Raw genomic sequence first — 72089 nt, 5'->3', positions numbered from 1 at the left:
ATTAGCAGCAGATCCTTCAAGTCCTGTAAGTTGCGAGGTGTAGCCGCCATGGATCAGACTTGTCAGTCCAGCACATCCCACAGATATTCAATCGGATTGAGATCTGGACAATTTGGAGGCCAGGGCAACACCGTGAACACTTCATCGTTTTGCTCAAACCATTCCTGAACAATGTGTGCAGTGTGGCAGGGCGCATTATCCTGCTGAAAGAGGCCACTGCCATCAGGGAATACCATTGCCATGAAGGGGTGTACCTGGTCTGCAACGATGTTTAGGTCGGCGACACGTGTCAAATTGATGTCCACATGAATGGGAGGACCCAGGGTTTCCCAGCAGAACATTGCCCAGAGCATCACCTCCACCGGCTTGTTGTCTTCCCACAGTGCATTCTGGTTCTATCACTTACCCCAGGTAAACGGCACACACGTACATGGCCATCCACGTGATCTAAAAGAAAACGGGACTCATTGGATCAGGTGACCTTCTTCCACTGCTCCAAGGTCCAGTTCCGACACTCGCATGCCCATTGTAGGCACTTTCGACGGTGGACAGGGGTCATCATGGGCACTCTGACCGGTCTGCGGCTACGCAGCCCCATACGCAGCAGGGTGCGATGCACTGTAAATTGCGACACATTCCTCCCGTGACCACCACTAAAATTTTCTGTGACTTGTGCCACAGTAGACCTTCTGTCAGTTCAGACCAGATGGGATAGCCTTCATTGCCCTCGCGCATCGATGATCCTTGCCGGTTTCGGCCGCCGGTTTGTGGTTTGTCCCTCCTCGGACCACTGGCAGTAGGTACTCGCCACTGCTGACCTGGAGCACCACACAAGCCTTTCCATTTCAGAGATGCTCTGACCCAGTCGTATGGCCATAACAACTTGGCCCTTGTCAAAGTCGCTCAGGTCTTTACTCCTGCCCATTTCTCCTGCATAAAACACATCAACCTCAAGAACTGACTGTTCACTTGCTGCCTAATGCATCGCACCCCTTGACAGGTGCCATTGTAACAAGACAATCTATGTTATTCACTTCACCTGTGAGTGGTCATAATGTTTTGGCTCATCAGTGTATATACTGGGTGAGTCAAAAGTAGCGCCCGATTTCTGTTTTTTCGGCTGTCAGATTCTTTCTGGGAAGTCATGTTGTTAATAATTGTCTTGCATATTATTAATTTTCGTAATTTATTTATTTTTGATTTTGTTTTGCAGGTTATTGCTGCGAGTTTGGAAAGTTACTGAATTTGCACCAAATTGAACCATGAATTACCTTTCAAGGAATCAATGCATTGCGGCCGTGAAACATTACCACAAATGTAATGAACAACCAACGATGGCGGCACGCCGTTTGGCACAGGAATTCGATATGAACCCACCTCAGGGAAGAAACATACGATTGATTGTCGAGAAATTTGAAGCAACAGGGTTGGTAGCCACTGCAAAGAAGTCCGGTCGTCCGAAAACGGCAACGAATGGAGCTAAGGCTGAAGAAGCCATCTGAAGACTGGAACAAAGTCCTCAAAAGTCAACTCGCCGTTTATCTGCAGAGTTGGAAGTGAGCCAATAAAGTGTTATCCGTATCCTCCACCAGAAAAAATGGAAACCTTACATTCCACGCTTACTGCATGCCCTTCATGATGGAGATGACGACCACAGTCTTCAATTTTGCGAAGAGTTCTTAGCTAAACTTCACGAAGAGGACACAATGCTAGACAACATCTTGTGGTCAGATGAGGCATGTTTTAAGTTTCATGGCACAATTAACACACAATTGTGTCTACTGTTCTGCGAATAACCCAAGAGTGACAGTTGAGAAGGAGGTAAATTTACCTGGAGTGACAGTTTGGGCAGCCATATCTCCATTAGGGATAATTGGACCCTTTTTCTTTGCGTGATCTGTCACTGCAGAAATTTACCTGGATATGCTGCAAACCTTCTTTTGGCCCAGGGTACAAGATCAGGACTGTGATTTCCAGCATAATGGAGCTCCACCTCATTGTGGACGTTATGTTCGTCAGCGGCATATATATATATATATATATATATATATATATATATATATATATATATATATATATATATATATATATATATATATATATATATATACATATCTTTTTCTTTCGGCTGCTCCCGTTAGGGGTCGCCACAGCGGATCATCCGTATGATCCGCATAGTGATTTGGCACATGTTTTACGCCGGATGCCCTTCCTGACGCAACCCTGGTCGCCTCTTACGACACAGGGATATGGTACACCTATTTTAACCGGGGTATACACCGGCCCAGTACACTGGTACTCACTTCGCCGACCTCGGAAGGATGACAGGCTGAGTCAACCCCCTGGTGTATTAATTCAGTGGCCCAACGGGGCTTGAACTCAGGACCTTTTGGATCCCAAGCCGCTGCCCTAACCACTGCGCCAACACCAGGCTCATATATATATATATATATATATATATATATATATATATATATATATATATATATATATATATATATATATATATATATATATATATATATATATATATATATATATATATATATATATATATATATATATATATATATATATACCGGGCGTCGTGGCGTGCGCCTGTAATCCGGCTACTCGGAGGATCGCTTGAGGAAGGGAGCTCTCTGCCTGGCCGTGCTATGAGAGGGTGTAGGGCAGCCCGGAATCATGGCGAAACCCAATCCTTGTCCCTGTGTCGTAAGAGGTGACCAGGGTTGCGTCAGGAAGGGCATCCGGCGTAAAACCTGTGCCAAATCAGTATGCGGATCATAACGGATGATCCGCTGTGGCGACCCCTAATGGGAGCAGCCGAAAGACGAACAACATATATATATATATATATATATATATATATATATATATATATATATATATATATATATATATATATATATATATATATATATATACGCCCGGTCACACCTTGACGTTTTAGCCAACGTATGCCGATTTTTGAATTTTTTTTCTAAAACGCTGGCACACGTTGAATACGTTATGGGTAAGTTTTGATAACATTGAGAGCACGCTGAAAAACACTGCCATACGTCGTTGTACGTTGGCTTTAAACGTTGTACTTTTCGGTTGTCCTCAAATTTTTTCATGCTTGAAATTTCACGACGTATGCCGGCGTATGACTCACACGTTCCGCTACGCTGGCCACAAGTTGTATGCACGGTCTGCGATCGTTGACAGACGTCAACACATGCTACTTGTAAGTTAATCATAAGTTGAGACACGCCGAGGTAATGTTTAGCGTACCCGAAACTTATTTCTAACCAATGATTAACGTGTTGTTGGCACGTTGCGCGATCGTTGCCACACATCGACAGACGTTACTTTTAAGTTACTCATAGGCTGAAAGACGTCGGTATAATGGATCGTCCTTGCGTCAGCGTCCACGGCCACGGCCAGGACACTTATTTGCAGCATTCTTCAAACTTTTCTTCGGCATGACGAGGATGTTCACACTTCGATGTCTAGCTTGGCTATGATTCCAATTGTCCATCGGCAGCGTCTATTTAAAATAGTCGAGTTTGAGCGTTTTAACACGTTCAGAAGAAACGCTTCAAATTTCTAAACCCCAGCGTCAAAAAACAAAGGCGAGTGACAGCAATTTAAATCGTTCATTGTAAACAATGAAAATAGCTGAGTGGTGCCGTTTAAAAGTCGTTGAGTGTAAAAAAAATCGAATTGTTGAGCGCAAGCGTCGACTTTCAATAGTGGGGTTTGGATTTAACACGTTCAATAGAAACGATTAAAATTTACAAGCGCCAGCGTCAAAAAACAAAGGCGAGTGACAGCAATTTAAATCGTTCATTGTAAACAATGAAACTAGCTGAGTGGTACCGTTTAAAAGTCGTTGAGTGTAAAAAAAATCCAATTGTTGAGCGCAAGCGTCTACTTTCAATAGTGGAGATGCAGCCATTTAAATCGTTGAGTGGCAGCCTATGAACCTACCCGTGGACACGCGGACGCAAGGACGATCCATCATAACCCACACCCTCCCCCTCACACCCACCTACTACTGCCAACATGAACAAACTACTACTAATACTAATACTAATACTAATACTAATACTAATACTAATACTAATACTGATACTGATACTGATACTGTTACTGCTGACATGGACATCGACTTAAAAAGGAACTCGAAAACACTGTTGAGTTCCCCTTTTATGAACACCATTTTTATATACCAATTCCCAAAACCGCTGGGAACACGTCTTTATATGGCAGTTGTAAGCTAGAAACACGTGAATTTATTTTTTTTGTCGATCGGAAGACGTCATTGGAATACGTCTACATACGTCGATGTGTGTTGGGACTACGTAAAGAATTGGTTCAAAGCACGTCAAACATAAGTTAGAAATAAGTTTCGCGTAAAAAAGACATTACCGCGACGTGTTTCGACTTGTGAGTAGCTTATAAGTAGCCTTTGTGGACGTGTGTAAGCGTCAGCATATCGTGTGTAAAACTTATCCCCATCGCATGCGGAACGTGTGTCATACGCCGAGTACGTCGTAAAATTTTGAACATGTTTAAAATTTCTTGACGTACTCTACTTACTACGACGTATGATAGCGTACTTTAGCGTTCTACTCACGTATACCAAACTTACTCATACCGTATTTGACGTGCCCCCAACGTTTTAGACACATTTTTCTTAGGTCGGCATACGCTGGCAAGATCGACAAGGTGTGACCGCGATGTTGTCACTTCCATTTCTACGGCAGTTATGATTCGAATCGTTGTGCGTCAGCCTTTTAATAGGCTACGTCACGACATCGTCGGCGATGTGTGCAACGTGCTATGCCGAAGTTAGACTATCGTTGGGCATCGGTTGTGTAGGCCGACAACAGGTTCAGCATTCGTTGGTATAAGTTATCTATAACACAACGAAACGTTCTGTGTCCGTTACTAATATGTTATGCATACGACCAACTCGTTATGAATACGTCCGAATCTTAAAAAAAAACATCAAAAGTTCAACGTCAGCCAGCGTTTTACATACATTTTAATACGTTGCCATCGCTGGCTAAAACGTCAAGGTGTGACCGGGCCTTATATTTCTACGAAAAGCAAGGTCCATGAGATAAAGTGGTGAAGCCGTCCTGGAAGCGGTGAAGCCGTCCATCAGTCCATGAAGACAATATGCCTACGTATCATGTCTTGTTTGAACGTTAGTTGCAGACGACACAAACGTCTATAAATTACATACTATTGGAATGCTTCTTTCCCAATGAAGCTGTGACTTTTTTCTATTAATTACGTACGGTTTCACTGTCAGTTGCTGACTGAACGTACGTCTATTAATTACGTATGGTTTGATCGTCAGTTGCACCCTCACTTCACACACATACGTCTATTAATCACGTACTATTGGAATGTACCTTTCGACTCTTTGGTGTGCTGAGACCGCTTTGATCGTTGAAGACCCTTTAAAACCCCCAAGACCCTTAAGACCCCTAAAGACCCTGAAGAACCAAAATTCCCCAATGACCACGAAGACCCAAAAAGACCCTGGTGACCCCGAAGATCCAAATATTACTGGGGACCCAAAAGACCACGAAGACCCAAAAGACCCCAAGCATCCAAAAAACCCTGAGGACCCAAAAGATCCTTTAGACCCAAAAGACCCTTTCGACCCCCTCAGACCTTAACACCGTTTAGACCCCTTATACTCTTCAGACAGATTAGACAGGTTGGACCTTTGACCATTTTGACCACTTGGACCTTTTTACATTACAAATGAATTTCAAATAAATATACTATCACCAATATTACAAATAAATTTGAAGAAAATAGATGTTTGTATTATGACTGGAATAAATCGTGTCAACACAGAAAATCTGTGACCTCAATCTCTGCAATGAAATGTGGAGAAGTGAGTGTAACGAACCAATCCATGCTCGTTGCAAAATAAAGTGGGTAAGTAAACATCAGTTGAGACCTTCCTGCTTGCTTTGCTCATTGAAATGCAAAGAGGGACTTGTGAAAGCTAGATCATATCTGTCAGCAGTCTCGATTTAGGATTCTCTAAATTCACATGAAATTGAGTGGAAAGTGCACAACAAAGGAAGGAAAAGGTCATTCCGTGGGGGTGTGCTTTGTGAGAAGTAAAGTGTGCTACACCACTGGTCTAAAGTTTTATAACTACCCCATTTTTCAATTTTTACTGAAATTTAAGCAGTTCAAGTCCAGTGAATGACCTGAAATGGTACAAAACGAAGCGGTAAACTGCCAGAGGTTAAAAAAAAGAAATTTATGTTTCCAAAAACTGAAAAATAATGTAAATTTCAGAGTTGTTAAAAAAGGCCCATTTCAGGGAACAAGTAATGGGTTAGCAACTGCAGCTGTTCTGCAGCAATGGAAGTAAATTAAGCCTTGAAAGTTGATGCAAACAATTCCTACAGGTTTCCCAACTTTTGTTGATTAGTTACAAACCCTCTGTCTGTATAAAAGCAGTGTTGGAACAGACTGTTTTGCTTCACACTCTGAAGCATTATTTGGACAATATTGCACTGCAGGAAGTAGTATATTGCTATCATAATGGTGAGAAAAAGACAATCAACAAAGGAAGACAGACAGACCATTATCTATCTTCTATATACTACTAAAACTCTCATCTTGTATGTATGTATGTATGTATGTATGTATGTATGTATGTATGTATATACGTATGTATGTGTGTATGTACATTACCGTCAACAGTTTTAGAACACCTCCATTTTTACAGTTTTTACTAAAATTTAAGCAGTTCAAGTCCAGTGAATAATCTTAAATGGTACAAAGCTAAGCGGTAAACTGCTAGAGATTAAAAAAGAAGTTTAGGTTACCAAAAACTGCAAAATAATGTAAATTTCAGAGTTGTTAAAAAAGGCCCATTTCAGGGAACAAGTAATGGGTTAGCAACTGCAGCTGTTCTGCAGCAATGGAAGTAAATCAAGCCTTGAAAGTTGATGCTAACAATTCCTACAGGTGTCCCAACTTTTGTTTAATAGTTACAAGCCCTCTGTCTGTATAAAAGCAGTGTTGGAACAGACTGTGTTGCTACGCCCTCTGAAGCATTATTTGGACAACATTGCACTGCAAGTAGTAAGATATTGCCATCTTAATGGCGAGAAAAAGACAATTAAAAAGGGAAGACAGACAGACCATTATAACCCTTAAAAGTGTGGGTCTTTCCTTTTGAGAAATTGCAAAGAAGCCAAAGTGTCAGTTAGTACAGTTTTTTACACCATCAAAAGGCACTTGGAAACTGGAGGAAACTTTGACAGGAAGAGATCTGGCAGACCCAAAGCCACAACACAATCACAACAAAGACGAGTTTCTGAGAGTCAACAGCTTGCGTGATGGGCGGCTCACAGGACGGCAGCTTCAAGCACAGCTTAACACTGGTTGAAGTAAGGAAGTCTCAGTTTCAACTGTGAAGAGAAGACTTCAAGCTGCAGGGTTAACAGGTCAAGTGGCAGTAAGAAAGCCATTGCTAAGATGGCAAAATAAGAAAAAGAAGCTTGACTTGGCCATGAAGCACCGCCAGTGGACTACTGAAAACTGGAAGAAGGTCTTATGGACCGATGAATCAAAATTTGAAATCCTAGGTTCATCACACAGGGTTTTTGTACACCGTCGCGTAGGTGAAAGGATGGTTCCTCAGTGTGTGACACCAACTATCAAACATGGAGGAGGAAGCGTAATGATCTGGGGCTCTTTTGCTGGATCCAGAGTCGGCGACACGCACAGAGTGACTAGCACCCTGAACCAAAATGGCTACCACAGAATTTTTCAGCGCCATGCAATACCCTCTTGGTCTATACCTAGTTGGTCAACGGCTCATCCTACAGCAAGATAACGACCAAAAACATACCTCCAGGCTATGTCAGAACTACCTTCGAAGAAAAGAACAAGACGGTAGGCTTCAAATCATGGAATGGCCAGCACAGTCTCCAGACTTAAACCCCATCTAATCGAGCTGGTTTGGGATAAACTGGACAGAAGGGTGAAAGCAAAGCAAACTACAAGTGCAATACATTTGTGGGAACTTCTGCAACAGTGTTGGGAAGAACTTTCTGAACAATATTTGATTTCCATTGTGGAAAAAAATGCCACGAGTATGTTCGGCTGTTATACCTGCAAAAGGTGGCTACTTTAATGAGTCAAAAATTTAGATTAAAATTTGTTCAACAAAAAGATTCCATGATTTCTTTTTTTATCTGCAATTGTTTATTTGTTCTATGCTTTAATTTCAGCGTACATCGAAACATTAAACTGCTTAAATTTCAATAAAAACTGGAAAAATGGGGGTGTTCTAAAACTTTTGACCGGTGGTGTATGAATGTATGTTCCCGAAATACAGCCAAAACGGTACACGATAGCACAACACTTTTATGGCCACCTTACTCATCATTCTCCAGCAGTCTGCAGTATCAAGTTTCGTTAAAATCGGGCAACGAAAAAAATTATTAAAAAAATCAATTCCCGATTCAGTCAAGTACTCTTCGGGAGAATTTGATCAATGCAAAGAAACTCAGTGGTATAGTTTGCTGGAGCTATCTTCTTGGTTTTTTTTTTATTTGAAATGATGTTTTTTATCAACCGCTGTCACAACGGGAACCCAACGGGTTCACGGGTCATCTAGTAACCCTTAAAAGTGTCGGTCTTTCCTTTAGAGAAATTGCTAAGAAGCCAAGGTGTCAGTGAGTACAGTTTCTTACACCATCAAAAGACACTTGGAAACTGGAGGAAACTCTGACAGGAAGAGGTCTGGCAGACCCAAAGCCACAACACAATCAGAAGACAAGTTTCTGAGAGTCAACAGCTTGCGTGATAGGTGGCTCACAGGACAGCAGCTTCAAGCACAGCTCAACACTGGTCGAAGTAAGGAAGTCTCAGTTTCAACTGTGAAGAGAAGACTTCGAGCTGCAGGTTTGACAGGTCGAGTGGCAGTAAGGAAGCCATTTCTGAGATGGCAAAATAAGAAAAAGAGGCTTGCTTGGGTCATGAAGCACCGCCAGTGGACTACTGAAAACTGGAAGAAGGTCTTATGGACCGATGAATCAACATTTGAAATCTTCGGTTCACGACGCAGGGTTTCTGTACGCCGTCGAGTAGGCGAAAGGATGGTTCCTCAGTGTGTGACACCAACTGTCAAACATGGAGGAGGAAGCGTTATGATCTGGGGCTCTTTTGCTGGATCCAGTCACCGACTTGCACAGAGTGACTGGCACCCTGAACCAAAAGGGTGACCACAGCATTTTGCAGTGCCATGCAATACCCTCTGGTCTATGCCTAGTTGTTCAGGGGTTCATCTTACAGCAAGATAACGACACAAAACATACCCCCAGACTATGTCAAAACTACCTTAGAAGAAAAGAACAAGACGGTAGGCTTCAAATCATTGAATGCCCAGCACAGTCTCCAGACTTAAACCCCATCGAGCTGGTTTGGGATGAACTGGGCAGAAGGGTGAAAGCAAAGCAACCTACAAGTGGAACACATTTGTGGGAACTTCTGCAACAGTGTTGGGAAGAACTTTCCGAACAATATTTGATTTCCATTGTGGAAAGAATGCCACGAGTATGTTCGGTTGTTATATCTGCAAAAGGTGGCTACTTAGATGAGTCAAAAATTTTGATTAAATTTTGTTCAACAAAAAGATTCCATGATTTTTTTTATCTGCAATTGTTTATTTGTTCTATGCTTTAATTTCAGAGTACACTGAAACATTAAACTGCTTAAATTTCAGTAAATACTGGAAAAATCGGGGTGTTCTAAAACTTTTGACCGGTAGTGTATGTAAAAGACAAAAATAATCACTCAGCTCATTCTCGAGTTAGCATGCTCACACATACATTGCTTGGTATTGCTCGGTAAAAATGACATGCAAAGTCAGCACAAAATATAATAATATTATATATTAATCTGAGTGGGGCAAAATAATTAATCTGAGCGCGTGGGGTGTTTTGGTACCCAAGATAAAATATTCCTGTTACTCTCTGCAGCAAGATGGCATATTCAAACATCATACATACTTTTGACCGGCTCATATGGGCAAACACATGAACAAAACATGAAACAGTTTGGTTGCATTGCAGCCTGATCGTCCAATCGCCAGAATTTCAGTACGCCTGTAAACTCGCTCTATGTTTTAGCTCCTAACGGACATTCTATCACGTATTTATGAGCGGAATATCCAACTATCATGACTAAACGATGTTTTGTGGTAGATTTTTATTGATGATATCAAAACTCCAGGACATAAATCAAGTGAATGTGCTGAAAAACGACCTTTAGTTTGAGTTTGCCATTAAAGGGTTAAAAACTCAAAATCGAATCTTACAAACATTTGAATCGGCTTCAGCATACCAAAATATCTCTAGTGAGAATGAGTGCCCACTATTAACATGAAAAGCTTCCATTGTTCATTTTTTTTTCCAAATTTGACCCTGTTTAAAAATAGAAAATAGATTAAAAGTTCACTTAATATCAATCAGCAAGGAAGGATAAGGACTGTTCCAACACCAACCCAATCTTGAAATACCAAGTGAACATAGTTTTGCCATACTTTAGATATAATAATAATACCATTCCCTTGGTGCCATAAAGGCACACAGGGCTGCCAAGGCAGTTTCATTGGCAAGGAGTACAGTCCTGGACGGGTTGCCACTCCGATGCGGGTTACCCCGAATGGTTATTACCCCAGTACACTAGTACTCATATCACAGACCTCAGAAGGATGACAAGCTGAGTCAACCCACCTGGTGTTAATTCAACGGTTAAAAAAACCCATAGACATGGGCTTAAACTCAAGATCCTAAGGTCCCAGTCAGCCACCTTAACCAATAAACCAACATTATGCATACTTTCAATAATTCAATATACCTATATCTAATAATATATAAAGCTCTTTCTAACCACTGACTGACTGACTGATATTAAAGATCGGTACCTTCTGGGTGACGGAGAAAGCTGCAATTTTGCGTGCCAATGGACATCGAAGCCGGTACACAAGGACAAATCACAAAACTATCGGAAAGCATCCGTAAATGAAAATATAAATAAATGAAGGGAGAAAAAAAAATGAAAAATCAAATGCGGGAGAGGGACCCAAGACAATAGGGATTCACAGTTTCTATGCTTACACAATGTACCACCACACCCCGCTAGTACAGTATAACTAACAAGTGAACATACAGTAGATTAACCATATTTTCAATATACATACAGTATAACTTTAATACCAAATGAACATAGTTTAACCAGAATGTCGATATACAGTACAACTTGACAGTCAGACTCCAGTCTAAGATTTTTGTCCTGTGAAACGAAACTTTTTATTTTCAAATAAAATGCATAATCTGTACAAAAATGTAGATTAAAAACAAATGTTGATACTCACTGCAGCTTTATACTCATCTGCCATGATAGATTTCGCAGCAGTTTCTGTCAGACACAAATCATCTGCTTTTAAATACAAGGGTTTTCCCAGGTGGTGATAATCTCTGACCATGGAGCCTGGCTATTTTTGTGCCACTCATTACCAAGGTGAACACTCTTCCTACTAGACACCATTACCAAGGAAATGAATGACTAGATGTCACCACCAAGGTGTCTAGTCATTCATTTCCTACAGCGCTTCTATATAGATTTTTATTTTGATGTACCATACTCTTTACAGACCAGCAGTGCTTCCGAAATCGTTTTTGGCAAGGGTTGTTCTGGGTGGTTTGCCATCGACTTCCCAGCATTTTTGTCTGTGCTATATCCTTATAAATGCTGAGCATCAAGCAAGAAGCAGCAGGTACCATTTTAAAAAGTCTTTGGTATGACTCAGCCAGGGTTTGAATAACTGACGACTACCTCTAAAAATACGTCAGTTTAAAAAAACTAACTCTAAAAATACTTTTGTTCAAAGAATTGCCTTTAAAAATATATTAGTTCCAAAAAACTACCTCTTAAAATACTTTCATTCAAAAAACTACCTTTAAAAATACTTTAGTTCAAAAATGTAGCTCTTAAAATACTTTTGTTCAAAAAATTGCCTTTAAAAATATCTTAGTTCCAAAAAACTACCTCTTAAAATACTTTAGTTCAAAAAACTACCTCTAAAAATACTTTTGTTCAAAAAATTGCCTTTAAAAATATCTTAGTTCCAAAAAACTACCTCTTAAAATTTTTTTGTTCAAAAAATTGCCTTTAAAAATATCTTACTTCCAAAAAACTACCTCATAAAATACTTTAGTTCAAAAAACTACCTCTAAAAATACTTTTATTCAAAAAATTGCCGATAAAAATATCTTACTTCCAAAAAACTACCTCTTAAAATACTTTAGTAGTTTAATGTTTTAAGCATCCTTTGCCTGTGATAAATAATTTGTGCAAAGGTTATCTGTGAATCTCACTTGTGAAGCCGCCAAGTATTTGTCATTCACTTGTCCATTTCTAAATAAGTCTCCACGTTATACACCTGTTAAGGGCTTAGGGATGGAGTGGAAAACATGAAAAAGCTTTTCGAGAGCCATGCTGTGCCTTCCTCGTGTTATTAATACAATCAAGTGGTATGAAGTCAATTCGACACGTGACTACATATCTTAAAGACCACCCGAGAGCATGCTCATCTGATTACCATCTCAGTCTGACCACATCGGTCTACGACCATCTGATCACAACTGATGAAGCTTGGATTACAATTTATTATGTAAAAATGACACAGTGAGGTAGTCAAGTATAATCAAGTGTTTCCTCAATAATTAAAAGTACCTGAGTATGTAATGGGATTTAATGAAAAAGGAGAACATACTATCCACCACTTCATTTCTTCACATTTCTAACATTTCGACCTTTGAGAGAATAACAGAGTATTTTAAAACCTTTGTTCCTTTTTCTTGATTAGCAAAGGTCGAGTGATTGTCAAGTCGTGCTTTGTCTTATTAGAGGTATAACCCCAATGCATACATTGTGTGATTAATTTATGAATTAATTTCAAGTAAACACATCCACTGTCTTCACCTTACTCTTCCAAATACGATTAAACAACATTTAATCATAATATATGTATTATTCGAGGTGTGTGTGTGTGTGTGTGTGTGTGTGTGTGTGTGTGTGTGTGTGTGTGTGTGTGTGTGTGTGTGTGTGTGTGTGTGTGTGTGTGTGTGTCTGCGTGTGTGTGTGTGTGTCTGCGTGTGTGTGTGTGTGTGTGTGTGTGTGTGTGTGTGTGTGTGTGTGTGTGTGTGTGTGTGTGTGTGTGTGTGTGTGTGTGTGTGTGTGTGTGTGTGTGTGTGTGTGTGTTAATTTATTTGCATGTTGGACTTCAATGCACTCCAGAACCGCTGAAAAGAATTAATTGAAAACGAGTGGTTGCATTCGGTGTGTGCAGGTTGGGGGTGGGGGTGGGGAGGTAGGATATTTTAGGGGGTAAAGTTATTAATAACCTGGGTGGTTCAGAGTTGGCAAAGTACACAAATTTCTCTATGCAACTATAAATCTCACTCGGTAGTTGTTTGGTCTTTCAGTATTGATCGACCACCTAGACCGAGGACGTTTTGTACATAATTCCTGAAAATCCCACAGAGAACTGGCTCATGGTAGCCCCTCGGGTCACATAACCACACTCATATGTGACCATCTGCAAATTGCCCATATATACACTGATGAGCCAAAACATTATGACCACTTAAGGGTGAAGTGAATGACATTGATTATCTTGTTACAATGGCACCTGTCAAGGGGTGGGATATATTAGGCAGCAAGTGAACAGTTAGTTCTTGAAGTTGATGTGTTGGATGCAGGAGAAATGGGCAGGAGTAAACACCTGAGCGACTTTGACAAGGACCAAATTGTTATGGCCAGACGACTGGGTCAGAAAACCTCTGAAACGGCAAGGCTTGTGGGGTGGTCCAGGTCAGCAGTGGTGAGTACCTACCGACAGTGGTCTGAGGAGGGAAAAACCACAAACGGGCGACAGGGTGTTGGGCGCCCAAGGCTCATCGATGCGTGAGGGCAACAAATGCTATTTCGTGTGGTCCGAATCGACAGAAGGTCTACTGTGGCACAAGTCACAGAAAATTTTAATGGTGGTCACCGGAGGAATGTGTCACAATCCACAGTTAATCGCACTTGGCTGTGTATGGGGCTGTCTAGCTGCAGACCAGTCAGAGTGCCCATGATGACCCCTGTCCAACATTGAAAGCGCCTACAATGGGCATGTGAGCGTCGGAACTAGACCTTGGAGCAGTGGAAGAAGGTCGCCTGGTCTGATGAGTCCCGTTTTCTTTTAGATCACGTGGGTGGCCGTGTACGTGTGCGCCGTTTACCTAGGGAAGTGATAGAACCAGAATGCACTGTGGGAAGACAACAAGCCGGTGGAGGTGATGCTCTGGGCAATGTTCTGCTGGGAAACCCTGGGTCCGACCATTCATGTGGACGTCAATTTGACATGTGTCACCTACCCAAACATCGTTGCAGACCATGTATACCCCTTCATGGCAATGGTATTCCCTGATGGCAGTGGCCTCTTTCAGCAGGATAATGCACCCCGCCACACTGCACACATTGTTCAGGAATGGTTTGAGGAACATGATGAAGTGTTCACGGTGTTGCCCTGGCCTCCAAATTGTCCAGATCTCAATCCGATTGAGCATCTGTGGGATGTGCTGGACTGACAAGTCCGATCCATGGCGGCTCCACCTCGCAACTTACAGGACTTGAAGGATCTGCTGCTAATGTTTTGGTGCCAGATACCACAGGACACCTTCTGGGGTCTTGTGGAGTCCATGCCTCGGTGGGTCATGGCGCTGTTTTGGTGGCACACGGAGGACAAACAGCATATTAGAGACAGGTGGTCATAATGTTTTGGCTCATCAGTATATATATATATATATATATATATATATATATATATATATATATATATATATATATATATATATATATATATATATATATATATATATATATATATATATGTATGTATGTCATAGAAGTGAGGCAATTACGGATTTATTCCTTACTCGTCATCTATCTATAATTCCAGCAATCTCTGTGTGTGTGTCTGTCTGTGTGTGTCTCTGTCTGTGTGTCCGCTGTTTCTCGACAACCACTGGTCCGATCTCATTGAAACTTGCCAGGTATCTTGCTGGGGACCTCAGTATGTGCCTTTTCAAGGTTTGATATTAATCGGACAAGCGGTTCCCAAGTTACGGCCATTTATTTACCAAACCAATGACAGAACACAGTGCTATGACATCACGATTGACGTCACAATTCTTCTTTTTTTTAATTTATTTTTATTTATTTATATTTTTTGCACGATTGACGTCACAATTCTTTTTTTTTGCACGTACGGCCACACACTTATGGGCACGCATGTACAGGCCTGCACGTACAGGCACGCACATACGGGCCCGCACTAGTACTATAAATTTGAATCGTGTCTGGTTTGGAGTTTGTTTGTCTGTGTATTTGTTGACTTTGATGCACTTCTGTATCGCTGGACAAAATTAGTTGCAAACTGGTGCTTGTACTCTACAAGGAAAGTTTTTATCGTGACTTTGAACTTCTGTGTGTGAGCATAATACGGTACAGCAAAATTTTGGGAAATTAGCCCTGGAGTTTGCAAATGTATTGGGAACAAACAGAATTTATCTTAATCCGACTCTTAATATTAATATTATGCCACCAAGGAGAACACAACTATCGAAAATCGAGTTATCGACTTCTCCTCACTACTAAAGGTTGATGACTTCGAGTCTGAGTGGTGTCCCATAAGCTGTTTAGCTTTAGTGTGAGTGAATACAGTCACAAGTTCAATAGGAAGCAAGAAATGGCATATCACTCGTGGGCCAATTTGGCATCGTGTCCACTAAATAATATGATCCATTCAGTGATTCGGGTGTTATAAAAGGCCAGTGCCCATGGGAATAAGCTGCTCACCAAAAGGGGTTCAATGATAGTAGTACTGTGGTTGAAAGGAGTGAAAACCCACTGAAGATAGAGCCACGATGCAGCATGTGGTATGCAGCTCCAGGTGCAGAGAGCAAAATACCGCTGAGGAAAGGGCCACGAACAGACACGTGGTACGAAAATCCATGAGTCGAGAGAGGAAATGTGTCGCTGAAGATATGGCTGCAAATACAGTTCAACTCCAGTGAATTTTTGTTTAACTCCAGTGAAACACAAGTCCTGAGTCATTTCCACGATGGTGTAAATAGCGAGCTGCAAGGCAGGAAAGCATCATCACTATTTCGTTAAAGCCATACTCTCCGCTTGTCCCCCTCTCGATAGAAATGTGGGGCAAAATAATGAGTTAGAAACAAAAAAAATTTAAAACATGCCTACGCTATGCCATTGGTTGAACAAGTAAATGGAACAAAGTTCATGATTTGAAAGTACTAACAAGCTGGCACCAATGAAAAGTACACCACACAACAAACCAAAGATGCTGAATGTCATGAACATCGTGAATATCGACTCGCCCAAAAAAAATTGTCCCGGAATTTAGAACTACCATGCCATTTTGTTATGTTTGTGGGGTAGATGGAGGAATTTCATAGAAAGGAAGGATTGTATAGAGTAACTTGGTCCATAGACGTGTAGGAAACATTTTGATGTAATTTACGTAGGAAAACTATGAGCTTAAGTGTTACGTGTCACCACACAGGAGGGGGGGGGGAGGGGGAGGGGTGCTGTGTTAATTCGGGAGGGTTTAAGGATAATTTCTCCCTGTATATGATTGCCCCATGACCTTTTCCTATGTCTTTGCATTTCGCACATCGGAAATAAAAATGGATCACGTCCTCAAATCGGCAGCACCCGAGCTGCACGTTCCAAGCAGGCAAGAAACCCCGCCTCCAGGAATGACAACGAGCAAACCATGCCCCTAGAGTGGATGATGAATGGGCGTGACGTCAAAGAGGAGGAGGAGGGGGACATTAGAATCGGAGTCAGGACACATAGAAGGTGCGGGACAGAAGTGAGTGAGGAGATGGTGGTTGGAAGAGAAGGGCATTATGTCTAGCTTTCTGTCGACATAGTGAAGAAGGCTGCATGAGTCTCGTGTTCGTGCTGTGGTGAAATTGCTCGCATGTTGGAACAAGATGGTGGCCATCGACTGTTTGGCTGGACCGTGTGAGACCATGCCTCGAAGCCTCATGTTGTGCCATCGGGGAAGAAGGCGGCACCATTTTGCAGAGGAGCGGCATCGGCAAGTGCGATCATGAAAATAAGTTGCACGGCGGTTTCTGAGCCTTGGTGTTGAATATCACCCACCCACATTGTGGTGTATTGGCATACGTGGGCAAGGCACAATGCGGGGAGCGTTGTGGGGGCGTGGAGGAGTGGTTTTGGTAGTCACGTGTCCGCAAGGCTTATAGGTGTTTGCACCGCTCGAGGCGTGTGTGTAGTCTACAGTAGTGTGCATTCGGACGGGCAATAAACAGAGTTCGACTACCCTCATGACTCTCCGTGCCTCACTGCCCTCCGGACATTACATTGGCGACGAGTCTGTTTCGGATCGACGTGTACAGAGTGCCTGGTTTCCTCGGTATTGACTTGGAGTCGTTGCCGGAGCAATTGGATTGTCGGGCGCACGGAGCGCCGGGAAAATCAGCGCAGCTCGCGCGGTTGGAGTTCGACCACCTGGCGAGGAGCCCAGGGAAGCGCATCGCGAGTTTCGCGCGGCCGCACGCACAGTCTTCGGTGCGGGTCGAGTCCTGCGGCCAGACGTCTCGCCGTCACCTACGAATTCGCGTTGAGTGAACTGCAGGACGGCTCGAGGATGGTGGAAGGTCGGGGAACGGCGCACGGACGAGTGCCCGTCTTCGTCGGAGACGACTTCGAATTGTTTTCAGAGCAGTTGGGGTGCTATTTCCACGCGAATGATTAAGACGACAAGAGCAAGCGCAAATCGATCTTGCTCGCCTCGCTATCAACGGAACATTATCGGCTACTAAGTGATTTGGTAGCGCCGGATAAGCCCAGTGACGATGGGCTGTCGTTTCAGGTCGTGGTGGAGAAGATGAAAGCCCACATGGCGCCGGAGAAGTCATTGCAGCTGGCTCGATACCAGTTCGATCACCTCGCGAAGGGTGCGGAGGAGCGCGTCACAGATTTCGTGGCGCGGGTGAAGCATTCGGCCGTGGCTTGCAAGTTCACGGCAGAGGAGCGTCCAGCTCGACTCAGAGATCACTTTTTTTCTGGGCTGCAAGATGCGAAGATGGTGTCGGCGATTCTGCGAATGTGAGGGGTCGACGTTACATTCGACTCGGCAGTCGAGCAGACACTCAGATGTCCGCGCCATCACCGGCCAGGGCGTGACGGATGATTCCAGCTGGGGCATGTTGGATGACCCCGGGGTCCACGCGATGACCCAGGTGCCCCAGGTCACGCGCACGCCTTTCAGTGCGGGCCGTGGCCGCACGCCGCAGTGCGGCCGCGCGGGCAGCGAGATGAACACACAGGGGTGCTGGGGATGTGGAGGACAGCATCTGTGGCGGGTGTGCCCGTATAAGAACACCGTGTGTTTGCATTGTCACAAGGTAGGACATCTGAAGCGTGTGTGTCGAATGGCGGGGGCCGCCGTTAAGGTCTTGGATAGCGAGGTGCGGGACGACCCCAGCGACCTGGATAGCAGCCTGCAGCCGGGGCATAGCGATCCCGGTGGCCCGGAGCAGGAAATGCAACCAATGTTGAGCCTGTTTTCAATTGGTCCAGAGGTGACAAGACCAATAACAGTGGAGGTCGAGGTGAATGGGGCACCGATCGTGTTTCAAGTTGATACCGGGGCTGCAGTGTCGGTCATGGGCGAACGGACCGCTCGTGACCTCCGTGATGTACACCTGGTCAAGACGACCTTTTCGCTGTACACATACACTGGCGAAGCGATTGCACCACTTGCTGTGACAGACGTCTCAGTGGTCTACCAAGGTCAAAGCGCCCTACTCTCATTGTTTGTGGTACGAGGGGAGGGGCCCGCCCTTTTGGGCCGGGACTGGCTGGCTCGCCTCAGGCAAGACGGGATGGCACCAGCCGGTGGCCTTGGACGGCCCGGCACAGAGGAGGAGGAGGAGGTTCCTGTTTCGGAGTTCGTACCTCCAGGTGCACCTGGGTCTCCTTCGGGCCCCATACCTCCGTTTGGGCCCGGGCCTCCCTCGAGACCCGATGGCGAGGTTCCGGTGGCAGGAGACGCGACAATGCAACATCGGTTGCCGTTCATTGCTTCCTCCAACGACGATATATGGTTCTGGAGCAACGGGGGCCATGCCAGCTGCGACAGTCTCTCGGGCGTCCGCTGCGCTCATGATACAGTGCACACCCGTGTCGTGCAGGCGATTTCAGCGGGGGATTGGAGCGAGCCGGTCACGTTCAAGAAGTTCACGGAACGCGACCATCGACGGTGTCCTCGTCGATGTTCAGATGACGACCGGCAAGCAAGTCATCTCAACGTCGTGGCAACCAAGAGGCGTACGCGCAATGTGGTTCATAAATTGCTAATTGTTGTGTATTTGATTCTCGCAGCACGAATGATTCAGCTTGGCGTTGTTAAGCAAATGCCGACAGTCCGCGTGTGAGCATAATATGTTTGGTTGGGATCAATCAATATGATGACCAGTATGATCAATATGATGTGAAGAACTTGCGGACGATCATTGCGAATAAAGAGGTCTTTCTGATCTCCAGCTGCGAGGACAGTCCGCGGTTCGCTACCCTCTCACGTGTGGGAATTATACTGGGAGAACGCGCTGTACGTGAGGGGAAGTTTGCATCTGCGCAGACGATGTTCTTGTTGCTTTATAACATGGCTAAGTGTGATGTGTGGTTTTGTATGGGATTGCTGGGACTGCAGCCGGCTAATTGCCGGTTTGACTCGCATGTGGGACGCTGGCGTTCAGCGTCGCCCCTCCCGTTGCTCTCGCGGGGGCCGGGCCGTTATCTTCCCAGGGCCGCTCCACCCGCTGCTCCGCGCCAGCGGCGGCGCCCTTATGTCGGGCAGGCTCAGCGTGTTTGCCTGTTTCTGTCCGTGGGGGGACGTGCGAGCTTATCAAACGGGCAAGGACGGGCGAGTTTGGCAAGCTTGGACAAACGGAGTTTGTCGGCCAGGGGGCGCGGGAGGTCATCTCGGCGTGTCACCGCGACCTCGCCGGTTGGCGTGTAAGCATGAGCCGCCTGGGGGAGCTTCGGCTGCGTAGTGATGCTGTGCTCCCTGACTTGCTTCTTTATATCTTTAACACGGCCAGGGTTTTTGTGGTCTGCAGCCATCATTGAGTTCGTCGTGCAACTCAGTACTCGAGCACCTGTCCACTGGATTTTGGGATTCAACTCGAAAGGATGAATGATGTGCCAGGTTAACACAGCGGCATTGAGTTTGCAGGTTGTGCAGATGAAGCACGTTTTCTTTTGTGCAGTCTCATCTGGGTTTGCTTCACGGCCACGTGATTAATGCCATTTTTGGCTCTGGTTGTTTTCTGTGTTGTGCTGCCTATGATTTTTGATTAATGTCGTTTTGTTCCGCTTTGTTTTTTTTTTATGCCGTAGTTTGCTTTGCCGATTTTGCTTATCGTTATAATGGTCATTTTATAATCATGTTTTTAGGAGGGAGGAATGTAGTGTATTGACATACGTGGGCAAGGCACAATGCGGGGAGCGTTATGGGGGCGTGGAGGAGTGGTTTTGGTAATCACGTGTCTGCAAGGCTTATAGGTGTTTGCGCCGCTTGAGGCGTGTGTGTAGTCTACAGTAGTGTGCATTCGGACGAGCAATAAACAGAGTTCGACAACCCTCACGACTCTCCGTGCCTCACTGCCCTCCGGACATTACACGCATTACCTCCCATACGCTTCCCCCGAGAAAGTGGCTTGACGCCATTTTTGGGTGCATTTTCCCACGCAGTGACGACGCAGTTTGACAAACCTCAAGCTCCAGAAATTCATCGCTGGGCACACAGCTAAGTGCCGGGAGAAAAGGATGATTTTTCTTTTATTTATTCTGTCCCCTTGTCTGTATTAAATTATTTGTGGAGACGCCTCAAATAGGGATTTAGTTTTACTCACCCAGCCCTCAGCACCCAGTCAGGAAGTGACCACTATATTCGTTATGGGTGTGTGTCTGTCTGTCTGTCTGTCTGTCCCGAGCATATCTCCGTGGGTTTTGATCCGATCCTGATAAAATTTGGATGGGAGGTTTATATCATGATCTAGTTGTGTTTTCCTGAGAATGGACGTGCTGCGCCCATTATGGGTGGAGCCACACCCAAAAAACGCGTATTTTTAGGGGGTAGCCAGTTTCAAGTTACATCTACTCCGAGGGGGTTTGTCGAATCTGGCAGGGGTTTCAGTATTTGGTTAGCCCAATGGCATTGCATAGCCCCACGGAGCTCGATTTTTCATTTTCGTCCCAAGATAAAGGTCACAAGGTCACAAACTTAGAAAATGTCAAAAAAAATCAATAAATTGGGCATCGAGCTCCTTTAGTTTTCAACTGTTTCGAATGAAAGTTGGTATGCAAGTAGTGCTCTTCGAGTACTACAACTTTCATCATTTACGTTTTTCCCGATTCCCGCCAGTTTGGCGGTGGCATCCCCTCGAAGGTCAAAAAATAAAAAAGGCGAACCGTGTACATTGCTCGTGAACCATCGCCGTCGCCAGACATGTTATTATTACACTTTGAATTATTACCATTGTAAATATTTGATTTATTGTCATTAAACCCCCGTATTTATTTAAGTTGCTTGTGTTGTCTATTTGTCGTGGGTTCAAGTATAAACACTTGTGCTGTGCTTCCATCTGCTATGTGCCTTTGCCGCCCTTCCATCCCACGCACGCTATAATCTCCAAGGATCATGTGTTCGCCTCCAAGGGCGAACTGTTCGGTTATTCGTCCAGGTAGGGGCAAACCCTCTGCATACGACAATACACACACACACACACACACACACACACACACACACACACACACACACACACACACACACACACACACACACACACACACACACACACACACACACACACACACACACACGTGACAGAAGTAAACAGACACCATGATTTTTAAAGAATTTATTTATTGAACATTTAAAGTACATTTGATCCATTTTAATACAAACAATATTATTTGGTAGACTTGCCATTTGCAGATTCAACGCTTTCACTCTTTCAGGCATCGAACTAACGAGCTCAGAAATTTTCTATTGTGGGATTTCTGCCTAGGCTTCACGCTAAAGGTTTAGCAATTCTGCCCGTCATGTTGGTTTCCTGGAATTTTTCCACACCGCTCGATCCAATGTGGCCAAGAGGTGTTCAATGGGATTCATGTCAGGAGACTGACTTGGCCATGGAAGTCACTTGATCCCATTTCTGTCCTGCCATTCTTTGATCTTTTTGCAATGTGACATGGAGCTCCATCTTCCATGAACAGAGTGTTGTTTTTCACCATCTGACCAGTGGAGAAGACAGGGAGACGTCCATCCTTAAGGATAGAAATATGCATCGTAGAGTTGATGTTGCCAACACACTCCACAAGTTCTGACCATCCAGTAATCCAGATTGCTCCCCACACCATCACTGAAAAACCAGTGTTTGACAGTTGGCTGCAATTGGTTCAAAGAGAACTCTTGACTGGGAAGTCTCCAGACCATACACGTCCACTGTCAGAAAATTGAGTAAATTGGGACTCATCTGAAAAAAATTACAGTTTGACAAAACTCCAAGGGTCTGGTGGCCATCTCGTCAGCCGACTTCTTTCTTCTTTGAATGTTGGCTGGTCGAAGAAGAGGTTTTCTCCAAGCTGCTCTCCCATAGTAGCCCAGTTGATGAAGGTACCGCACGGCAGTTCTTGAGCTAACTTGGACCTTCTCTGCAACATCTGCTGCCTTGCAAAGGAGAGTTTTCTCAATGGACTGCTTGACAGCTCGAAGACATCTTTCTGAGGGCCCCGATCGACCAGAATGGGAAGCTGTGGATTCCTTACCTTCGCTGGTGAATTGCAAAATCACCCAATTAACCATAACAAGCGGAATTTCAAGGTTCTGGGCTATCTGGTGCTGGCTGACTCCACTTTCAGAATGGCCAACAATTTGTCCTCTTTGGAAATCGGAAAGTTTGTGAGCTCCCTGGGTTTGAGGCAGAGTTAATTCTCATAGAAGACCCAGGAACTCGTTTCTGCAAAGAAATACTCGAATATTAGTACAAATCACTGAGTAAAACTGCGTTACACAGATGAAATGAAGAAATTTAAGGTGTGTATTTACTTCTGTCATGTCTTTGCATGTATATATATATATATATATATATATATATATATATATATATATATATATATATATATATATATATATATATATATATATATATATATATATATATTTGTTGCGGATCCAGGGCTCAAGGCTTGCCATGAGGGGAAGCACTTGGGTCCCTCCCGAACGCCCAGTCTTGAGGCTGCTGGGCACAGATAACTCTGCACACGGGCAGGTTGCTAAGCGACCATGAATGATGATTGGCATGGCCAATCCAGGCAGAGTTACACAATGTCGCGTGATACCTTACCTGTGGATGGCTGGCTAATATAATCGGGGGTCAGTGCCCTCAGCACACACTCGGATTACTGCTGAGCATTACAGTGAGTGTGTGCTGGCTGACAAAGCAAATTATTGGGGTAGAACATCCCGTCTAACCTTACTTGTGCACTGCATCGGACCAATGAAGGAAAAGACAATCGAGATAGATTGGAAATAGCAACAAACAATTATTTATTACAAACACACAAGCAAGCAACCAATCATTTAAAAGCAGGTATTTATAAGCAAGAAAGCAAAAAGGCACACAGGAGCAGATTTAACCATAACACGTATTCTTCTTCAATCTTACTTAAACAAAAGACTTGGCCATCATTCACTCAGGGGCAAAGAATAAAACAAGAAGGACTTGAAAATAAAATAAAAGTAACATATGGAGATAAGGAAAGCAGTCTTTCTTTCTCTCCCTCACGTCACACAAATATACAGGAGAACACGGACAAAAATGGATGGGGAAGATGGGTAGTGGCGATGGGGGGCTTGCAGCCGCGTCCCTGAAGTGCCCGGACCCAGTCGGCGAGTGCTCTCTTGCGTCCAAGATATGTGAGCTACATGTGTGACTCGCCATCCTCTGAATCAAATTCTTCCTCCTCAGGCCCACGTTGATGAGGTGCTGCTGTTCACCCTCCTCGTCCTTCGTGGCTAACAGGATGGAGAGGGCAGGATGACGCTCGTGGAAGGAGTATTCTTTTTCCACAGAAGCTCGACACCAACTCCTCATGAAACCTTCCTTTCTTTTCCCTCACACATTTTTGTTCCTTCCCTCACGAGCATTCTCCGTCTTTTAATCTTCTGCTCATGAATTTGTCTCGTTTGTTTCTCCTTTCTGCTTTCTAAGCAGTCTGCTCAGGAGCGCTCTTCGTCCATACTCACACGAGCTTGTACAGAGTGCGTCTCTGCTTTTCTTGCTTTTTCTTCATATCAGCTTTATTCCCCTCGTCCCACAAGCCTCCCCCCTCCCATTGGTGCGCAGCCGATGGGGGCGGGTGCATGACATCACTTGTGTAAATTGCCACACCATTCTGAGGGAACTTTCAATGAAGCCCCCGCCCCGCCTTCGACACGCCCAAAGCCACAATGAGAGCCCCCAGCCCCTCCCTCGCGTGTGAAACACCCATTCGCATTGTTTTTCTCTGTACCACGCTCACGAGAAGCGCTGCGCCTCACAGGCCACAAGGAGCACCAAGTGCCACGAACATGCATGTGAGACGTAACACGAACATACATGCGAGAGCACCCGATGGTTTACCAAGCGATGCGTGGAATGGAGAGAACAAGGAAAGGAACCCTGCACGCCCGAGGGATGACCGAACAGCCACGGAATTGAAGGTAAGACCGATGAGGTGAAGGGGGATTTTTGAAAGGATGTTTGATAGAAGGGAGATTATTGGTGGACCGTTGAAAGAGGGTAATGAAGGGGTGATTGAAAGTAACAGAGGGATTGAACAGAACGATGGCATGAAGAAAGAAAGATTGAAAGTAAGAGAAGGGGGAGGGAAGAAGACATTACACGGGACAAACAGTCGAGCCAACGCATGCCCCCCAAAAAGACCTTTGACAAGGGACAAAGGACTATCAAAACAAAGACTAATGAAATTACTGATCCTCGGGTCACTTACGTGTCCATGTATGCTCTCCCCGTGGGGTAAGTTTTCCAAAACTATATATATATATATATATATATATATATATATATATATATATATATATATATATATATATATATATATATATATATATATATATATATACATTGTTACGTTTGAGGGGGGGGTATGCATTCAAAGGGTAATTAGAATGTTTAATTAGGTATGCCATGCTGTTCGAGTTTACCAGGATCTCGATGTAATAAGTAGCAATTCAGTGGTGATAAGTTGTCTAGTAAATGTTCATTTCTTCAAGGGGGAAATGATAAATGTCACGTAATTAGATAGGGACACGGGATAGGGTAAGTGTGTCTGGGTAAACCCCTTTTGGTATTCTCTGAAGACTGGCCGTGACGTCACAGGACAGTGCAGCGGATGGCTCCGCCCCGTGATCACGATTGGCGGAAGGCGATGGCGGTGGGCCAATAAACGGCTCGATTGGGAGTGACGAGGACGAAGGATAAAAAGGTTCTGTTCGGGGTCGAAAAGGAAGAGGAAGAAGATTACAACCAAAAAGATCGTGTTTTTTTGGTGTGGTTCCCTGTGGCGGCAGAGAGCGTCCTTGTTGTTGTGGAGAGTCGATCGTGTCTTGGAGCCTTGCTGAGCCTCGTGCCTCACCTTGGTTGGCTCTGGGGTTCTGCTGACTCGGAGTACGGGGTCGAACGGCGGGCGGACCTGCCTCCCTCTCCTGCTCGCAACTTGGCGCCAGAACTGGTTCCCTGGCGGCTGTGAGCGGACTTGGGCCAAGATCAGGAGGTCGACAGCACCACGGTTTCTCCTGCCCCCCTGACGAGAGCAAGGCCAGCTCGTCCGACGCCGATCCAGGGACAGTTGCGTCCACACCACGGTCCAGCCTGACCACCAGAAATAGCTACGTTTTGTGTGTGTGTGTGTGTGTGTGTGTGTGTGTGTGTGTGTGTGTGTGTGTGTGTGTGTGTGTGTGTGTGTGTGTGTGTGTGTGTGTGTGTTTGGCGCCTTAGAGGGATTGAGAACTGTATATTCATTGGAATTGTCTGTGTTTTTCCCCACGCCCGATCCCACACCATCCCGTCGAATCGCCCCGGATCCCTCTTCTTGCCGAGTCTTGTTATTTCTGGTAATAATAAAAACAAATAAACATCATCAACTCAGTGAAAAGTGACTCGTGCCACTTTCCTCGTCCCGTTTGCGGTAGAGCGATTGGAACCGCCATGTTTGGGTTATAAATAAATAAACCGCCTCCATCGTTTCGGCTCATTCTACGTTGGCGGGACTGTTCTACGTGACGTTGGACGTCACAATATATATATATATATATATATATATATATATATATATATATATATATATATATATATATATATACATTAGCAAAGGTATCTGGCATTGCCTGGCAAAGGCAGGTCCCTCCTCACACCGTTCCCCTCCATCCTCCCACTCCTTCCTTACCTCCCATCACCCCACTCCCCTTCTCTCACTCCACCCCTCCCTCCAGATTCCCACCTCACCCCTTCCCTGCTTCCTCCCACCGCATCCCCCCTCCTCTCACCCCACCTCTCACCCATCAAGGCAAACAAAGCTAATTAAATCTCAGGAGGGAAATTTGGAAGGAGAAGGGATTGGGGTGTAGGGGGAGGGGAGTTAACGGGAGTAGACAAGATTATTGTTTTGGATTGGGGACGATCTCAGATGGTGGTGAACAGCTGGGGGAAAAAAAGAGGAAGTGGAGGTGAGCAGTGATCCTGGATTTTAGTTGTTTCACCAGGAGGGGATTGATGGTGGACCGTGTGAACCCTGCAGAAACCTTGGGGGTGACAAAGCATGGAAAAAGCAGCGGATACAATCCCAGAAAGGAAATGTAAGAAGACAGAGAGAACACTGACCTGCCTGTGATGTTGAAATGATGGGCCCATGGACTCGGCTTCATCGCGGGGGATTCCAATGATCTTGAAGACCTTGGTTTCCACGGCATCACACTGAGCAAGATGTGAGGCAGGGGGAGCCAGCCCAGAGAAGAGAGCAGTACTCCATCAAGCCGTGGATGAAGGTCTTGTAGATGGATAGGAGTTCCAGGTGTGCCAAGGAAGGACTTTGGACGACGGAGGATGCCCAGTCAGTGACTGGCTTTGGAGGGCAAATTTGAAATGTGGTTTGGACAAGAAAGATCTTGGCTGAGAGTGAGATCCAGGAGTTTGAATGACTGAACGTCCTCAAGAAGATTGTTAATGAAGTGGATAGGAGGGTTTGCCAGAAGGTCCTTTCAGGAGAGAGAAGAGAGAAGAGAGAAGAGAGAAGAGAGAAGAGAGAAGAGAGAAGAGAGATCTCAGGATTGAAAGACATATTCCAAGTGTTTGATCATCTTGTCATTTTGTCAAGGTTCGAGGGGTAGGTTTTATGGGAATTGAGCACTATTTCAACAGGCCCTTTTCCAGCCACCCCAGCCTCTTTGGCAGTATTTTGAAGGCAGCAAGATGCATTAAATATGTGGTGCCAATGGTCTCATGGAACACAAACCTAACTGGAACATCACTCAGAAGGTTGAACAGTTTACTTTTTGTGTCCCACTGATAGACCCGATCTGGATTCGGACCTGAACCAAAATCGAATCAACTTGTCGTCACCGAACCAACTCATCCACCAAGTTTTGATACAACTCGTGCATTTAACTTTTTGAGATATCATGATATATACATCGTTTTTGGCCCCAATCTCTCAATGGTGAAGAATCACTTCAAAAATTCATGTATCCGAATCTTCACCAAAATCGAATCAATTCTTCCTCGTCACACACCCAACGCGTCCACCAAGTTTCGTCCGAATCTGTTCACAACTTTTTTTTCAGATATCCTGCTCACGGACAAACAGGTGTGAAAACGTCACGTCCATCCATGTCGATCTCCCTTGGGTGGTGGAGGTGATAAACCGCTTCACCAATGCATATCTCGTCCAATCACACAAGATCCGAACCAACGTCACCACTCGTGCGTACGTAATAAATGGATGGCACCAAAAAGGACTCCCACCGACAAACTTCAATCACATCGTTCCCAAGTAGGTCTCGGTATTTTTCATATCATTGGTCAGATCTTTCGACCAATCAGAGAGTGATCACGCAACGTTTGAATGAATGTCGCAGCTTCAGACTATACCATTGTAGAAGATAAGAAGGGGGGTGAAAATGAAACTACAAAAACAAATTGCGCTTATTGCAGACGTTTTAGCAAATATCATCATAAACCAATATATTAGTGTTCTAAAAAAATAATTATAGAGTTTTGTCAAACTAATTTATGCCTATTTTGTTACGTTTTAGCTTCGTGCAAAACACATCAGGACCATCGTTCTGTACGTCATCAGTGGTATTGCCCAGGCTGTGTCGGCACGACCTGCCTTTGTTCCTACTCTCCATGTAAACTTCTTGCCGTTCATTACTGTGCACTCTGCTCGGTAAATATTCGCTTCTTGCATTCTATCGTCTTGTTCGTACTCGCAGCAGGAACGTTGCGGGCAGTGGCGCTGACATGGACATGGACGCGGGCGACCAGGCCTCGACCTACTGGTAGGGTTACAGCACCGTGCGTCTGCCATCTTCCTTCCCAATCCCGTCGATCACCCCGGCGTGGTCAAGTGGACGTGTAACTCGAGCATCCCGTCTGATTTCGGGTTGAACGACGCGAAACGAAGCGACGTGTTCACTGGAAATTAACATTGTCCCGGGAAGATACTAATAGGATCTGTGGCACTTTCGCTGCAAGGCAACGGCAGATGAAAGGCCTCGATTGAGGCCTATACCATGAACAGTCAGAGCTGTGGGCCAGACCGTGTCAAACGGTGCAGGATGTTCCCACTTTGGCTTCCATTTTAATTGAGCATAAAGAGCAAAGCATTGACTAACGGGGAGTGCCGTCCTTTTGACGAGACGTCCATCCGGTTTACCTGTCTAAAGGTGTGTGGATGTTATTGTTCAAGATCCTCCGGTTTCTTGTCCACCAGGGCCTGGGCCCTCCGGCCGTGTATACCATACGGTTGGTTGTAATATGGAATAGGCAAAGCCTAGAAGCGAACGTAGAATTCTTCTTACATTCGCTTCTTAAATATATATCAAATTAAACAGTCTTTTTGCTATGAAAAAATAAATATTACCTTTACAACAACTACACCGCCTAGAACAGGGTCTCATCTAAAAAAAATTAATATTACCTCAACATTATACTTCCACATTACCTTCACAACAACAACTACACCACCTAGAACAGGATCTCATCTGAAAAAAAAAAAAATATTACCTCAACATTACCTTCTCAACAACTACACCGCCTAGAACAGGATCTCATCGAAAAAAATAAATATTACCTCAACATTACCTTCACAACAACTACACCGCCAAGAACAGGATCTCATCTGGAAAAATAAATATTACCTCAACATTACCTTCACAACAACAACTACACCGTCTTGAACAGGATCTCATCTGGAAAAAAATAAATATTACCTCAACATTACCTTCACAACAACAACTACACCGCCGAAAACAGGACCTCATCTAAAAAAAAAATTACCTCAACAATACCTTCTCAACAACTACACCGCCTAGAACAGGATCTCATCGAAAAAAATAAATATTACCTCAACATTACCTTCACAACAACTACACCGCCTAGAACAGGATCTCATCTAAAAAAATAAATATTAACTAATATTAAAATATTAGTTAAATAATAATAAAAAAAAAAATAATATTAAAAATTATTAATAAATATTAAAAATAAATAAATATTAACTCAACATTACCTTCACAACAACAACTACACCGCCGAGAACAGGATCTCATCTAAAAAATAAATATTACCTCAACATTACCTTCACAACAACAACTACACTGCCGAGAACAGGATCTCATCTAAAAAAATTAATATCACCTCAACATTACCTTCACAACAACAACTACACTGCCGAGAACAGGATCTCATCTAAAAAAATTATTACCTCAACATTACCTTCACAACAACTACACCGCCTAGAACAGGATCTCATCTGGAAAAATAAATATTACCTCAACATTATACCTCAACATTACCTTCACAACAACAACTACACCGTCTTGAACAGGATCTCATCTGGAAAAAAATAAATATTACCTCAACATTACCTTCACAACAACAACTACACCGCCGAAAACAGGACCTCATCTAAAAAAAAAAAATTACCTCAACATTACCTTCTCAACAACTACACCGCCTAGAACAGGATCTCATCGAAAAAAATAAATATTACCTCAACATTACCTTCACAACAACTACACCGCCGAGAACAGGATCTCATCTAAAAAAATAAATATTACCTCAACATTACCTTCACAACAACAACTACACCGCCTAGAACAGGATCTCATCTAAAAAATAAATATTACCTCAACATTTACCTCAACATTACCTTCACAACAACAACTACACTGCCGAGAACAGGATCTCATCTAAAAAAATTAATATCACCTCAACATTACCTTCACAACAACAACTACACTGCCGAGAACAGGATCTCATCTAAAAAAATTAATATCACCTCAACATTACCTTCACAACGACAACTACACCACCTAGAACAGGATCTCATCCAAAAAAATAAATATTACCTCAACATTTACCTCAACATTACCTTCACAACAACAACTACACCGCCGAGAACAGGATCTCGTCTAAAAAAATTAATATTACCTCAACATTACCTTCACAACGACAACTACACCACCTAGAACAGGATCTCATCGAAAAAAAAATTATATTACCTCAACATTACCTTCACAACGACAACTACACTGCCTAGAACAGGATCTCATCTAAAAAAATTTATATTACTTCAACATTACCTTCACAACGACAACTACACCGCCTAGAACAGGATCTCATCTAAAAAAATAAATACTAGAAGCGAACGTAGAATTCTTCTTACATTTGCTTCTGACTTTACCTACAACTTGTTGACAACTGTATACGCAATTTCCGGTTACTTCGGCCTGGATTCGGGATCAACGATCAAATAATGTAAATCACGATTAAAAAATATTTTTTGATGATGTGGGAGATATCTTAATTAAAATCAGTGGAGGAAATATACACCATGTCTGATATTATTTGGGTCTTTCATGTCTCCGACGATGCCTTTATCTCCCAGCATGCATCATTCCCCATGACAAAAACCGGAAACAAAAAAAAACCAGAAGCAAAAAAAAAACGGAAGCAAAAGGGTCATAGCCAACGACACGGATTCACAATTGCCATGGTATTGTGTTGTTGTTGTTGTTTCCTATTCTCTCATGTGCACGCGTTAAGTAATATTCACAAGATAGAAATAAAACCCAATCGTGTTTATATACCGCACAGCGTTTAAAAACAACCGGAAGCAAAGGGGTCATAGCTCACGACACGGATTCCAAATTGCCATGGTATTGTGTTGTTGTTTCCTATTCTCTCGTGCACGCATTAAGTATGAAGCTAACTGTGTTCGCTATCAAATAGGACACGTTACATACAATGTTGAAGTAAAAATCCAAGTTGAATGAAGTGTTAAGTATGTCATGTGTGATCGTAGTTTATGTTTAAATACAAAGGTGTGTGTTTGTTTGTTGGTTCATATCAACACGTGTGTGGATGGAGGTCACACACGCGTTTCTGCTCAGAAATCTTATGTCGAAGCCAATGTTTGGATGAACTCGAATAATGGTTTTTTTTTTGTTTTGTTTTTTACTTTCTTCTTTTCATTACCATGTGCTCTTTGAACTCTGCATTCATGACTTGACTACCTTTTCCTTTTCTACCCTGGCCCAAGGGTCAATTCCAAGAAAATCAAGCTGGAGGACTTCACATATCAACCCTTCTTACCTGTTGATCCACATGGACATTATGCAGAATTAAAACCTATTATCAAACAGGAGGATGTTTCCTCTGACCCAGAATATTTTGGACGACCTCACCAGGCTAGACAAATTGCAAATGTCCAACCTGTGCTACCTTGTACCGGTGATACCCCCTTGATCGACGCTCCAGAGAACTCAAATTCTGTGGGTAAGTTCTGCTTAAGGTATTGATACCTCCCACCAGCAAAGGTGGACAGAAGTTATGCTTTCACCCCTATCGTCTGTCTGTGAGCAGGATATCTGAAAAAAGTTGTGGACGGATTCGGCCGAAACTTGGCGAATAGGTTGGGTGTGTGAGGAGGATGAATTGATTAGATTTTTGGTGAAGATCCGAATTCTGATTCGAGAATTTTAAAAATGATTCTTCACCATTGAGTGATTGATATCGCTAAAACTGATTATACAGCCCGATATCTCTGAAAGTTGTTGACGGATTTGGACGAAGCTTGGTGGACACGTTAGGTGTGTGTGACGAGGATGGATTGATTCGATTTTTGGTGAAGATCTGTATCTGCATACGAGAATTATAAAAATTTTCTAAGTGATTCTTCACCATTGAGAGATGGGGCGAAAACGATACATTGCATATCTCCAAAGGTTGTGGACGAGTTATGACAAAACCAAGTGGATGAGTTAGTTCGGTGACCAGAACAAGCCGATTAGATTTTGGTTCAGATCCAGATATACAGCCTGTCATTGGGATATAAAATGTAAACATTTCAGCCTGGTGGTGGTATGCTCTCTACCGACTGACGTTCTGGCTACCTCCACCACTGAAGGTGGATGGAGGTTATGTTTTCACCCCTGTCTGTCTTTGTTTATTTGTTTGTTTATGAACAAAATATCTCAAAGTTTTGGACGAAACTATTATGGAGAGTTTGGGTATGTGACAAGGACAAAATGATTAGATTTTGTTGATGATCTGAATCCGGATCTGTATCCGAGACTTTTTTTTTTTAAGTGATTCTTCACCATTGAGAGATCGCGCCAAAAACGACGTATAGCAGGATATCTCAAAACGTTGTGGACGGATTCAGACGAAACTTTGGCTGGTAGTTTGGGTATGTAAGAAGGAAGAATTGATTCGATTTTGGTGAAGATCCGAATCTGGATCTGGATCTGAGAATTTTTTAAGTGATGCTTCACCATTGAGTGATCGGGCTAAAATGATACATCGCACAATATTTCAGAAAGTTACGGACGGATTTGTGCTAAACTTGGTGGGTGAGTTGGTTAGGTGACAAGAACGAGCTCATGAAATTTTAGTTCAGGTCCAATTCTAGATCCGGCTTATCGGAGGGATTAAAAACGTAAACTAATAAACCTGGCGGAGGTATGCGCTCTATCGAGTGCCCTTCTAGTTTCCATTGATTTCTTTGTTCAGTAACTAGTTGAAGTAACCAGGTTCATTGGTACTAATGAAGTATCCAGCTTCCGATGCTGACTTTTATCGAGTAATATGTCTTTGAGGCAGCCGATTTTCGAAGGATTTTAGAAGCCTCCTTTTCATAAGGAGACCCCACCCTCCAAAAAAATAAATAAAATAAACGATCCAAATGTTAAGTGTTAACCAAGAAAGCAGACAAACCATCTTTAAAGTTTTCGGTATGACTCTGCCAGGGATAAAATCAAACCACCGACTTGGCAGAATCAGCAGACGCTGTAACCTCAATTCCAATGAGTTTGCCAAACGTGTTTTGGCAGAGAGTTTTTGCAGGAATTTATAATTTGATAAGGGCCCTGGCAATATCTCACCGACTCTCCACAAAAGACCCCGTTGAATCTTTAATATCCTCCAGAAACCAGTGCTGGGAAACTGGTCTTCTGAATTCACATCCTTCCAATGGACGTCATACACATTGACGTATCCTGCATGTGAAGCATCAAGGTGATAGTTTTATAGTGAGTCAGGATTCAAGCCCAGGTTAAGCAGTTCAAAAGTGGATGATCCTGTATGAGTGATTATCATTACCTCTGCCACCGAAGGTGTATGGAGGTTATGTTTTCACCCCTATCGTCTGTCTGTGAGCAGGATATCTGAAAAAAGTTGTGGACGGATTCGGCCGAAACTTGGCGAATAGGTTGGGTGTGTGAGGAGGATGAATTGATTAGATTTTTGGTGAAGATCCGAATTCTGATTCGAGAATTTTAAAAATGATTCTTCACCATTGAGTGATTGATATCGCTAAAACTGATTATACAGCCCGATATCTCTGAAAGTTGTTGACGGATTTGGACGAAGCTTGGTGGACACGTTAGGTGTGTGTGACGAGGATGGATTGATTCGATTTTTGGTGAAGATCTGTATCTGCATACGAGAATTATAAAAATTTTCTAAGTGATTCTTCACCATTGAGAGATGGGGCGAAAACGATACATTGCATATCTCCAAAGGTTGTGGACGAGTTATGACAAAACCAAGTGGATGAGTTAGTTCGGTGACCAGAACAAGCCGATTAGATTTTGGTTCAGATCCAGATATACAGCCTGTCATTGGGATATAAAATGTAAACATTTCAGCCTGGTGGTGGTATGCTCTCTACCGACTGACGTTCTGGCTACCTCCACCACTGAAGGTGGATGGAGGTTATGTTTTCACCCCTGTCTGTCTTTGTTTATTTGTTTGTTTATGAACAAAATATCTCAAAGTTTTGGACGAAACTTTTATGGAGAGTTTGGGTATGTGACAAGGACAAAATGATTAGATTTTGTTGATGATCTGAATCCGGATCTGTATCCGAGACTTTTTTTTTTTAAGTGATTCTTCACCATTGAGAGATCGCGCCAAAAACGACGTATAGCAGGATATCTCAAAACGTTGTGGACGGATTCAGACGAAACTTTGGCTGGTAGTTTGGGTATGTAAGAAGGAAGAATTGATTCGATTTTGGTGAAGATCCGAATCTGGATCTGGATCTGAGAATTTTTTAAGTGATGCTTCACCATTGAGTGATCGGGCTAAAATGATACATCACACAATATTTCAGAAAGTTACGGACGGATTTGTGCTAAACTTGGTGGGTGAGTTGGTTAAGTGACAAGAACGAGCTCATGAAATTTTAGTTCAGGTCCAATTCTAGATCCGGCTTATCGGAGGGATTAAAAACGTAAACTAATAAACCTGGCGGAGGTATGCGCTCTATCGAGTGCCCTTCTAGTTTCCATTGATTTCTTTGTTCAGTAACTAGTTGAAGTAACCAGGTTCATTGGTACTAATGAAGTATCCAGCTTCCGATGCTGACTTTTATCGAGTAATATGTCTTTGAGGCAGCCGATTTTCGAAGGATTTTAGAAGCCTCCTTTTCATAAGGAGACCCCACCCTCCAAAAAAATAAATAAAATAAACGATCCAAATGTTAAGTGTTAACCAAGAAAGCAGACAAACCATCTTTAAAGTTTTTGGTATGACTCTGCCAGGGATAAAATCAAACCACCGACTTGGCAGAATCAGCAGACGCTGTAACCTCAATTCCAATGAGTTTGCCAAACGTGTTTTGGCAGAGAGTTTTTGCAGGAATTTATAATTTGATAAGGGCCCTGGCAATATCTCACCGACTCTCCACAAAAGACCCCGTTGAATCTTTAATATCCTCCAGAAACCAGTGCTGGCAAACTGGTCTTCTGAATTCACATCCTTCCAATGGACGTCATACACATTGACGTATCCTGCATGTGAAGCATCAAGGTGATAGTTTTATAGTGAGTCAGGATTCAAGCCCAGGTTAAGCAGTTCAAAAGTGGATGATCCTGTATGAGTGATTATCATTACCTCTGCCACCGAAGGTGTATGGAGGTTATGTTTTCACCCATGTCTGTCTGTCTGTCTGTGAGCAGGATATCTCAAAAATTTATGGAGGGATTTGGTGGATGGGTTGGGTGTGTGACAAGTATGAGTTGATTCGATTTTAGTGAACATACAAATCCAATATATATATATATATATATATATATATATATATATATATATATATATATATATATATATATATTTTTTTTTTTTTAATGATTCTTCACCACTGAGTGATCGGGCCAAAATCTTTATATAATACGATTTTTCAAAAAGTTATGGACGCGTTCGAATGAAACTTAGAGCTCAGATTGGTTTTGTGACAACGATGAAATGAAATGATTTTATTTGATTTTGGTGAAAATCTGGATCTGGTATGAGAATTTTATAATTTCTTCAGTGATTCCGAAGAAATCAAAAAATTTTTAATTTCAGTGATTGATCTTTTGATTGATTCTTCATCATTGAGAGACAGGACCATAAAATGAAATGTCGCATGATATTTCAAAAAATTGTGGATGGTTGTGACAAAACTTGGATAAGTTGGATAGGTGACAAGAACAAGACGATTAGATTTTGGTGTGTGACAAGGACGAATGGCCTGGATGCAGGTCCGGCCTATCATTGGGATACAAAACGTAAGATGGCTGTTCATCCTGACATTTTCATTGCTGTCTGTGTGTCTTTCTGTCAACAGGATATCTCAAAAGTTGTGGACGGATTCGGACAAAACATGGTGAACAGGTTGAGTGTATGAGGAGGACAAACTGATTCGATTTTGGTGAAGATTCAGATCCGGCTACTAGAATTTTTGAAGTGATTCTTTACCATTGAGAGACGGGACCAAAAACTATCGATAGCATGATATCTCAAGAAGTTGTGGATGGATTTGGGCAAAACATGGTGGACACGTTGGGTATGTGATGAGGAATAATTGGTTCAATTTTGCGGAAAATCCAGATCCGATAATTTTTTCGTCATTCTTCACCATTGAGAGACGGGGCTAAAACGATATCGAGCACGATATCTCAAAACGTTGGGGACAGATTCAGACAAAATGTGGTGGACAGGTTGGGTGTATTATAAAGACGAATTGATTCGATTTTGGTAAAGATTTGAATTCGGATCCAGATATGAGAATTTTTTTAATTTTCTATTCTTCACCATTGAGAGATTACGATATATATATATATATATATATATATATATATATATATATATATATATATATATATATATATATATATATATATATATATATATATATATATATATATATTTATATATCATGATATTTCTTGGGCCTATTATGTTCTACTGGATCAGGGATTGCGTGGTGGAGGTGTGCACTCTACCACGTGCCCTTCTAGTTTATCCTGTGTTTACCATAAGTTAATTGAAAAGAATTATCTTTCTCCACTGTTTCCAACAAAATGTTTAGGATTATGGAATGCAGATAGCTGAAGGAATCTTTTGGTGTCAGAGCTGCATTGTGATGATTGTCATGCTTGTGGTGCAAATGACCTTGTATGTTTTCAGGAAAGAGAGGCCCGAAGCGAGCGTCATCTACAAAGCCTAAGGAACCCAGAAAGCCAAAAGCACCCAAGGCACCAAAATTACCCAAGGTGGAGAAGCCACCAAAATCCCAAAATAAACCACCCAAAACCCAGAAACGAGCAAAAGGAACGAAGGAAGGTCAAGATAAGTCAAAGGCTGGCTGTAAATCTGGAGGGCAGCAAGAGAAGATAACAGATTCTTTTCAAAAAGTGAAAAGGAAGATTAATCGTTTCAAGGGCATGACAGAAGAGGAGCTGCTTACCAAAACTCTACCTGACATCCTCGACTATAATTTGAATGTTGTCATCGTAAGTGGCACATTTCCACGGTACATAAGCTTGTTTTTTCACAGTTAAATTGTTTAATAATCAATGAAAGGAAATGAGTGGATTAATTTGTCATGGTTTATTGGAGCAAGTTATCTTTGAAACACAATATAATGCTTTTTACAGATTGGAATCAACCCTGGACTCATGGCAGCATACAAGGGTCATCACTATCCTGGACCTGGCAATCACTTTTGTAAGGCCCCTTCTGGTTTGCACTCTTTGTAAGATGAATACCTGATACTGGGCCTTGTTGTAAGCTAGGGTCCGGCAATGTATCAATTATATCGGTATAGTTTTTCAGATTGACATAGTGGTATTGGAATTTTGAATATACCGGTGTATGAAAAAAAAAATCGGCATATCACCAACAAATCGAAGAAAGGTGTTTGCAATCTTTAAATACCATGCACGATTTTAAAAACTTTGATGCACTCTGCTACACCTGGAATAGTGAAACGTTTGATGGCAAGACGTACCAGGAAGCAGGTGCAATAGGTTTTAATTTTTAATCCTCAGTGCCGGACAAGCAATTGCATTTTTCTTTGCTCTCCTGGCTATTTTTAAAGCAATTAAAGCCAATTGGTTGTTTTATATGAATCTGGTGTGCTTTAGAAAGCCTGTGCCGATTACCGGAACGGCGCTCTGCGAGAGCGATAACCGGCCTGTGCCAATTACTAATACTGATCTCGCTTTAAAACAAAATAATTTTTAATGCAAGTTGAAGTTGGAAGTAAAATAACCATTCTCATCATGGGAGGAAAAAAATCCCCATGTAGGAATACTTTGAAAAATTACTGTTTTGTCAATGATGTGTACATCATATATGAAGACTTAATGAACCATTCCGTATTTTTGAGCCGTGCATGGAATTTCTTTAAAATTTAATTTCTTTTATACCAGTATGAGCCGACCAAATTTATCGATATCGGAAAAAAAATTGATACCGCCGGAACCTATATAAGCACAGTGCGTTGAATCCATAGTCAAAAGTTGCTATGTCAATGCAATTATTATTATTATTATTACTTTTGAAATGAAATGGTAATTTGGTAAAAATGAAATGGTAAAAAAATGGTAATTTCAGAAGCAGCATTTGTGGAGGATCAAGGATTGCAAGGTGGTGTCAGGAGAGCATGTCACAACTTAGCAAGCCATTGTTGATTGTTGTAAAGGCATGCAGAAAAGGAAGGAAGTTGAGAGTAGGGGTAGAGTGGGGGGAACTGCAGGGACATTGTTGCATTGTACAAGGAGAGGGAGTGGGGAACAGACACATTAGGAGATCTGTGGAAGGGAGAGGGATGGGGTGGGGAACATGGGGTATACATGATGGCCATTACAGGGACTTTCAGGAAGGAAAGCAGGGAATTTGAAGGAGGTGGGTTTGGGGTGGATTAACAGGGGTAGAAAAGATCGAGGTGTTGGATGGGGGAAGATAGGTGGTGGGGAACAGCTGTTTTGAAGGCCTGGAGGGTAGAATGGGACTGAAGAGAGTGTGGGAGTTTATTCCAAAGGTGGGGAAAAAGAGGAATGAAAGAGTGAAGGTGAGCAGTGATTCGTGATTTTGGTAATTTTTCCAGAAGGGGGTTGTTGGTGGATCTTGAGCACCATTTTTTAGGGGAATTGTCAAAGTTTTGTGTGGAAAAACATCAGGAAAGGATACGTTGTCAAGGAATAGAAACCAGGTAAAGTGGTCGGAGGAAGTAACAAAGGTAGTCGGTGAGAAGGAGGTTTGGAAGAGGATAGAGAAGAACAAGGATAGAGGAGGGGCAACTGGATGCAGGGCTGCTGCACCTTGTATGGGCAAAAGAAGAAAACGGCAAGTAGAGCGGTGGATAAGGCAAGGAATGAGAGGGAAGTTGATTGTACAGGAAGTTCGAAGAGGGTGGTGGGAAGAACATGATGTATAAATTGGCTCGTGACAGGGATGAGGATGGTAACGATGTGAAAGGAGCGGGGGAGGGGGGGAAATGCAGTGTTTTAGGATGGTCACAGGAGGTTAGTGACAGAGGGGGAGGGCAGAATTAATTGTGTGGGAAGGCTATTTTAAAGAGTTGTTGAACTAGGGAGGAAACAACAGCGAGCTGGAGCTACCGTATTGTATAAAGAGGAAAGTGGAGTTAATGGAGATCACGGAGGAAGAGGAGGAGCAGACAGAATTAAAGAGGATAAGGAAGGGAAGAGCACCAGGTATTGATGAGATCTGTATGGATATGCTAATTGCAGCAGGAGAAGTCAGAGTCAGTTGACGAAGAAGCTGTTGAATATATGTATTTGAGAGGGTTTCATTTCGTAGGATTGGAGGACAGGGCTTATTGTACTGATATGGAAGAGGAAGGGCAATGTATAGGATCCGGGAAGGTAAAGAGGCTTAATGCTCCTTAGTTAGGTCATGAAGGTATTGCAGAGGATGCTGGATGTTAGGACAAGGAAGAGTGTTGAGATAGCGATCAGAGAACAGGGGTTTAGAAAGGGTAGGGGGGGACAGAGGATGTGATGTTCACAATGAAACAGCTGGTGGAAAAGAGGTAGGAGGTATTAGTTGAAATGGTATAAGGAGGTGTGGATCTTGAGAAGCTTGCCACACTGTTCTGAGAAAGATGGCGATGGTGACACTGAGATGGATGGGAGTACTAGAAGCAGACATTAGGTTGGTGGAAGGGACATACAAGGGGACAAAGGGAAGAGTTTTGGTTGGTCTTGGGATGTCGGAAGAATTCAGCGTAAACCTCGATTTGAGGCAGGGAAGCTCTCTCAGCCCACTCATGTTTATCATGGTGATGGAGCTAGTAAGCAGGAAGGTAAAAATGAAAGATATTTTGGGGAGAATTTTGTACGCAGAGGTTCTGGCAGTTGTGGTGGAGAATGTGCAGGATGAACTGTGGGAGTGGAAGGAGGCATTCTGGAAACATGGATTGAAGATGAGTTTGGAGAAGATGGAGTTGATGTGGGTCAGGTAGCAACAGACATTTTTAAGGCCATTTTCCCTGCTAGAGTGGGGGGTTAGCCTTGCAGGCCCCATGACGATCTTCTCCACTTTACCCTATTTTCTGCATCTCCCATTGTTAACGGTATGGGATGGCGATGGTGACATCGCATTTCTTATTCCACCCTCACCCGCATTTCTTCTTCCACCACCTTTAGCCAAGTCTTTGTCGGTCTTCCCCATCCTCTACTTCCTTTTGCATTCATTTCCATCATTCTTCTTTCCCAGTCACTTTCATCCTTCCTCAACACATGACCCAACCATCTCAACCTGTTTCTCTTCACAACATCCATAACAGGCTCTATTCCCATCATCTTCTGCAATTCATCATTTGTCTTCCTCTCTCTTAACGATATTTCACACCTCCACGGAACCATTCGCATTTCCAGCCTTCGTTGATGCTCTACGTTCATTACCCATGTCTCGCTCCCATAAATCATAGCACTTCTCACACATGTAGCATACATCTTTCCCTTCAACTTCAATGACACTCCCCTTCTCGTTTGCACGTCACTCGCTACTGCATGGAAGAAGTCAAACTTCTTCCATGCACATCTCACTCAAGGAACCTTTGCCGAGTCTGATCCACCTTCTCCATTCCACATGTGTCCTAGATCACAAAATGTTTTCACACCTTCCAACTTCATGCAGTCTCCAAGATCCAACTCATCATTTCCTCCATCTGCAACTCCCTCTCTGCACAGATTACACTGAAATGTAGCTGCCACACTGATTAATGACCCTCTCACCCCACTACATTTTTGATGAACCCACTCGGTGCACATTGTACATTGAATATTGTTCACTCCAACACCCTTCTTGCATACAGCACACGGCCACTTCCCAGTTCTTTCCACCTCACCACATGTTTTACCACTTACCATCACCTTTGTCTTTCTGATTTTCACCTTCAAACATTTTGCCTCCATACATTCCTTCCACTTATTCATCTTCTCCTTTAGTCCATCCCTACTCTCCAGAATCAACACCAAATCATCTGCATACAACATTTCCCACGATAAACCGTCTGCGCTCCAAGCCAGCACCTCCATCACAGCTACAAATAGTAGTGGACTTAGTACTGACCCCTGATGCACTCCCATCTTCACCTCAAACTCACCACTGTTCCCGTCCTTCGTCCTTATAGCTGTGCGTGCTCTCTCTTACATTGCCATCACTACTCTGATCAACCATTCCTCCACTCCTAACTTCCTCAATGCCCATGTCACTACTTCGCATGGACATTAATTTCACCATTCGTTTTCTCGTACCCTGAAACCCCCAGAAAGAGGTACTACATGATTTTGTTTCTGGCTAGCATGAAAAGGACCCCGAGTATGATGCCGATTGTCGCCGGAAATCTGTAGTAGCCACCGGAAGTCGCTAATAACCACTTCTGGTCGCTTCGAGAGTGTCATAAATGGAGTCAGTATGATCTAAAACCCCTAAAACGACCCAAAGATCGTGAAAATTGAATCGTTATTAGCGAAGATAGGCGAGGGGTCAGTCCGGGGGGGGGGGTCCCAGGACGAAAAAGGGCCCCCACAGGGGGGTTGAGGGGTCGGAAAATTTGAACCCCATCATTTTCCAGTAGCAGGACTTCAAATCAACCCAATACAGCAAAAAAACCAATTTTAGCACAAAAATCCTATGGAAGCTATTTCAGTGACTCTTCATACCACACTATTATCCTCTGTTCCAGCAGCCTTTCCACTACCTTCATTCCATGCTCCAGTAACTTTATCGCTCGATACAAGCCACAGTCCAGAGGGTCACCTTTCCCCTTGTACAAAGGGACGAGGCTACTCAGTTCCCAATCCACTGGAATGTGGCCTTTCACCACCAGATTACTAATCCCTGTCATTCTCTTCACGCCCCAACTTCCCGCTGCCTTCAACATATCTCCCACAACTCCCGTCGGCCCTCCCGCTTTTCTACTCTTCACTGCTCTTATCGGTCAGGTAGCATAGAAAATATATTTCTATCACGTTAAAGGGGAAGGATATAATCATATCAGACGGGGAAATAGGTTTGAGTATCCGGGGGAAACAGTGACCTGGGATGAGAGGTCGGAGGCAGAGGTGTGGAGTAGCATACAGGTGGGTGCGAATGTGGAGGAGGGTGGAGGGATTGATGGAAGACAGAAAATAACGAAGGAAATCAAAAGGGAACGTTTTGGTATCTTGTGTAATGCCGGCCGACATTTACGGTCTCGAGACGGTGGCACTGATAGAGAGTGCACAAGAACAGTGGGCCAAACTGCCAGTAGAGTGGTGGAGGAACCGCTTGACTCAACAACAGAGGTTGATGGTCTGTGATAACTGTGTCTGTCAGGAGTATTGTGGGAGTAAAGAGAGTGGATAATAGGAGGATGGATGAACTGAGGGAGGAGATTAGTAAAAAGCCAGCTGAAGTGGGCGAGTTGCATGGTACGGATGGAGAAAGAGCATGGCAAAGAGAGCTGATAGGTTGAGGGAGCAAGGTAGGAGGAAATTTGGTAGACCATGGTTGAGATGGGAAGATTGTGTGAGGAGGGATATCATTAAGGTGGGGGGTAAATGGAGAGTGGAGAAAGTTGGCTGAGGACAGGGGGACGTGGAGGAGTATCTTGGTCAAGGCAGGGCAGAAGCTTGGTACCATTCATCCTCACCCCTTATGAAGGGAAGCGAGGAAGAAGAATAAACATTATTCACATTGTCTTGCAGGGAAGTGTCTCTTCATGTCAGGCATGACTGATGATCAGCTGAGTCATGTTGATGATCAATCGCTTCCGAAAAAGTACAGCATCGGCTTTACCAATATAGTTGAACGCACAACGCCTGGCTGCAAGGACCTCAAAAGGTAAGTGTAGAATATCGAGTTCCTTTTTGTTATTGCTTTCTGCTTGGCTTCGACTGTTTCTCTTAAATTTATACATAATTCAGTTATCCATTTTTACCCTCACCGAAGGAAAAGGGTATTCCATTTGGGTCCATTTGTTTGTCTGCACAGAACTTTCGTGGTTTTCTCCGCAACCGCTTGTCTGATTAACACAATTTTCACCATCGAAGCGACGATTCATGTGCAATGTTTTAATGACAATTTTGACGTCATGAGTCACGTGGTGTGGCAGCCATATTGGAAAATCTTTGGACCTCTCTATCTCTGAAACCGCACCAAGGAAAAAAATCGTTTGAGTTTCAAATCAAATGAGTTTGATTTTTTTTTTTTATATCATAGGTGCCCTCGTTATGACGTCATGATTGCAAATGTAGAACGCAACATCCGATCAGTATCAAAAATTTTGAGGGTCATCTAGGGATAAAATGGTCCACAGAAAATTTTTTCGTTATGTCATCGGTCATGTGATTCAGCAGCCATATTGTTTTAAATAAGAAAAACCTTCAAAAACCTTCTTCTCTGAAGTGGCTGAACAAATTGAGGCGAAGCTTTACACGTATGACCACCTGTCCATGAGGAACAAAAGGTTCACATATATGATATGATATTGGTCACATGTTTCGCAGCCATATTGGATTTACCCTTAAACCTTTAAAAATACACCACTCAAAAGAAGTCCTGGTGAGGGTCTGCAATCCCAGATTGCTCTTTTTCTTGTTATTGTGATGTTTTATTGGATTTTTAAAATTGGATTTAGACTAGTTTTACTATTGAGTTTTTGTAGGTATTCTCATGATATGTTTATGTATCACATATTGTTACAGTTTGAAGATAGAGGGTTACTGGTGTGTGTGTGTGTGTGTGTGTGTGTGTGTGTGTGTGTGTGTGTGTGTGTGTGTGTGTGTGTGTGTGTGTGTGTGTGTGTGTGTGTGTGTGTGTGTGTGTGTGTGTGTGTGTGTATATATATATATATATATATATATATATATATATATATATATATATATATATATATATATATATATATATATATATATATATATATATATATATATATATATATATATATAATCTTCACTTAGCCTCAGGAATAAATGCCAGCATAGGGTCGCACACGTAGTTGGTCCAGGGATCTTTTCCTGGCTTGACTCATTCGCCGCAGTGGCTTGCTGCCTCCGTCCTTGGACAGTAAGCAAGCGGACATGTGCAACAACAAATGAGGTTTCAGGACCACCATCGCTGTAGAATATTATGTGTGGTAGTATAAACCTCAAACATGGGCCAATAGAGCAGTTTGTTTTCTCTCTAATTCTCTTACTGTAACTTTACTATCTAGCATGAATGCTCGATTCTTATTTTATTCTTTCAGTTATTTATTTTTACCATTCTTTTTCATAAAATGAATGTGTATAACTTTAATCTAATTTATAAATCACAGATAAACCTTTGTTGTTTATTGCTAATGTTGTACCAAACATTTATGATCTGCATTCACCCTCATTCTTCCCCCTTGCCCTGATTGGCTTGTTAGTTGTGGGTAAAGCCTTGTCACGTGCCCTCACTGGTATGGATTCCATTCCACTGGCAGCTCAACAGACATTTTTGCTGCGTGCAGCAGGGGTGGCGACTTGTCCAACATTAATTCCAGCCTCAAAGCATTCACTTCCCTGACGCTTCGTTGCGAGTTTGAGCTCAACCACTGCCACCCTTTTCCTCACCTCCATCCTTTCCCCCAATGCCACCCTTTTTCCTGACCCACAGATATCAATGAGAGCTTTTCTAATGTTTCTGTTTATCCTTTCAGCAAGGAAATCCGGGAAGGTGGGAAGATTCTGCTACAAAAGTTGAAAAAGTATCGTCCCAAGGTTGCCGTGTTTAATGGAAAATGTAGGCTCGTCTTCGGAATTTATTTGGTTTCATTCTTTTTTCCACTCTTACACATATTATATGCTTTACTTTTATACATCTTGGAAAACAATGGCACACATTTTGCAGGTATTTTTGAAATATTCAGCAAAGAAGTGTTTGGTGAAAAGATCAAGAATTTCCAGTTTGGGCAGCAGCCAAAGAGGATTCCTGAAACTGAAGTGGTGAGGAGTTATTTTTAATATTTTGCTGATTTAAAAAAAATATATTATTCTTGTACCAATTTGTGGATATAAACAGTAATCCTGTACCAAGAAATGACATTGCATACAAGATGGAATTGTTTTTTTATTGTTGTGGAGGGTTATTTTACTTTTCTTCATTGTTATTCCCTTTGATCTTCGCCTAAGTTGAATTTATCCTCACGAGTAGCCTACACCCATTCCCGATGGGAGCGGCAAGAAGGGTCATGTTATATTTCCTCTCTGGGCTATATAGATTACAGTAGATCTGTTTGGGTTTGTTCGTGTATGGGGGAAGCGATAAACGTATAGATGCTTCAAGAACGTCGGGTTCCTCCCTTTCAGTTTTGTGTTAAACAGCAGTAGTGACTGTTTAAAAAGGCAGTCATGTGTATTTGTGGTTTAAAATATTTTTTACTTCTGGTGGAGATGCTCCACGATAAGCTACCGTATTTTCCAGTGCATAAACCACAATTTATCGACAAAAAAGGAAAAGGTTGGGTGTACGGTTAATACATGGGTGAAGGAAGAAAATAGTTTTTTTTATATTTCAATTCTATTTTAAATGAACACCTTTTTATTTTTTTTTCCATCAGCCAGAACTGCTGTTAAGCTCAATTCTGCCGTTTAAATTTTGAAAATAGGTTCAGGTTAAAAATTTGTACAGCATTTTATTAACCGTGTGCAGAAATTAAATTGATAAATAAACGGAAACACTTGGAGTTTAGGTGCGTGGAGTATATAGAGCCTCGCTGCTCTGAAAACGCCATTAAACACAAAAGAAGAAGACCTGGTTTTACATCAAAATAAGAATTATTCACAACAGCTGGAGTCTAAAATGGAGCACCCACCTCAAATAAGCTTTCGCGCAAACTTGCGTGCATCCAACACCAGTCTGGGGCGGGCAGGTTCATGGCACGCCATCAACTGTTGGTTCGACGCCGCACACACTTCTACCCGATGAGATGGCTGCTAACACGACTTGCTTCCAGTCCTACATCATCAAGCTTCGACGAGAGCATGAATATCCCCTCAGCAGGATCGGGAAGGCCAACTAGACCACCCTTTACCTTCGACATACCGAGAGGGACCACCATCACAGTGATGGGGGAGCGCAATGTGACGATCAACACTACTGGTCACGAGAAGGACTGATTCACTGTCATGCTCGCCTGCACCTCAGATGGTGGCAAGCTTCCCCCGTATGTCATGTTCAAGAGGAAGGAAGACACTGTCCAAGGATAAGTTTCCAGCTGGTGTCATTATTCATGTGCAGCAGAAGGGGTGGATAGATGAGGGACTTGCCCATGACTGGGTGCGAATGGTCTGGAGTAGTCGGCCGGATGGCGTTCTCTCCTGACGACGGAGCATGCTCGTCAATGCGTTCAGTTGTCACAAGACTGATGACACCAAAGCGCTGCTCCGTCGGACCAACACCGATCTCGTCATCCCAGGCAGGATGACGTCACTCCTGCAGTCCCTTGATGTGTCCATCAACATTTTGGTGAAGATCCGGATCCGACTACTCAAATTTTTTACATGATTCTTCACCAATGAGAGATGGGGCGAAACTTATATAGCACGGCATCTCAAAAAGTTGGGGACGGATTCAGAACAAACTTGGTGGACAGGTTGGGTGTGTGACCACGACAAATTGATTCGATTTTGGTGAAGATCCGAATCAGGATCCGACTACGAGAATTTTTTAAGTGATTCCTCACCATTGAGATATAGGGCCAAAAACGAGCGTGATACTTCAAAAATGTATTGGGCCCAATATGTTCTCGTGGATCGGGCATTACGGGGCATAGGTATGTGCTCTACCAAGTGCCGTTCTAATTATACATGTTAACACAGTGTTTGTCCAAAGAGGAAAAAAAACCCTTGGGGAGGGGAGATGTTATTAGTATTAATATTGTTATGTAATAACATTAAACTATGCCATATATATATATATATATATATATATATATATATATATATATATATATATATATATATATGTATGTGTGTGTATATATGTATATATGTATGTATATATGTATATATATTTATATATGTATATATGTATATATGTATATATATGTATGTATATATGTATATATATTTATATATATATATATGTACATATATATATATATATATATATATATATATATATATATATATATACATTGTTACGGAAATGGCCCTTCGTATGCTTCCAAATATAGGATTAGCTCAGATCCCCCATTAAATGCATGTTTAGCTAGGTCGTTTGGTAAAATGGACGTTACATGTGTGTCGGGAGGTGTAAGAGGCTGTTTTATTGTTTGTGCGGTGGTGGTGGAACGAGAGCTCCCTCTTCTTCCCTCCCCATCCCAGACGAGGCCCCGCCCAGTCGGCTGAGAGGGTGTGTCCAAAAAGAGGAAGTGAAACTGAAGGGGAGGAGTTTGTCGGCTTCGCTGAGAGAGGCATGCTCGGGGTCGAAGCGAGCAAACGAAAGAAAAACTGGAAAGAAAAGGGGTTCAGTTTGGGGCGAACAGTCGCTCTCAAGGCGTGCTCGTGTTTCGAAGCGAGCGAACAAAGGAGGGACAGTGTGTGGAAACAGTCGCTCTCGAGGCATGCTCGTGTTTCGAAGCGAGTGAACGAAAGAGAAAAACTGGAAAGAAAATGGGTTCAGTTTTGGGGCGAACAGTCGCTCTCGAGGCGTGCTCGTGTTTCAAAGCGAGCGAACAAAGGAGGGACAGTGTGTGGAAACAGTCGCTCTCGAGGCATGCTCGTGTTTCGAAGCGAGTGAACGAAAGAGAAAAACTGGAAAGGAAATGGGTTCAGTTTTGGGGCGAACAGTCGCTCTCGAGGCGTGCTCGTGTTTCAAAGCGAGCGAACGAAAGAGAGGCGGCCTGCACGTCGAATTGGCAATTGACTCTTATGAGGAGGTGATTCCACCGTGAGAGAGACGGCAGCCGGCTTTGAGAGGCGAGCGTGGAAAAGGAAAGAAAAGGTGATTCTACAGAGAAAGAAACTGAGAGGACAGAGTTGAGAAGTCGGGCTTCGAGGCGGGAAGGCAAGAGAGGAAACGACGGAGCCTCTGACGGTCCCTGCTCACACCAACGGCTTGACATGTTTGCCGATCCACTTGCCGGAGCCCGGCACTTCAATTTGGGCCTTGTCTGGTGAACAGGCCAGGCCTGGATTTGTGTGCTGGACCTTGGGAGAGATCGGCTGAGGCCTATCGTTGATCTGGCGGTCTTGTGCCGTCAGCCTTGCATGGGGTTGGAGCGCGCGGAGACCGCGTGCGGTGCGGAAAAGAAAGAGTACGGCGCCGCCATCTTGCCACGCGGTGCGTTCGAGCTGGGGGCTCGAATCCGTGGACATCTGCTTGTCGCGAGCGACATTCGTACTTTTGACACTGTCCTCTCTTCCGTGAAACATCACCAAGTACTCTGTCTTGCATGCAGTCTGTCTGTCTGTCTTGTTTGCACGTTGTTTAAGGCATATCTCGGTAGCGACCCCCTCGAAACCTGTAGTCCATGGTTCCCGAGTTAAGAACGGGTTAAATATTGTTAATAAAAGCATTGTGGTGAATGTTTTGCTTGTGTCGTATTCCCCGATGTTCCCCAATAAATCTGGTTGGTTCGTATGAAGTTGCCGCTATGGATTAATTCGTGTCGCGCCGAGGAACGATCCTTTCGATTGGCATATAAAACGACACAACCAGTCTGTAACCGGGGTTCCATTTCCCCAACTGGTAAGGTACGAGGATTACGTTGGTATCGCGATTGAAGACGCGTGAACCGAGGCCTGTGCCGAGCCGGCCAGCATTATAAACCCCGGAGACGGCGGTGATGAGGGTGGCGCTAAGAGTCGGGTGAGAATCCCGCCACCCCGGATCCGCAACAATATATATATATATATATATATATATATATATATATATATATATATATATATATATATATATATATATATATATATATATATATATATATATATATATATATATATATATATATATATGGTCAAGGCTCGCATAAAATATAGGACATAGAACAGATCAGGAGCCAACATAACAAAGAGAGCAACAGCAGAAAAGGGAAACTGGAAACACTAATAGCAGGACGGAGGGAGAAAGTAGACAAATACAGAAAACAAGGGATGCAGGTAACTATGCGGGGTAGAGGAGAATGCAAGGGTTGGGCAAGATGGATACATAAGCAAAACTTTGGGAGGGATGGAGGAGGTGGTTTAATGAGTATAGAAAAGAAAAAAGATCATGGGTTTTGGATGGGGAATGACCTGAGATGGTGGTGAAGGACTGTCTTGAAGACTTGGAGGGAAGAATGGGATTGAAGAGCATGTGAAAGGTGGTTCCATAGGCAGGAAAAAGTTGAATAAATGCGTGGAGGTGAGCAGTGGTTCTGGATTTAGGCAGTTTGACGATTATGGGGTTGCTGGTGGACTATGTGCATCCTGCAGATAACTCGGGGGGGGGGGGGGGTGACAAAGCACGGAGAGAGCGTAGGGTGCAAGCCCAGAAATGAGGCGGAAGGAGACAGAAAGACCACTGACCTGTCAGTGATGGCAAAGTGATAGGCCCATAGACTCAGCTTCATCGTGAGACATTCCAATGACCTTAAAAGCCTTGATTTCCACAGCAACAAGCTGAGCAAGATGTGAGGCAGGGGAGAACCTCCTTCATCAAGCTGCTGAGGAAATCCTTGCAGGTGAATAAGATCTCAGGTGTGCCAAGGAAGGACTTTGCATAACAGGATGCCCAGTCGGTGTCTGGCTTTGGAGGCCAATTTTGAAATGTGGCTTGCCCACAAGAGATCATGGCTGACAGCGAGACACAGGGGTTTGAGTGACAGAACCTCTTCCAGAGGGTTGTTCAGTAAGTAGATAGGAGGGAAAGGGGTGAGGGGGAGGAGGAGGGGGGGGGAAAGGGGGGAGTAGGAAGGGGAAGAGGAGAGGGAAGGAGGGGGGAGAGGAATGGCAGGGGGAGGAGGAGGAGGAGGAGGGGGAGGGAGAGGAGGAGGAAGAAGGAGAGGAGGAGGAAGAAGAAGAGGAGGGGAGAAGAAGAGGAGGGGGGAGAATAAGAGTGATACATATTCCAAATGTTTGACCAGTTTGGGATTTTGTCAAGGTCTGAGTAGAGGGAGGAGGCTGCAGCTTGCCTGTCTGAAGGATGAGGGATGTTATGGCAGTGAGTGAAGTCATCAGCAAAGAGATCGAGGATTTTCCAATGAGTCAGTGAGATCATTGATTGAATCATTTGTTTGAATTGAATAATTTATTGAATATTAGGAGTAAGATTGGGCCAAGAATACACTGCCTTCGGGTATTCGAGCCTTGATGGGGAGAGGAGAAGAAAAGGTTCCATTCAGAGCCACACTTTGGTTACGAGAGTGGAGGAAGTCAGTCATTCAAGAATGGTGTTGGCCTTTGATTCCAGAGGCAGACAGTTTGGAGAGTTTTTATCTGTAAAAATGATATTATCAGAGAGCTATAAAAATGCTGTTATCATTAGTGTTGTTATTGCCTTTGTTATTCGAAGTTGCCTTGGAAAAACGCAACAATTAGCTATCTTAACATGGATACGCACCTCCACACAGATTTCGCCCAAGATAGAAAACATCTTGGGGAGGGGGGCAAATTGCGTCCATACAACCTCCATCGTGTGACCATTCGGCCTCCTGTTATGTTTAGTTGAGATTGGTTGATTGGATAAGAAACAACCAAATGTATTGCGGTCATTCAGACAGACAGACGCACCAAATTGCATATTTTAGTGTGATTACTGGAATATCATGATCTTTTTATGAAAGCAAATGTCTTCGAGACTTGTGTTTGTAAAATATGCGTGGGTTGTAAATCCCTCTCGTGTATTATTTTTGTGAGGGTGATTACATTTGCAGAGGTAAACTGCATGGTGCTACTGCTTTCGTTGCCCACGTCATGCCTCGCCATTGTATTTAAAATGTGTAAACATTATCATTCTCTACCTGGTGCTTATGTAGCCCACGTCATGCTTCACCATTGTAATTCATTACTTGTAAACATTCACATTCTCTACCTGGTGATTATGTTGCCCATGTGACGCTTCGCCATTGTTCTTCAGTATGTGTAAACATGCACATTCACTACCTGGTGTGATTACTTAGCCCTCGGTCATGCTGCACCGTTGTACTTCAATAAGCGTAAACGTGTGCAATCTTCACCTGGTTATTATGTAGCCCACGTCATGCTTTGCCCTTGCACTTCATTATATGTAAACATGTGCTTTCTCTACTTTGAACTTACGTAACCCATGTCATGCTGTGCCATTGTACTTCAGTATGCTAAGCATGTACATTTTCTACCTTGTGATGACATAACCCTCGTCACGCTTTCACCATTGTACATTATTGTGTGTAAATGTGCACATTCTCAACAGTGGATTGCAAACGTATTCAATAATGCCATCTTTAGATGAACTCGCAGAATACCCGCCCCACAGACGATATTGTTCCAAGCATGCAACACTATCTTTTGACTCATACCTTTATTTTGGTGGTATTTAGGCAACGATTCCTGGTGTTGGCTTAATGGTTTGGGTGGTAGGCTTGGGATCTGAGGATCCTGAGTTCAAATCCCGCTCGGCTGTTTAGTTAATACAGGTGGGGTTGACTCTGCCCGTCATCCTTCCGAGGTCGGCAAAATGAGTTCCAGCTTGCTGGTATCTTGTGTCGGAGTGGCGACCTGTCCAGGATTGTGCCAAATAGCCAAGGAGACTGATTAGGCAGCACAAACGCTCTGCACAGAGTATGGTTCCAATGGATGGATGGAATACCTGTAAAAAAAAAATTAAAAAATGTACAAATCAAAATTCACTGGTTGCAAGAGTATTCAGCCCCTTAGATCATGACGTGGTGTAAGCACTTTTTACAGCAATAACTGTTACGAGTCTTTTTGGGTAGGTCTCTTAACAACTTTGTACAGTGAGATGGTGAAATCTTTCCCCATTCTTCACGTGAAAATTGCTCAAGTTTTATCAAGTTTGATGGGGATCGTCGATGGACCGCAATCCTCAAGTCTCACCATTAATGTTCGATTGGGTTCAAGTCAGTACTTTGACTGGATCACTCAAGAACATTTATTTTCTCCTTATTCAGCCACTCCAGTGTAGCTTTATCTTTATGCTTCGGATCATTGTCCTGCTGAAATGTCAATCTCCTTCCCAGTTTCACAATCATGGCTGACTCAAGCAAGTTTCCATCAAGGATTTTTCTGTACTTTGCAACCTTCTACACTGACAAGCTTTCCAGTCCCTGCTGATGAAAAGCAGCCCCACAACATGATGCTGCCACCACCATGCTTGATAGGAGGGATGGTGTTAACTGGTGATGTGCAGTGTTGGGCTCACACCAGACATAACACTTTGAATTTAGACCAAAAAGTTCAATTTTTGTCCCGTCTGACCACATACATTTTGTCCACATGCCTGCACTATCATTCAGATGCTTTTCCACAAACTACATCCGAGCTTTTGGATGCATGATCCTGATCTGGATAGAGTCTGGGTGGTATGATGCGTCTTCCACTTCTTAATGATGGATTTCACCGTACTCAAAGGGATAATGAGTGACTTTGAAATCTTCTTATAACCCTCTCCTGAACGGTGATTCTCCACTACTTTGTCTGACTTTGGAACGCTCCTTGGTCTTCATGTTTGCCTTGTTGGTTCACCAAATGAGTTGCACCTTAAAACTCCTTCGGTAAGTGGAGGAGCTTAATTTTTTAAGTTAAACCACTGATTACATGCAGGTGAAACCGACTACATTTATTTTGTAACCTTTCAAACAAATAATTTGCTCCTGGAGTGATTTAGGGTTAATTAAGCAAAGGATTTGAATATTTATGAAACTGAGAATCATCTGATTTTCTCTGTTAATCTCACTTATTCACATTTTATCTGCATTTTTAGCTTAATCACTTTGGAGTAGTTTGTGAAGACTCTATATATTAAGTTTGCTTTGAAAGCATCATGAAATAAGCTCAGGTGGCATCAAAATGTGAAAACTTTGGATGGGGGTGGGAGTGAATACTTATGCAGGCTACTGTGCCTGATTCTTACGTAGCCCTCGTCACGTTTCGCCATTGTACTTCATTACGTGTAAACGTGCATTCTCCACCGGGTGCTTATGTAGCTCATCACGTCATGCTGCGCCGTTGGTCTTCAGTATGCGTAAACATGCGCATTCTCTACCTGGTGATTATGTCACTCTCGTGACGCTGGTGATTACGCCGCTCACGTCACGCTTTGCACACATGTACGTGTACTGAAGTACAATGGCGATCTCAACCTGGTGATTACGTAGCCAAGGTCACTCTTCGCCATTGTACTTCGGTTTGCGTAAGCATGTGCAATCTCGACCTCGAGGGAAAATTAGTTTGCACACCGAAAGTACCTACGATATAAATAACTGACTGCTCATCATAGCGGAAGTGGAAAAGGGAGGTGTTCTCTCCCAATTTTCGTTAGTTATCAGTGGTGAACGTGACCAAGAAACATGATTTTAACAATTTTTTGTCTAAACACAGGAATACACAGATGCACAAATGCGTTCCCAAGCATGATCAATAACCCTCATAGACAAACAATATGGTGTGCAATCACGTTCCTTAAAAACAACGCGCTGATGTCTAACGTGCATCTGGCATATTATTGCCAAAACAACGTACACGTTGAAGCCAAATGTATGAATATGGTCACCATGAAAACAAATTTACAAAACAACTTCAATCATGGATGAAAATTAACCCAGACTCGGTGACATTGTGATTATTGGAGTGCCTGCAATGAGTCTGAGGGCTCCACGGTTCAATTCCGACTTTGGCCGAGTCTTACCAAAGACTTAAAGAAGTGATACGTGCTGCTTCCTCAGAGGAAAGAGAACACATAAACCTTGTGAGTTTGTGTCCATTGAAAGGTGGTTTGGGGGTGGGGGTGGGAGTGGAGGTGGCCATATCACTCCCTAATAATGCCTTGCTGAGTGCTGAATTGGGAGAGAAAAGCGATGCCACAAGATAACGTCACTAGCACTCGGAGTGCCCTGTGAAGTTACTTCCATGAACGTCAACGGCTGTGCTGTTTTTTTTGTTAATACAAGTCTTTTGTTGTCTGGTGTGTCTGCATTTGTGTATGCCAGCTATTCTGTGAGCCTGAGAAACTGCAGAATAGAAATGATGATACACCACATTTGTGAGACAGTGCTCACCACAACCGATTATAACCGGTTGAATCGCAACACGTTCCTATTCTCTGCCGATCCGTTGCCGGTGGTATTGACCATACACAGCACCATAGCTTTGCATCAAATGATGCAATAATGTTACATTCTCATTGGACATGATAATGTGGTTTGTGCACTGGCATTGAATATCGCGCATTGTTGCAAAACTTCACTTGGTAATCTTGACTATCGAGTTAAATATATGGCCAAGCTATATATTCCAAGCCATGCACATCAATCCCAATTCATCGTTTGAAGTAACATTCGAAAGCATATTTATCGACTCAAATGCTTCTGATTACCATAAGCTGTGATTAAAAATTGATTGCACCATCTCCCTCTCTCCCGAAGCAGCTTCCTGAGCAAAGGTTATGCTGGGTGGTTTGCCATTGCCTTCCCAGCAGTAGTTGGGACAGGAATTTGTAATTTATTCATGGTGCCGGCAATATCTTGCCTACTCTTCGTGAAGGGCACCATGGGCTCTTTAACATGTACCAATTAATGCTGGCAGACGGGACGCCGAGTTTACACACATTGATGAATGACCCTGCCTGTGAAACACCGAGATAGTTTATAGCTGGGTCGAGATTCGAACCAAGGCTAGACAGCTTGGAGGAGAATGTACATACCTCTCAGTCATCCTTGTCAGCCCCCATTAATCACCAGATGGTGTTTATTTTATTTGTCTCCATGATCATTCCCACCACGTTGGCTGTCAGTGACCTTTTCTTTTGGACAGACGGCTACTGTGGAAGAAATCAGTTGTTCCCTGTCGGAGTCGGAGACCATTTATTAACAACAAACAAGAACAAACATGCGCATGGAGAAAGAAGGAAAGACAAGACACAAGCAATATCAAACATAACCCTCTTTCTGCCCAAAATGCACACAGTAATCCCCTTTATGCTCGTTGGACAGAAAAAAAAAAACAGGGGAGGGTGAGACATCAAGTTTATGACCTTACAACCTCAAATCCAACCCTTTTTAACTCGCCTGTTCGAAGAACAGAGAGCTATAGCGATACCCCCGGCGTGAGCGTGAGCGTGAAAATGTAAAAGTTTTTGGTGCAAGTTATTGCCTTTCTCATGTTTTTATCTACCACAATATTTTTTACTGATTACAATATACAAATACATATTGGTTCACGGGTCAGTAAGTGACCACGATATTCGTTATGGGTGTGTGTGTCTGTCTGTCCCGAGCATAGCTCCGTGGGTTTTGATCAGTCAGATCTTGATAAAATTTGGGTGGGAGGTTGATATCATGATCTAGTTGTGTTTTCCGGAGAATGGGCGTGCTGCACCCATTATGGGCGGAGCCACGCCCAAAAAACATGTGTTTTTAGGGGGTAGCCGGTTTCAAGTTACATCTTCTCCGAGGGGGTTTGGAAAATCTGGCAGGGGTTTCGGTATTTGGTTAGCCCAATGACACCTGCATAGCCCCACGGAGCTCGATTTTTCATTTTCGTCCCAAGATCAAGGTCACAAGGTCACAAACTTAGAAAATGTCAAAAAAAATCAATAAATTGAGCATCGAGCTCCTTGGGTTTTCAACTGTTTCGAATGAAAGTTGGCATGCAAGTAGTGCTCTTCGAGTACTTCAACTTTTGGTTCACGAGTCAGTGAGTGACCACTATATTCGTTATGGGTGTGTCTGTCTGTCTGTCTGTCTGTCTGTCCCGAGCATAGCTCCATGGGTTTTGATCCGATCCTGATAAAATTTGGGTGGGAGGTTTATATTATGATCTAGTTGCGTTTTCCTGAGAATGGGCGTGCTGCGCCCATTATGGGCGGAGCCATGCCCAAAAAACTTGTTTTTAGGGGTAGCCGGTTTCAAGTTACATTTTCTCCGAGGGGGTTTGTCGAATCTGGCAGGGGTTTTGGTATTCGGCTAGCCCAATAGCACCTGCATAGCCCTACGGAGCTTGATTTTTCATTTTCGTCCCAAGGACAAGGTCACGAACTTAGAAAAATGCCAAAAAAATCAATAAATTGGGCATCGAGCTCCTAGGGTTTTCAACTGTTTCGAATGAAAGTTGGTATGCAAGTAGTGCTCTTCGAGTACTACAACTTTCATCATTTACGTTTTTCCCGATTCCCGCCATAAAAAAGGCGAACTACGTTTGGGATTTCGCAATTCGTGGTCAATTTGTAGTGCTCTTCGATTACTTCAACTTTCATCATTTACGTTTTTACCAATTCGCACCAGTTTGCCCGTGGCCCGTTTCGAATGAAAGTTGGTAGGCAAGTAGTGCTCTTCGAGTACTACAACTTTCATCATTTACGTTTTTCCCGATTCCCGCCATAAAAAAAATAAAAAAGGCGAACTACGTTTAGGATTTCACAATTTGTGGTCGATTTGTAGTGCTCTTCGATTACTACAACTTTCATCGTTTACGTTTTTACCGATTCCCACCAGTTTGCCCGTGGCATCCCCTCGTAGGTCAAAAAATGAAAAAGGCGAACCGTGTACATTGCTCATGAACCATCGCCGTCTCCAGACTTGTATTGCTTTAAAATTATTCAGATCAGACTTCCCTGCAATGCTTTATAAAAAATATTATTAGACTAGTCTTAAAAACGATAAATGTATAAACAGGTGAGCATTGGGTGGCTTTGACACCAACTCTCTGGTTTTATCCATATTGATCCGTTTGTGATTTGTACTGGCGTAGTTTTCAACACCACCCTCTTACCTTCACACCATTTTTGTACATTTTTCAAATTTTCTTCAGTTTGTTTTTAACTACAACATTGTATCATTTGCAAGGATATCCAGACTTAAAATTTCAGCAATTAGTGCCAAGTCATTCCTATAAGTAATAAACAACAGGAGTCATTGTACACTACCCTGGGACACTCCTGATGTTGTCAGAAAAATTTAACTCTGTGATCTTTTTCTTGAATAGTGCCGGTTGGTGTAACTTCAGATGCGCTGCTTGGTATGACTTTGGGTGTGCTTGTTAGTGTTATTTTCGGTATTGCTGCATTCAGAGCTTTGGTTCAGATTCTAAGTTATACCTTTTATTGAACACGGTGCTTAAAAAATATCAAGTTAAAAATAAGATTCAGTATCTTGTTGGCTGTTGGGTTTCATAAACACGGTTCTAGATTTCCTTGTTGTCGCTGATCCAACAAGATGAGCTCGGCCTACATATTTGAACATACTCAAATTGGCTTCCAGGTTAGTGTATCATTTTGAATGTTTGTTTCACTATGCAGAACATACTCATTTCAATCCCAGGAAAACTTTTGTCTCTTGTGTTCTGATTTTCCTGTCCTTCATAAAATGTCTGAGCTCCTTTCTCAATTCACCTTAAATTGGGAAAAGAGGATTTTTTTGCAAGATATGTTAGTCAGCTTGTATTTTTTTTGTTTGTTTGTTTTGTGTCTGTAATCATGTATAAAAAATTCTGCAGAGCACAGTTATCATTGGAAATTTTTGTAACTTCGCATATCAGAGGCCTATAGAGGTCCCTTTCAGCGCACAAAATTTTGAAGGTCAAGGTCAAAGGTCAAGGTCACTTTGTCGCAAATCAGGGGAGTTGATGAAACCCTTATTTTTTGAGTAATTTTGATCGGATCGTCTTCAAACTTCATGGGAATATAGTTCATGGTCTGGCGCTCAGCTGATTAATTTTTGGTGGCGATTGGCCTTGACCTTCATATGTTTTTTTTTTTTGTCTGTAATCATGTATAAATCACTCTGCAGAGCACAGTTATCATTGGAAATTTTTGTAACTTCACATATCAGAGGCCTATAGAGGTCCCTTTCAGCGCATAAAATCTTGAAGGTCAAGGTCAAAGGTCAAGGTCACTTTGTCGCAAATCAGGGGAGTCGACGAAACCCTTATTTTTTGAGTAATTTTAATCGAATCATCTCCAAACTTTATGGGAATGTAGTATATGGTCTGGCGCTCAGCTAGTTAGTTTTTGGTGGCGATCGGCCTTGACCTTCATGGTTAGTGCCTGAGGTCAAACATATTTGACCCCAAGGTCAAATTTTCAAGTTTTGGGAACCATATCGTGTAGTACCTCAAATTGAACACCTCGTTTGTTTGTTTGTTTGTTTTCATCTCCGAGTCACATTTTTCATTCCTTCAATGTAGCACCATTTGTAGGACGGGGTATTTTTCAATAGGAGTATTCCATGAAACTTGTATGATTGTGTATTTAATTAAACATGACTGTGATGCCAAACCAATTGAGCATCAGTCGTAGCTTTCATGTGACGTTCTCAACAGCAATGTTAAGTGTGGTCATTGGTCAGGTTTGAGCAGTACAGTTCTGGTGTGAATTGGGTATCGTGCTTGTTCGAATCCGGTTTTGGTTTTGGCACTGACCAATCATGTGAAGGCGAGGGTCACGTCAGTGCTCGAAGGCTGTACAATGTGACCGATCGGCGGGCCAGTACGAGCATGCCGTCACAGTCGATACGTGGTAAAGTCCGGTCTGTTTTTCTTCCTGGCAGGTTTGCTACGTGATGCCGTCGTCGAGCGCACGCTGTTCCCAATTTCCCCGGGCCCAAGACAAAGTGCATTTCTATATCAAGCTGAAGGAACTGAGCTTGAAACTGCATGGAAAGGTGACCACTGCTGATGTACAAGAGACCGAGTACACCTTTGACCTGGAGAAGGCTCAGGGTTAGTGTCGCTCTTGTTTTCTTCATCCTCATCCCATTGCATTTGGTCTGCACAGTTTAAAAATGTATTTGTAATTTATATGGAATGTTGCATTTTCAGAGGCTCGCACATTACAGGGATTTAGGGCATTAACAGCTACAAACGAGAACAGCACGTTACCTCTGCCAGGCTGAACAGTTTACGTTTTGTTTCCCACTGATAGGCCAGATTTGGATCCAGACCTGAACCAAAATCTAATCGGCTTGTTCTTGTCACATACCCAAATCATCCACCGAGTTTGGTGACAACTCGTCCACAACTGTTTGAAATATAATGCTATATATCGTTTTTGGCCCCATCTCTCAGTGGTGAGGAATCGCTTAGAAAATTAAACAATTCTCATGTCCGGATCCAGACTTTCACCAAAATCGAATCGATTCATTCTTGTGAAACACCCCAACTTATCAATCAAATTTTGTCTGAATCAGTCCGTTACTTCTTGATATATCCTGCACACAAACAAACAGACAGGGGTGAAAAAACCTCCGTCCATCGTAGGTGGCAGAGGTAATGAGGAAGGTGGAGCTCTGAGTCACACAATTATTAATTTGGGGACAGTTTATGATTTATATTATTCAGATTAATAAAAAATTCTCCTGCGTATAATTCTGTCTTTACTGGAATGTATGCCTTGATGTCCATTTACATCGTTGGACCCGCTCCGTATCTTCACTTACGCTGATGCTGTTCCACACTGTAGATGATGCCAAGAAGATGGCCATCAAAGAGGAAAAATATGACCCTGAGTACGAGGTTGCCTACGGTGGTTGCTACACTGCGATCTCGAACACCTGCAGCTCTTCTACACCTGCTACTCGTATGTATATTTTTGACGAGTATAGACTGCTCAGTAGAACATGGATCTCGATGAAAATGCACTTCAGTATTGAAAACAAAAACGGTATTATCCAGTGTGCCCCCCCCCCCTTCCACCCATAATTTATTTTGCTTTTGTTGATTGTACAGGGGTTTCAGTGGTTGTTTCACCCTCAGCACATGTGGACTTCATGAACAATGGCGAACATTCCACCGTGGAATCACCCACAGTTCCTCCTGTAAGGGATCCTGGGAAAGCTGCAGTTTGACCGTAAACTGTGTTCTCCAAGAACCTGGTGCTAAGCTCAGGCCTTTCCTCAAGTGTTTACTGTAAGAACTGAAGCCGAAGAGATTTTTCAAAAGCAAGTGGTGATTCGGTACGTGTTTAAAAATCGGGATTAGCCTGTACATAAGAGCAAAGGCCTTACGGGCAGTTGATCTGAACATTTGCCTTGGCACCGGAATTGCGCGAACTGCAGAGTGGAGAACACACAAGCACGAGTAGCTCGAGGTTTTATCAAGAAAGACAAAAAGCCCAGAAAATCCATTTCAACCGGCGTGGCCTCTAGTCCGCGATGAGGGTCGCTTTATGGCCAAAACTGTGTCTCTGTGCATTTGTCATTCTTTGACAACACATCGAGTTGTTTGTTATTCTTTGTGTTGTCCTCTGTGTGGTTCAAACCGTTCCGGTGATTATGAACTCCCAACTACAAGCTGCTCAGTGATGTGCCTCGTCTTTGGAGCTCATCATCCGCATCACTCCAAACAACCTCTTGTCTGTGTATTTATTTTCACATGCAATCTTGCTTCATCATTGGAAAAGGAACAACGGTGACATGTAATTGTGCTACATCATTGGAAACGAAATGCCTTGTGAATTGCAGGGCCTTTGTCTGTTTCTTTCGTGTTAGGCTTTCCCTGGAGGTCTATTTAACCCAACTGAGTACCGAGTTGTTTTTTTAACCTCTTGGTACTTCTTGTTCATCTTTTTCCACTTAAAAACGCATCATGTTTGAGTCATCCAGCTATTTAGATCCGTCCATTAGAACCATACTCTGTGCAGAGCGTTGGTGCTGCCTCAGCAGTCTCCTTGGCTATTTGGCACAATCCTGGACACAGGATTCCTCGCCACTGCGACATGGGATGCCAGCAAGCTGGTACTAATTTTGCCGACCTCGGAAGGATGACAGGCAGTCAAGCCCACCTGGTGTTATTTCAACAGCCAATGGGGGATTTGAACTCAGAATCCGAGGATCCCAAGCCCACCACCACAACCATTAAGCCAACACCAGTTATGCCATTTAGATGTTGAACTTTTAAAAGCACAAAGTAATGAATTATGCACGGTGAGTAAGCGTGCTTTAAGGGAGCCATTTTGTTATTTTATTATTATTATTATTATTATTATTATTATTATTAAGCCTTCTCTGGTCCAAGGTCAATCCGTACTAGCTGTCTTTGAAAGCTTTTTTAAATGTCTCATTCACACTTGACTTGAATCCTTTGTTCTTTTACTAATTAATAATTGAATCATTCAATCCTCTCAGGACATTAAAAATTCCTCACAATGAGATAAATCCTGGTGTCCTCTGAGGGTTAACGGTATTAAAGGTGTCAAGCAAAAAATATTTATTTGTACGATGTTAAAGATGTCACTATTTTAAAAAAAAATTTCTTTCCCCCTCCAATCCTGATTTTTAAGATTGGTGTAAAGAAAGAATCATTGCGGTATAAATATCACATTTTAAACATTGCTCTCACGTGTTTTGCTCTGTCGTCCGTGCGTTTTATTTTATTTTCTATCCCCACCTGGCTCTCCGTGTCCTCGCTTGAAGTGCTTTTCAAAGCGACATTGTACTGCCCTGCTTGAAGAGGCTGCTGTCGTTGCGTCGTCGTTTTACCACCTCTTAACGTCGTGCTGTCGCTGCATTCGCTCTCTTGGCTGATGCCCAACATCATTTGGTTCCTTAACTCGTGTCAGTGAAAGACTGTTTTTAATTTTATTGCGATGTATTCCTTTTCTCGTCTGCGTAGGAAAATTCCGTTTGTATGTCCGACAATACAGATTGAATCGTTGCCATATTTCCAGTCAGTGCAAGCAGTTATCTTTTTTGTTTCGATGAAAACCTTAACGGTCAAAGTGAAAATATTTCCGAGTGGAAAGATTGCATAACGTACCGACCCTGCCCCCCCACAGACCAATCCCACCCCTCCTTCCACACCTCTTTCACTCACTGATTATGAGCAAAAGAAGCGTTTTGCACAGTCTTTACAAACTTTTCATTGTGATTTTTTTTTCATTATTTACATTGTTTTTGTCTGGTGATTATGATGAGTTTAAAATAAATGCAATTTGTGTACTCGATGGTACGCGTGACATTTGGCGAAGAAGCCATTAAGGTGCAGAAGGAAGTCACCGCCAATATAAAAATTCTTAAATTGTGATCTCTTACCCCATAAGCCTGTTTGTGAATTACACATGATCATGTTTATTCATGAAATTAAATGGTCATTAACATGGCTGAAAGCTATCATTTCAGACCATGATTATGTTGTGACTTCTTTTTTTTTAAAATCAAGTTCCATGTCATTTAAATCAGACTGATATCTTTGCAGTGGAATTATCCCTCCAGAAAATGTCTCCAAGTTGACAAGTCTCAAGTCCACCTGAAAAGGACCATTTAGATATTATGTATGAGAAGAAAAGGTGTTTGTTTTGGGTTTGGGGTTGCATCATTTCTGGGGGTCTGAGCGGTAAATACATAACAGTGCCTCCTGTAAGTTTGGACAGGAGTTTGTGGGTGCCAGAAACAGAAATCATTTGCCTACTCTTCTTAAGAGAGGCATCAGTCCATGTGCATCAATCACACTTTATTCTAAAGGGTTCCTGCTGCAGTAGAATAATGAAAATAATATAAGACTTTGGGTCAGGAGCAACAGTCAATGATGTGATGAAATGTCGAAATTTTGTTCATGCACAGAATCTGGTCACATGATTGGTTGCATGGAAGCCCTCGATGCTGATTACAGTGATCCATGTTTACAGGTCATTGTTTTGTCTGAGAGCATGGCTGTGCTGCTGATGCAACGCCCCCTGTAGATTAGGGCAGGAATTTTTTTTTTGGCGTTTTTGGCCTGATTTCAACCATTTAATGAGTACAGATTTTCATGCAGTCAATGTACCTTCGTTCGGCATCACATAGGAAGCTTGTGGCCAAGTTTCATCAAAACTGTGTGTTTGGTTCAAGCAATAATGACTGAAGTGTTTATAGACTCACTGACTGACCTACCTATGGACACTGCTCGATCACAAGCTCACCGGACTAAAGTATAGGTGAGCTAAAATTGATTCACCTGGAAAGGTAATAATCGATTTGTTTTGTTTTTTGGTAGCTAATAAATAACACTGGGCAACAACAAAAAAAAATTCGTCTGCTATTAAGGGAAATGCAGGTGTTCTTGGCTAAATCTGGGCCACCGATTTAAAATCTGTAGTCAGAATTTAGCCAGCACATCAGGTTTTCAAAATATGTATATGTATTAATGATACCCAGCATGCTATATTAGATACTTTATTATTGCAGATCGCCACCTTGTATATCCAATATCAGTGCTTATTAATTACTTTCACATCATATTTACATAATAATTGATCTCCGCGTATAATGTGTAATATACAAACCAAGAACATAAACAAGTTGCAGAAAAATAAGTTTATAAAACATCAGAACATGGTAATCTTATGAAGGGTGCAAACTTGATCGGGAAATCTGCCCCATTGTGAGTGATTCAGAAACACTTCAAGTTTACACTCTTCCTTTCACTATCATCAGCGTAGGCACTGTTCAGATGTGTGCGTGTGAGACATGAGAGTGTGAGACGTGAGAGTCTTACTCTTGCACTGGTGTGTGGAATTGGTCTCCCGTTGTCGGAACCCAGCAGTAATCACCCATCATGTTTGGGTTGAACCGACCTTGATACTTAGTTTCCATGACCGAAATGTCTTTGTGGAACCTTTCGCCATGCTCATCGCTTACCTCACCCAGATTATGTGGGAAAAAAAATCAAGATGAGAATGCAAGAAGTGTATTTTAAGAGACATCCTGCAACCCATTCGCTGATCGGCCTTAATAATGTTGTCCATTAATTGCACATACTGTTCAGCTCTATGGTTCCCAAGAAAGTTCTGCACAACCAACACAAATACTTCCCATGCTGCAAACTCAAGTGGGTTCAGTTTATTTTTGAACTCGGAATCACACGTCAGTTCTCAGATCTGGGGCCCAACGAAAATATCTGCTTTGACTTTAGCATCAGTTTTCTCCGCACCAAACTTCTCTCTCTCAGATATTGAACATCATTTACCATCGTGATCCAATGCCTTTACAAAGTTTTTCATAAGGGTTAGGGTCAGTTAAAAATTGTTGCAACCAGATATCATACTTGGGGGGGAAAAAAAAGAGAAGAAGGCATTGCTGATTGAGGTGTTAATACCAGTGATTTTGGACTAAACAATGCAGAAATCAAGAAAACGACCAAACACCAAGACCTCAAGAATGAAGTGAGAAGATCCTGGAAGCTGAAGAATGCCAAAGTTGTACCAGTGATAGCTGGACCTACAGGAATAATGACAAAGAACCTCACAGAGATATTAAACATAGGGGCAGTATCCCTGAGTGCTCACCTGGTAGTGGCTGGTTAAGATAACCAGGCAACCACTGGAAGGCATGTATGACCCACAAAATATATAACGGAGAAGAAAGTAAATACCTATGGATTTTTTTTATGCTACGAACAAACTTGGTACATCATGGGTGATAAAGGTTATGGTCAAGTTTCATCAAAATTGTGTGTGTGGTTTCAGAAAAGAAAGCAAATACATATTTTGAGGGAGCAACCCCTCTCGCCCCATTGACCCTCCTCGACCCCAAAGTCGTGAACAAACTATAGTACATCACGGGTGGTGAAGATGGTGGTCAAGTTTCATCGGAATTGTATGCGTAGTTTTGGAGAAGAAAGCAAATACATATTTTGGGGGTCAACCCCCTTAAATCCCCTTAGAGCACGATTTTAGGTCATCTCGTTAGAGACGACCTCCTAATAAAACCAGTCTCAATGTCCGTACATCCCCATTTTTTTCTTCCCATTTTCTTGATATTTGGTATGTGGGTCGATGTCTATAAGGAATGCACGATGGTATGACCTTTGACCCGATTGAAGGTCAAGGTCACTCCAAAGTTGCAAAATCGTCCATTTTCAAAATCTATCTCCTCCGCCGTTTATGATCCGATCTTCGAAATTCCTTTGGATTCTGATAATATGGAAAAATATCTAAATCTGGTCTGGCCGGTTTTTTGAAATTCCTCCTGGTTATCGAGTCACGTGTCTTCAAAGTTGGAAAAATCGTCCATGTGATACGGTCAAAAAAAAATTCGCCCGATCTTGATGAAACTTGGTATGTAGGTAGGGGTCGACGAGTGATGCACGATCGTATGACTTTTGACACGATTGAAGGTCAAGGTCAAGGCCACTCCAAAGTTGCGAAATCGTCCATTTTCAAAATCTATCTCCTCCACCGTTTGTGATCCGATCTTCGAAATTTCTTCGGATTCTGATAATATGGAACAATATCTAAATTTTGTCGGGCCGGTTTTTTTTTTTAAATTCGTCCTGGTTATCGACTCACATGTCTTCAAAGTTGTTAAAATTGTCGATGTGATACGGTCAAAAAAAAATTCGCCCGATCTTGATGAAACTTGGTATGTAGGTAGGGGTCGATGAGTGATGCACGACGGTATGACTTTAGCCCTGATTGAAGGTCAATGTCAAGGTCACCGATGCTGTAAACTTGTGAAATCATCCATTGTCAAAATATCATCCACCATTTATGACTCAGAAATGCGGTTTGATTTCTGAGGTCTGGTTTCTATCCTTTTGAAGACACATTGATCATAAATGTTCCAAATCAACCATTTTTAAAATCTATCTCCGGATAACTCAGAAATGTAGTTTGATTTCTGAGGTTTTCTATCCTTTTTACTCCGAGGCTTTCGGCTGGACGTTGAACCAAAAGGCAAGACGACATCGAAGTCATTCTAAGCCGATCAGAGATCCACATCTACAGAGCTTCAGAGATGACCGTCACCACCAACCGGGGTAATTTTTGTAATGTCATGAACAAACTTTGGTATGTCATGGGTGATGAAGGTTGGGAAGATTCATCGGAATTGTGTGTATCGTTTCTGAGAAGAAAACAGATACCTCTGGGAGTGCAACCCCCTCCCCCCAATAAACTCCCTCTGTGGACCCCTTCAGACCCCGTTTCTTTTAATGCCATCACGGGTGATGAAGGTTGTCAAATTTCATTGAAATCATATGTGTGACCTTTGCACCTCACCGGTCAGCTCTGACTCTGATTCGTGCATGCTACAGTCACCTTAACAGGGGTGAAAGATGGAGGAATAGGGGGAGGGTTGGGAGAGAGAGATAGGAAAGATGGGGGACCAGGGGGAGGGTTGTGAGAGAAATAGAGAGGGGAGGGGTCGGAAAAATGGAGAGAGGGGGTAGGGTTGGGAGGGAGAGGGCTGAGGGATTCCGGCAGATGTGATGCCCAGTTTATCATCCATCCGAGAGACGACACCACAGTGATGAATCACCTGGCCTGTGAAACAGTGAGAGGACAGTTTAGAGCTGGGTTGGGATTTGAATCCAGGCTATAAACAGAGTGAGCATATGTACCTCTCAGCTTTCCTACCATGATGTGGCAATTCCTTATTTCAGAACTGAAAATATTTTTTTCTCATTGTGATCATATAATATATTTGAAACTTCCGACCTCCAGGGTAGAACCACAGTATCCCAAATGAATGTTGAAGAATATGCCAAGTGGCTTTACTATGCAATGCACGAAACATTTGAAGAAACTTTAGAAAGAGAAACATTTAATTTTTATGTGTGTTTATCTATGCCGAAGTGATGGATCGCATGACATTAATAACGTGAAACGTCATGGAAAATAAAATTTCACATTTTCGCCGAGGCAGCCACCGTCTGTTGCACCGCAGAACAACACATGGCCAACACAGGTGAGCAGTCCTGAACTTTGTTCAAATCGAACTATATACAAAATTCAGTGACAGTGTGAATATTGTAGAGCGGTGGATTTAGCATTCCAATGAAACGGTTGAAAAGAAATGGCTCCCTTGACACACAATTGGCAATCCCCGACCGTCATATTAAACATAAACCTCCCAGAAACACCCAGAATGTCTAATATGTCCGAATTGGACAAATGAAAACTTTCCTCGGAGTCGGAACTGCTTGTAAGTTCGAATCTGGAGCTTAAATTTTGTAATTCTCCTTAGTTTAAGAGATACTCTTGGTGATTGCATGTGTGGAAATGAAATAAAGCAACGAACGCTGACGTCTCCAGGCATCCGGGTACGATGAATAGGCATTCGATGAGTGAGGAAAGTGAAAAAAATTTTTATCATTAAGAAATCGTTGCGGCCTGTTCCAAGTCAAGGTATGGTTGAGCAGGCCAAAAAAACATGGCGGTTTCAGACCCCAGGGAGGTTACCCAGGAAACGCCTGAAGACCCCAGAGAGCGTGGTGGCCAATGATCGCCTGATGAAGGATATAATTAAATAAGGCTGTTAATTATCTTCAAAAGGGGTGTTTTAATTAACCCAAACACCCAACTTTCACTCTTGCACTTCCTTAGAGTTTTCTTAGTTTGCATGCAAAGTTTCAGGCTGATAGGTTTCATGGTTTTGGAGTTATGGAGGACACACTGACACACATTGACATTTATTGGTTTCGATAGCACTTCCAACAGTGTCATTTGTTGTTTTTTATCGTTCTTTGGCAGCAACAACTCTTTCGAATAAAGCGTGATGGACACAGGAGGAGCACACAAAATTATCTACTAATGGAGAAAAGTTCCTGTGCACCACCAAAAAATGATACTGATGTACTCCAGCACTATAACGGTCTGTCAACATGTGCCTTGACATGTTCCCCAGTTTACCATGAATATTCAGAACTTGCCTGCGTACACTGTGCACTGCATGCACAAATTGTGATGCACGAAGACTGAGTCACGTGACAATGCTACACGTGGAACTGAGCAAATTGCAATGCAGTACGATCTGGTAAACCTTCCCAGCTATGAAGAACGTTTTAATGACATCTAAATGTCGTGCCTTCCCAAAAATGAACGTCTACGTGCTCTTGGCACGCTTGAGACAGGAATGCCACTAAACGTTGTGGCTAGGTGTTCATCGGAACGCCATCCAGTAAGTCGCCAGGTGTTTTGGTGTTCATCAGAACGCCATACAGTAATTCTGGAGACATTATCACCAAACGGGCAACATCAGAGACCGTCCACGTTCTGGGCGACCACTTGTGACCACATTGGCAGGGTAACCATCCCGGGTTGGTGCACCTTAGGGATCGGTTCCAGACAACAAGTTTGACAGCTCGCAGCCTCCCTGGCTTGTGACCAATCAGTGCCAGAACAGTCAGAAGTCAGTTAAGTGAACATAACATCTGACCATGACAACCAGCAGGATGTTCAATCAGGAGTCGGTTTAGTGAGCATAACATCTGACCATGACAACCAGCAGGATGTTCAATGTTGTCGCCACGTCAGACATGCGCGCCTCGCTTGGTGTAGATAACGTCTGAGGTTCAGGAGACCAGATTGGGATACTATCCTCTTTGCAGAGGAGTCGAAGTTCCATCCTGACTCATTATGGCCGTTGTTGAATTATCAACGAGAATGGGAATGTTGTGCAATGTTCGTCGTTAGGCGGTGGAAATGTGATGGTATGTGGAGCCATCACAGAATCCAGCTGGAGGTCATCAATGGCAATTTGACAGATATTTGGTCCCGTGATGAAGTTCTTCGTCTTCCTGTTCCTGAATGTTTAATGGACGTCACATCACGCTTGATCAGGATAACGCGTGGACTCACGTCGCACAAGTGGTCACCGACTTCATCGCACAACAGAACATTCCCACATTTCCCTTTCCAGCTCTTTCACCTGATCTTTCTCCCATAGAACATGTGTGGCATGAAATGCAACGACGATTGTGCAGTCTTAACAACAAGCCGGTGACGTTCGCCCATGTGCGGAAGGCCTTGGTACAAATCTGGAATGACATCCCTCAACCTTCTTCAAACCATCTTGCGTCCTCATTGAGGCACCGTTGCCAAGCATGTGCAAACGCAAATGGTCACACCAGATGCTGAGCTGTTAATTGATTTTTCACCACATCCCTCTTCTAACCTCTGGAGACATACATGTATTGCACACGTGTTGACATTCACACGTCGATTTCATGTTCATCAAACACTATATATTGACATGACCAAACAATGTGATGTCTTTCTTTTAATTTCTCATCGGTGTAAAACACACAGGAACTTTTTTTTTTTCATCAGTATATATGGTAATACTTCTCAAAGTATCAGATATATATATACATATATATATATATATATACATATATATATATATATATATATATATATATATATATATATATATATATACATATATATATATATATATACATATATATATATATACTTACAAGAATTCACGGATGGTGTTTGTCGTGCTACGACTCCAACAGCTCTGGGCTGATTACATCCAGACTTGCTACATGGGATCAGCACGACCGCAATTCATGGTTTTTTTGCATGGGTGTTTTTTGCATATACAGAACTGTTAGTTGCCTATACACCGCCCAAATAAAGGTATGCATCAGAATAACGTGTTGCATTCTTGGAACAAGATTACCCATAGGGTGGGTACTCTGCTAGAAAGGCCATCAAAAAAAAATCAAAAAAAAAATCAGTCGATCATCTGGATTTATTTTTTTTTAGAGGATGGAGGCGGCCCTTTTTATTAATTTTTTTTTTTTTTTCAAAGTTGCTACAGGCTTTCAGATTCAAGATTGGTGCCAGATTTTAAGTTCAAAATGGCCATTGACATTTTCATCCAAGGACCCTTCATGTTTAATGCACAGAATCACTTAAAAATAAATAAATTGAAAATTATCACATCTATATCTACTTGTTATGGTTTTATAGTTGTCTGGTGTGTAGCCTATTTAATTCACTAATAAATACAGCACGAGAGAGGACAGAGGGGAAAGGATGGAGGGGGGGGAGAGGACGGAAGGAAGAGGAGAGGATGGTGGAGAAGCTTGGAAGGGGGGGGGAAGAGCGAGGAAGGGTGGTGGGGAGAGCGACACCTCACCAAACGTTGCTACACACTGGGAGGGAGGGGGCGAGAGTAGTGTGACCACTCCTTGGCTTTTTCACAAGATCTTGGCTATTCATTGTTCACCTTGGCGTCTTGGTTTTCTATAGGTTTTCTTGGCGTATAGATTTTCTATTATTATCATCGCTTTTCCGAAACCTTGTGAATTCTTGGCTGTTTTCATTGGCCCACCTTGGCATTTATGAAAATGAGGAGTGGTCACACTGGGCGAGAGAGGGGGGGTGAGTGGGGGGGGAAGAGGAAAGGTGAGAGGTGGAGGTGGGGTTCGCAAAGAAAATGATACGTTATACTTAATGATCAAACACACAAAAACAAATTCATGTCAGAACAGCTTTATACACAACGGCACAGAGTTTGTAAAGTAATCCGCTGGCACATGTGCAAAAATTTTGATATCCCAGTTCCAGAAAATTTGTGGGAAAATGAACCAAAAGCAATCACTGAAAACATGGAAGTACCGTTCACATACGACCTCATGATCCCAAGCGTGAACATCGAAAACAAATCGTTGTAACCAGATATAATGCTTGGGTACAAAAAAAAAAAGAAAGAAAAACATTGCTTATTGAGGTGTTACTCGTTATTTTGGACTAAACGATGCAGAAATCAAGAAAATGACCAAACACCAAGACCTCAAGCATGAAGTGAAAATATCCAGGAAGCTGAAGAATGCCAAAGTGGTACCAGTGATAGTCGGTGCTATGGGAATGATTAGAAAACCTCACAGAGACATTAAAAAACCATCCCTGGGAATATTACTACAAACAAACTACAGTTGGAAGCAGTCCGGGGCTCAGTGATGATCCTAAAGAGAGCCCTCAGCACAAAACTTTGAGAATAGAAACCTTCACATCTTGGTCCATGAATCGTGTCCCATTACTGAAATAAAGGTCGATACTTTGAGCCCACCCTGGGAGGACTCCATTCCACATTCTGAAACCTGCATATATAGATACCAATCAACGACACACACACACACACACACACACACACACACACACACACACACACACACACACACACACACACACACACACACACACACACACACACACACACACACACTGAGGTCTACAATATTCACACTGTCATTGAATACTGTATGTCGATCAACTTGAAAAATGTTCAGAGGCCACTCGCCTGCGTTGGCCCCCGTATTGTTCTGCGGTGTATTGGGCGATGGCTGGCTTGCTGAAAATGTGAAATTCCCCCTTTTTGTGTGATATTCTCTCATTTTACGACCCGCCACTTCGGCATTGATATGTAAATCC

The 72089-nt window shown here is 42.8% G+C and overlaps 2 protein-coding genes, 1 long non-coding RNA gene and 1 pseudogene across 3 annotated transcripts in view; 1 reads left to right on the top strand and 3 right to left on the bottom strand.

Annotated features, from left to right (window-relative positions):
• LOC147020666 (troponin C, slow skeletal and cardiac muscles-like) overlaps positions 1–11546 on the bottom strand; it is a 37604-nt gene extending 26058 nt beyond the window's left edge. Inside the window, exon 1 of the mRNA XM_085896198.1 lies at positions 11420–11546. Coding sequence (XP_085752324.1) covers positions 11420–11530 — 111 coding nt within the window. The 5' untranslated portion in view covers positions 11531–11546. The remainder of the gene's footprint in view (positions 1–11419) is intronic.
• A 3992-nt stretch (positions 11547–15538) lies between these two features.
• Positions 15539–65508, bottom strand: LOC147020663 (uncharacterized). The gene is made up of 4 exons (XR_015061920.1): positions 64418–65508; positions 55656–55795; positions 52294–52583; positions 15539–16233 (listed from the first exon to the last, which is right to left on the bottom strand). It is a non-coding gene; the product is annotated as an uncharacterized LOC147020663 (long non-coding RNA).
• TDG (thymine DNA glycosylase) lies at positions 28547–63062 on the top strand. Its single transcript, XM_085896197.1, has 10 exons — positions 28547–28774; positions 32041–32276; positions 37455–37780; positions 37925–37994; positions 43490–43625; positions 45469–45551; positions 45660–45754; positions 59497–59668; positions 60408–60524; positions 60674–63062. The coding sequence occupies exons 1-10, from the start codon at positions 28737–28739 to the stop codon at positions 60790–60792; spliced, it is 1392 nt and encodes a 463-aa protein (XP_085752323.1). The 5' UTR covers positions 28547–28736; the 3' UTR covers positions 60793–63062.
• LOC147020665 (uncharacterized) lies at positions 40901–41974 on the bottom strand (annotated as a pseudogene).
• Positions 65509–72089: the final 6581 nt, after the last annotated feature.

Source organism: Eptatretus burgeri, chromosome 9, assembly GCF_056783735.1.
Source record: "Eptatretus burgeri isolate ZD-2024b chromosome 9, Ebu_testis_v1, whole genome shotgun sequence".
NCBI lineage: Eukaryota > Metazoa > Chordata > Myxini > Myxiniformes > Myxinidae > Eptatretus > Eptatretus burgeri.
The sequence above is the reverse complement of the archived record's forward strand: the minus strand, read 5'-3'. Positions and strand labels throughout refer to the sequence as shown.

Coding starts and splice junctions, on each gene's coding strand:
- TDG (XM_085896197.1), top strand. CDS start 28,737: ATGGACATGGACGCGGGCGACCAGGCCTCGACCTACTG. Junction 28,775..32,040: donor GACCAGGCCTCGACCTACTG/GTAGGGTTACAG, acceptor CCCTGGCCCAAG/GGTCAATTCCAAGAAAATCA. Junction 45,755..59,496: donor GGATTCCTGAAACTGAAGTG/GTGAGGAGTTAT, acceptor TCTTCCTGGCAG/GTTTGCTACGTGATGCCGTC.